Source organism: Hemitrygon akajei, unplaced genomic scaffold (genome assembly GCF_048418815.1).
Source record: "Hemitrygon akajei unplaced genomic scaffold, sHemAka1.3 Scf000092, whole genome shotgun sequence".
Classification (NCBI taxonomy): domain Eukaryota; kingdom Metazoa; phylum Chordata; class Chondrichthyes; order Myliobatiformes; family Dasyatidae; genus Hemitrygon; species Hemitrygon akajei.
This window is the reverse complement of record NW_027331978.1, coordinates 1,137,690-1,198,637: the sequence shown is the minus strand read 5'-3', so window position 1 is coordinate 1,198,637 and position 60,948 is coordinate 1,137,690. Positions and strand designations below refer to the sequence as shown.

Sequence of the window (60,948 nt, the reverse complement as noted above, 5' to 3'; positions counted from 1 at the left end):
AAGGAATGTGGGAAACGCGGCGTGTGAAGTGTGAGGAGCGGAGTCACCGGGTCAGGTGAGAGGCTCTCCACCCGTCACGTGACCCGTTTTGCCGCGGATCCGCACCATCTGCAAGTTTATTTCTGAGGCCCCGCCCACCGTCCTGATGACTCGCTGACGACATCGCGCATGCTCAGTCCTGCATGGGCAGTGTTTCTTCGTTCTTCGTTCAGGCATGTCGGCGGTGGGATGGGATCAGGAGGGGGTCCTTGCCCCCTGCGGTGGGGAGCCGGAGACGGATTATTCTGTGCGGGACAACACCAACATTCGGTGAGTATTGAAGCCGGTCCGGAGCGGAGAGGTCTGATGTTGGGCAGTGAGTCCCTTTACCTTTCCCGAACTCAAACAAGAGAAAATCTGCAGATGCTGGAAATGCGAGCAACGCACACAAAATGCTGGAGGAACTCAGCAGACCGGGCAGCATCTAGGGGAAGAATACAGTCGACATTAGCGGCCGAAACCCTTCGGCAGGACTGGAGAATAAAAGGTGGGGGTGGGGAGGGAGAGAGAAACACAAGGTGATCGGTGAAACCTGAAGGGGGAGGGGATGAAGTTTCCCGAACTGGCGGCCTCGCCTCGCTTCCTTCACAGAATCTGCCGGGGTCGGTCCGGGTTGTGAGACATTCACACAGAACCGTCTGAGATGAGCCGCCGCTCGGCCCCTGTTGTTCTGGTCCTATTAGCAGGGTGACGTAAAACATGTTTCTATTTTGTTACTGACAGAGAATGGCTGAAATGGTTGCCACAAGAGGACACGGGTTTAAGGTGCTGGGGAGTAAGTACAGAGGAGATGTTAGGGGTAAGTTTTTCACTCAGAGAGTGGTGAATGTGTGGAATGGGTTGCCGGCAACGGGGGTGGAGGCGGATACAATAGGGTCTTTTAAGCGACTTTTGGATAGGTACATGGAGCTTAGAAAAATAGAGGGCTGTAGGTAAGCCTAGTAATTTCTAAGGTAGGGACGTTTTCAGCACAATTTTGTGGGCCGAAGGGCCTGTATTGTGCTGTAGATTTTCTATGTTTCTATGTTAATGACATAAATATATTTCTATATTGTTAATCACACAGAATCGTAGAATTTCTGTTCCGTGTGATATCTGACTGTACTTGCCTGTGATGCTGCCACAAGTCAGTGTTTCTCTGTACCTGTACCTTCCCGTACTTGTACACTTGGCAATAAATTCAACAGGAACTGGGAAAACTCATCAAATTTGAGAGGTGATGATCGTATTGGCACCTATGCAGGTCAAATGTAAAGAGACCCTTAACAGTATGGATGAACAGAGGGATCTTGGAGTCCATCTTCATCACTCCCTGAAAGTGGCTTCACAGTTTGGTCAGATAGTCAAGAAGGCAAATAGCATGGTTGCCTTTAGTAGTCGAGGCATTGAGTTCAAAAAATCAGGAGCTTCATAAAACTGCATTTTGTCAACATCTGGAATATGTCATGCAGTTCTGGTTGCCTCATTCTGGAAAGGGTTCGATGGCTTTGCAGAGAGCACAGAAGAGGTTTACCAGGATACTGCCTGGATTAGAGGGCATGAGCTATAACGAGAGGCTGGACAAACTTGTGTTGTTTTCTCCAGAGCGGCGCAGGCTGGGGCAAGACTGGATGGATGCTTATAAGATTGCAAGAAGCATAGATAGAGTAGATAAACAATATTTTTCCCCAGAAGGTTGAAATATCTAACACCAGAGGCCTTGAGTTTAAAGTGAGAGGGGATAATTTTCATTGAGATGTGAGAAGCAAGGTCTTTTATGCAGAGTGTGTTAAGTTCCTGGAATGCGCTGCTTGCGGTAGTGGTAGCGGCAGATGCATTGGAGACTTTTAAGGGACTTTTAGATAGGCACATGTTTAGATAGGCACTTTATCCCTCTCCCCACAACTGTCCCTTAACTGCTCGGTAATTCCCATGCTTTTTAAAAAAATTACATTCACCCTGGAATGATTTTAGTCTCCTGGAAATTGACCTGTGCACGGGCGCTTGTTTCATGCTAGTTAGCAGAACAGTAAAGAAACCACAGTTTTTTTCCCCCCCACTAATTTATTCTGATACCAATTTGCCTCTTATTCCTGGGAATTTGTGCAGCATCGTGTTGCTAACAATGTTCACAAGGAGTTTGCAAGTGGAGTTCAGAATGCTGGTCGTATCTTAAACCCAACAAATGCTGATGAAAAACTTGGAGACAGTGGACATGGAGAGGATGTTTCCATTAGACGTAGAGTCTGGGGTCTGACAGTAGAGGCTCAGAATAAAGATGCTTCACTTTAAAACTGAGATGAGAAAAATATCTTAAGATAATAGACGGTTAATCTGTGGAATTCGTTGGCACAGATGGCGGTGGAGGCTGTCATTGAGTATATTTATGCAGAGATTAATTTCTTATTGCTAAGTACCATCAGTTACAGGACGAGGGCAGGGATATGGCATTGGGGGAAAAATCAGTCATGGTTGAATGGTGGAGCAAACTCGATAGACCAAAGCACATAATTCTGCTCCGATATCTTATATCTTACCATGACTGAACGATGATTCCTTCATATCCTATATGAAGTTTGGTGAAGTGCGAGGGACAATTACAGATTTATTCACAGAGATATTTGCCTTCAACATTGAAATTTCAGTGAGTTTAGTTTTTAGGGACATCGTGCAGAAATGTTCTGTTCTTCTTTGTATTTTTAACCTGCTTCATCAACTCTCTGGTTAATGTTAAACCTGCGGTGAGCTATTAATTGGAAGAAAAGCACATAACTAAAATAGAACCACAACTGAAGATGAGGGAACAGCAACAAGTGAACCGACCAGAGGACTGAGAGCATCAACTGTAGAGAACCCCTCTGACTCGGAGATTCCAGTGATTCAGTCAGGAGAAAGTTTGGTGAGTCTCATTTACTCAAACACTGGTCCTTTAGACAGCATATGTCTGTACAAGGGAAGGTACGAAATAGTTGGAGTGAGACTCAATGTGCCCAGAAGTACCAGTTATACCTCTGTCAGACCCAGTTGCAATCACCCCAGAACTGCTAATGTGCTGTCAGCAGCCCAGCTCTTAAAAGCCACTCCAACTCCTTCAGTGCTTGCTCATTTCAAGATCTTGCATCTTCTGAAGCAGCTTTTGGTCAGTTTTGATGTTTCTTTGCTTGGCTGTGTTATGTCACAATCATCTCAAAATGCATTGACAATTTGTTCCTTTATAAGATGCCTGAAATGCTTCGAGCTGTCCTGGTTTCAGAAATGTGGAATTACCATGAAGTACAGCAACATGCTATTGTTTCATCCGATTGTTGCAAGCTGCAATGATTTACTTACCTTCGCGTATATCATTCTGCAAGCCTCTGCTGAGAACCAACCATTTTCGGCAAAGTGTTGAACAGCGAACAGTTAGAAAATATAATTACTTTAAAATATTGAGCAGTTGGTGTTCTTTTCTTGAAGGGTCAGTTATAATGCCACCACAATCTCTACAGCTAACACTTGCAGAACCCTGAGATGTAGTACACCTGGCCCAGATGAGATACATAAATGCGAACCTTCTAAAGACAAGTACCTTCTCTTTAGAACCTCTTTACAGGGAAGAGATGGGAATTTGATTGGTAAAAGAGATACATGGCTGTGGAAGGTCAATGGGAAGAAATTGTTCGACTATTGAATAGTGGAATTGTGGCAAATTCACTCTTGAAGGGATTAACTATTTCCTTCAGATATCTGAAGCAACTTTCTGAGCAGTTCCATTGGGAACCCGGTACTATTGGCCACACCGCACTGTCTGTACAGTTCCGAATACAGTGCAAAGGAAGTGGAGGTGGATTCTATCCATATTGCTGATATAAGGAGTTGATGTGTTCATTTCATTGCCTGTTTCTCAGACCTGATGGGGGTCACCGCATGCCATGATGTTTTATTTCTTTTTTCAGAATGAATGCCGTAGTTCAAAGAAGAGTTAGTACATTGATAGCTGGTTTGTATGAATTCCTTTGTCAGGAAGTATCTCTGAGTTTTCGTTTGTTTTCGCTGAATTGGAAGAATTAGAGTTGACTCTAACTGATGTGTTATTAGTGGATGAATGGAGAAAATGCCTGTATTTGTGGTATTAGGTAAACATGGAGACTTGGCTGTATTTGATAATAATTGGATAAACGAGTTGAGCGCTTGCTTGGAACACAACATCAAGCGGGATCTTGACAGGAGTGTGGAGAATATGATTGCTACTGCAGGGGGAGATGAAACAGTTTTTTGCCAATGTGATTAATTCCGCTGAGCACAGATCCTTGACAGGAAATGTTCTTGCAGGCGGACGCAGAGTCTGGCAGCTCAGCTGACAGTTCAGCATATAGAATGATGGAACAGGATCGAGCGGCCGAATGTCCTGCTACTAATCCAATATTGCAGCATCAGGCTCAGACAAAAAGGAGACAAAGTGAATTTAAATTACAGCCATTTCCCATCACTGACTGATGAGAACCAGTTGAAGTATCTGTAAAATAAAGGCGATGTAAGGCAAATTCAAAGTAATTTCATGATTGCTGCTCTGCCATGGTAACCTGTTTCCAGTAATTGAGCAATAAACTGAAGGAGAAGGGCACATTTCTCCTGCTGTCGACTTTGACTGGTTGTTATCCCTGGGAGATGGTAATCTCAGCACAGCTGTTCCCCAACTGGCCCATTTCTCTTATGATCCAACGGCAGACGACTGTTGGAAATGACTTTCTAAAAAAGCTGAACTTGAGGTGACAGCATCTCCAGGCAGCTGCTGCACAGTTAAATCTGGAGAAAGGAAGTGTGCAGTGTTAAATGCAAAAGATTATCCCAAATATATAACTTTTCACCAGAGTTCACAGCGCCCTTCCTTCTACTATCTATGTGCCATAAACCCACAGCAACCTTTGCCCTTAGCTGGTGCTGCGGTTTATAGTCTGGCGATAAACTGATTCTAAGGTGAACAATGAATCAGACTGGACAGATAAACTGAACCTGGATGTGGGATATGATTCCACTCTGGAGCAGAACAAATTTTAGAGAGAAAGGTAACCATTGCAAAGGTGTACTGAAGTAGTAATTCTGGCCTGATCCACATGTTAGGAAGACATTTGAGCAAAATGAGTCTCTGTGTGGTTTAACACAAGCATTGTGAAACAAGGTGTGGCGTTACATGCAGAATAGACAAGTTCAGGATTATGAGCGTGTTATCAACTGAACATTGCTCAGGGTGTGTTCACTTACTGTTAGGGCCAATAAAATTCAGATGCTCGGATTCGCTGAGAACGGAGTCAGGAGCCCGGCACCAGGTGAGAACAGGGTTTGGTGTTTTAATAAGCCCACCTGTCACGGCAACCATAGCATTGCAACCATATCAATATTGACTTTAAAATCACGCGGCTTTAGGGTCTGTGTGCTTCATTATTCACTGCGCATTTTTTTAGCAAAGACAAGGTAGATCAGACAGTGATATTTATATTAAAAAATATTGTGGTTATTCTCACTGGTCGAAGACAAAAAAAAGCCAATTCTATACTCATTGGCCACATTAGTGTGTACCCCCTGTACCTAATAATGTGGCCACTGAGTGCATGTCCGGGGGCTTCTGCTGCTGTTCCCCATCCACTTCAATGCTGACCACTGACTACCGTCCGCTTCAATGCTGACCACTGACTACCGTCCGCTTCAATGCTGACCACTGTGTTACAGTCCGATTCAATGGTGATCACTGACTACTGGCCGCTTCAATTCTGACCACTGACCACCGTCCACTTCAATGCTGACCACTGGCTACCGTCCACTTCAATGCTGATTACTGACTACCGTCAGCTTCAATGCTGAGCACTACACTACCGTCTGCTTCAGTGCTGACCACTGCACTAACTCCAGCTTCAATGCTGACCACTGCGTTACCGTCCGGTTCACTGCTGATCGCTGCACTACCATCCACTTCAATGCTGATCAACGCGCTACCGTCCGCTTCAATACTGACCACCGCGCTACCATCCGCTTCCGTGCTGACCACTGCGCTACCGTCCGCTTCCGTGCCGACCACTGACTACCGTCCGCTTCAATGCTGACCACTGCACTACCGTCCGCTTCAGTGCTGACCACTGCGCTACCGTCCGCTTCAATGCTGACCACTGCGCTACCGTCCGGTTCAATGCTGACCGTTGCACTACCGTCCACTTCAGAGCTGACCACTGACTACCGTCCGCTTCAGTGCTGACCACTGACTACCGTCCGCTTCAGAGCTGACCACTGACTACCATCTGCTTCAATGCTGACCACTGCGCTACCGTCCGCTTCAATGCTGACCACTGAGCTACCGTCCGCTTCAATGCTGACCACTGACTACCGTCCGCTTCAATGCTGACCACTGTGCTACTGTCCGCTTCAATGCTGACCACTGCGCTACCGTCCGCTTCAATGCTGGCCACTACGATACCGCACCACCACATTTATCAACCTCAGCTTGTTTTCATTGACTTAGTAGAAATACAGGTAGAATGATTTTACCCTCGGGTACTGGATGGATGGGCGCATTTGACTGTATTCGCTGGTATTGAAAGGAGATTTACTAGAATGTTACCTGGGTTTCAGCACCTAAGTTACAGAGAAAGGTTGAACAAGTTAGGTCTTTATACTTTGGAGCGTAGAAGGTTGAGGGGGGGACGATAGAGGTATTTAAAATTATGAGGAGGATGGATAGAGTTGACGTGGATAGGCTTTTTCCATTGAGAGTAGGGGAAATTTAAACAAGAGGACATGAGTTGTGAGTTAAGGGGCAAAAGTTTAGGGGTAACATGAGAGGGAACTTCTTTACTCAGGGAGTGGTAGCTGTGTGGAACGAGCTTCCAGTAGAAGTGGTAGAGGCAGGTTCGGTATTGTCATTTAAAATAAAATTGGATAGGTATATGGACAGGAAAGGAATGGAGGGTTACGGGCTGTGTGCAGGTCAGTGGGACTAATTGAGAGTAAGCGTTCGGCACGGACTAGGAGGGCCGAGATGGCCTGTTTCTGTGCTGTAATTGTTATATGGTTATTAAAAAATCACGGGAGTTGAATGTAGTCACTATTATTTAGATGGAGAGGAGATTTTATAAATATATATATTATAAATGAATTGAGCCCTTGCTGGATACATTGAATAATAAGTGGAGTCCGGGCAGGAATGTGGAGAACAAGTTTGCTGCTGTAGGGATAGCTGAAACTGGCGAAGATACATGAGGTTATTGTTATGAGGTGGAAATTCCGTGCGTTTGGAATTCTCGTCCTCAAAGGGAAAGAGAAGGAGAGTTTTTTTTTCAATGTGTTTAATTCTGCAGACACAGATTCTCTACAGACAAGGGAGTGAAGTGTTGCAGCCGGTCGCAGGGATGTGCCACTGAGATCACGGTCCAGCTGTGATCATAGAGAATGGTGGATCAGGAATGTCCTGTTAATCATTCAACACTCTAACAAATAAGAGACCCAGTGAATTTAATGTCTGGTGTTTTTGCATCATTCTCTTGCGAGTGCACAACGCTTGGCCAGTAAGTTCGCGGATGACACAAAATTAGTAGACGGTGCTCACCGTGAAGATTATCGGAGCTTATAGGTGATCTAAGTGGGCAGGAGTGGTAAATAGATTGCAAAACCCACTACGGTTTCATGCAGAGGTTAGTGCCAGGGGAAGTATATGAGGCAGGCACAATTGTCTAATTACAGAAGTAGTTGGGATGTGTGGATGGAGTGAGGAAGCCAAGAGAAAAAATGGACCCATCATAGGAAACTGGGGCCATCTCGGTGGTCACTGTGGTCAGCATTGTCTCATTGGGCTGAAGGGTTTGTATCAGTGCTCTGTTGATCTGTGACTCTATCGATAGGAAGCGTCAGATATCACTGGAACGGGGAAGGGTTGGCCCCCTAAGCCAACTGCTGCTCTGATACAGGGGATAGACCTATTGCCATATTTTTAGTCATACTCTCTCTGACTCACCGTCTGCTTGTTGTGTAATTCACAGAATCACCAACAGGTGGAGCTTCCCTGCACTGGAAACAAAGTGTAAACAAGTCGATGACTATTAGCAATCTTCAGTCAGAATCAGAATGGCTACAGGTATGTTCACTCGGATCTTTATAATTAACCTTATGTCCTGTTAGTTAAGATGAAGAAACTTGCACAGTTGTTAACAGGGCACAGAAAAGTATCATCCTGCAGGGCCATTGATCCTACTGGTATTGCGGCCTTGAGTAATTGATCAACGTAACAGTTGCAGCTCAGGGACCTGTCACCGGTAATGGTGAAATCACTCCGCTCGCCATGCAAAGCTTCAGTTGTGTAAAAGGAGCAGGACGTCCTGAATTAGGTGGTGGTGAGTGAAACACAGTAATGCAACAGTAGGCTTTTAGGTTATATAAAAGTCAAGAGTCAGGGTCTGTTTTGCTTCCAGAGAGGTACTGATGTGTGAGACATCTCCAACTTTCATTAATAAAACTCAGTGCCAGCTGATAGGAACTTTTCCACAATTTCAGAAATTGCGTGATAACACAGCATTTCATGTTTTGGACAGGCAGCTATCATACCCCCCACCCCCGGTTTTCTTGGCTGCTGCGGAAAGGAGATGAGGGGAGTTTACGAAATGTATTTTTTGTAGCCGAGCCGAGAACATTGCCAGCGTTGGGAATGGCAAAGGATCAGGAGATGACTTACTGTAGATATGTAGATATACTTGTGGTTTGTTTCAGTGTTTTACTACCCCAATGAATGTCTGCGCTGTTGACAAATGGTGAATTTGGTTTCTCAAAAAAAAAGTTTTTACGACGTTGAATGCTGAAATGCCACAGGAAAAATAAAACAGCTGGAGACAAACATAGAATCAAATAAGGAATCGGGTCAATATAATGTTATCGGTGTGTAGGAATAAAATGAATCCCACTGCATTTCAAGATGGGATCTAGAGCGGGTAACACACACACACACACACACACACACACACACAATGATGGAAGAACTCAGCAGGTCAGGCAGCAACTATGGAGGGAAATGAATAATCTAAGTCTGAGCTGAGACTCTGAATCAGAAAATGTGCTCATCCAATCCAATCTCTTGTCATTGAAATGTTCAATTTGCAATCTCTCGGGTGCTAATACATCCTTCCTCAGGTATTATTACAAGATCCGCACACGCTATTCCAACTGATCCAACCAATAGTTTATAACCTTGTCACAAGATCTCCCTGCACCTATATTCTGCGCTGCAGCTAATAACAGCAAACATTCTGTCGACTCCACACATTGTATACCTGGAAACTTTGGGGTTCAAAGTTAATTGAATTTATTATCAATGTACATATAGACACCACAAAAAATACTGAGGTTATTTTCTTGCGGGCAAGCCAGCCACCTGGATACAAAACTGGCTAGGAGGAAGGAATACAAAGGTTAATAATTGGTGGGCTATTCAGTTTGGAGGCTTATGACCTGTAGTGTGGATGGGCACAAGGTCTATTGTTTGCTCCTTATTTTAAAGATCAGGTAGGTAAAGTTGTTAATATTGTTTGGAAGTTTGCAGGTGTCAGCAATATTGGTGGTAGAACGGACAGTGAAGGGGGTTATGTAAATTTACAAGGGGTCTGAGATGAACGTGAAAAGTGCACCAAAGAATAGGTTCATTTTGTAAAGTTAAAGAGAGCAGGAGATGCATAGCAAATAGTTGTTTTTCACCCAGTGGTGTGGACAGTTTGTTGCACAGTGAATGAAGTATGTGTGATCAAACGGATAGGACAGTCTGTAATCCAGTGGCTCATCTGTGTGTGACACAGGCGATTGGACAGCGTGTAACCCAGGGATTTTTCTGCTTGTGGAAAATACACTCAGTAATATTACCCGGTATCACCTGACACTGTTCCCTTTAGATTCCCTGGTCATCAGCACCAAGTTAGTGATCAGTATTACTGTGTCTATCCTGTTCTTTTTCTGGGAGTGCATGTGTCCTGTCACCGGCTTATCAGAATCAGTAACTAGTAGGACGTGCAGTTCATGTTCACCAGCTCGGTCCCAATCCAAATCTGGTCAGCCAGAGTTTTGGCTCAGTTGTACCCACCCATTGTGAATCCTTGTTCTGCTCAGCTCTAAATCACTCCAGTATAACCTGCAATTCATCATTTATTTCAGGTGGGAAATGGTTCTGGACAGCAGTCAAGAGATTCTTCCCAGGCAATGCATCGATGGAAGATAATCAGGACACGGGAAGCAAGGTACCAAAGCAGCGTCGGATTGAGAGCGGTGTCCCAGGCGGATGCAGTCCGGCCGCAGAGAAAGCCGAACAAAATCAGCCCAGACACAGAGGTATCAGGGACACTGATCCGTACTCTGGAACCAGCACAAGTGGGGTCACTGTCTGTGAGCTCGGAAGCTCATTAAAGACGGAATTGTCAAATCCCCAACAAGGAGCGGGTGAGTGAAATATGAGGGTGATGTGTTCGCAGAATGTGGCAGGGAGGAGAACATAAAAACATAAGAGCATAAGAAATAGGAGCGGGGTAAGGCCATCCAGCCCATCGAGCCTGCCCCGACATTCTATTAGATCATGGCTGATCTGTCTGTAAACTCAGCTCCATCAACCTGCGTTTTCCCCTGAACACTTAATTCCCTTACTATGTAAAAATCTATCTAACTCTATCTTAAATATATTTAGTGAGGAAGCCTCAACTGCTTCACTGGGCAGAGAATTCCACAGATTCACCACTCTTTGGGAAAAGCAGTTTCTCCTCATTTCTTTCCTAAATCTTCCCCCTGAATCTTAAGGCAATGTCCCCTAGTTCTAGTCTCACCGACAAATGGAAACAACTTTCCTACTTCTGTCTTATTTATCCCTTTCAAAATTTTGTATGTTCCGATAAGATCCCCTCTCATTCTTCTGAATTCCAGAATATAGTCCCAGGCAACTCAATCTCTCCTCATAGGTTAACCCCTTCATTTCTGGAATCAACCTGGAGAACCTCCTCTGCACTGCCTCCAAAGCCAGTATATCCTTCCTCAAGTATGGAGAGCAGAACTGCACGCAGTACTCCAGGTGCGGCCTCACCTGTACCCTGTATAGTTGTAGCATGAGTTCCCTGCTCTTGAATTCAATCCCTCCAGCAATGAAGAACAACATTCTGTTTGCTTTCTTAATAACCCGTTGTACCTGCAAGCCAACTTTTTGTGATTCATGAACAAGCACTCCCAAGTCCCTCTGCACAACAGCATGCTGTAATCTTTCACCATTTAAATAATATCTGCTCTTCTATTATTCCTTCCAAAGTGGATGATATTGCATTCAGCATTGTTATATTCCATCTGCCAGACATTGACCTACTCTCTTAACCTATCTATATCCCTCTGCAGACTCTCCACATCCTCTGTACAATTTGCTTTTCCACTCAGTTTAGTGTCATCAGCAAATTTTGCTACTCTACACTCAGTCCACTCTTTTAAAACATCAATGTGAATGGTAAACATCTGCGGGCCCAGTACCGACCCCTGCGGCACCCCACTCACCACAGACTGCCGACCGGAGAAACACCCATTTATACCAACTCTCTGCCTTCTATTCGTTAACCAATCCACTATCCATGCCAATACACTTCCTCCAACTCCATGCATCCATATTTTATTCTTAAGTCTCTTGTGCGGCAACTTATCGAACGCCTTCTGGAAATTCAAGTATACGACATCCACCTGTTCCCCGTCTTTTGCTACATCCTTTTTTCAAAAAGTGATGTGACATTTGCTGTCTTCCAATCGGGAGGGGAAATGTGAGGTCTTATTGGAGGGTAGGTCAGAGGGGAGGGGAAATGTGTGGGACTGGTACATGTGATGTAGTGGTGCACCTGTTACCCCACTACTGGAAATGTGTATTAGAAAATATGGAGCTGTACAAATGAAGAGTGCATTTCCGGTATGAGAATTAAGGGACACCTGGATGGATAGAGTATCTCTGGGAAGTGAATAGCATTGGCAGCCCCATCATTTATTGCCCATCCTAAATTGAACCGAATGAGGGGGTGGCGTGGGGAGGTTGATTTCTCGCAAATGTGGTCCTTCTGGTAAAGTAACTCCCAGAGCGTTGTTGGGTTGGCTTAAAGGTAGTGTTGGAGTTTGGGAGAAAATCTGTGTTTGTAGCTGAAGGCAGGAGTTTCGAGACATGATGTGAGTGCTGTAAAAGCGGTGGAGAAGAGGCATATTTGGGTTGGTGCCCACTTGCTCCTTTTTATATTCGCAGACCCAGAGTCTACAATCTCTGACCTCCTGGCACAGGGGGCTGAATATCGACTATACCAACTGACAAAATTCTACAGGGACAGACTGAAACAAGCGATAGAAGAAAGTGTTGAAAGACTCAGTTGGATGTTGAGACAGGAGGGGCATTTCACTGCACAGGAACATGGGGTGAGTCTATTTAATGTATCGTCACTGGTATCAGAGGGAAAAGTGATCAAAATTAATCTCCGACATGTTCTAACATTTCTACATGGCCAACGAGATCCCTGAATTGTCTGCAGAAGATCTGGCCTCAGCTGTAAAACCTGGTAAGTTGTGGAGCGTTGGGAACTACAGTTTCAGTGTCACATTTTCCTCTCGCACCGGTATTTATCAGTGGGGTTTAAGAACAGTGGCTGTATATCTGGACTGTTGGAAAGGCATTCAGACTACAATTCAATCCTCATCTCGTCAGGGCTGTCAGTCAAATTCAGTTGACCCACTGGCTTCACTGCAGTCAGTGAGGGAAGGAGGGAGGGAAAGCTGCCAATCACACCTGCTCTGCTGTCCATCTGAGTTCCCAAACAAATGGGTGGCTGACCATTCAAAGAGTCATAGAGAAGTACTGCACCAGCTATATCATGCCGAACCATTTAAACTGCCTACTCCCATCAACCTCCAAACAGACCACAGCCCTCCATACCACTACCATCCATATCCGTATCAAAACTTCCCTTAAACGTCGAAATCCACCTGGCTTGCTCCACTTTCATTGACCGCTTGTTCCACACTTTCACGACCATCTGAGTGAAAATGTACCTCCTCGTGTTCCCCTTGAACATTTTGTTTTAACCCATGACCTCTAGTCGTAGTCTAACCGAATGTTAGTGGTAAAAGCCTGCTCGCGTTTATCGTATCTGTAAACATCTATCAAATCTCCCCTCAGTCCTCTACACTCCAAAGTATTCTGAGCGAATTCATTTAGTATTTCCTTATAATTCATGCCCTCCAGTCCCAGTAATATCTTGGTCAACTTTCCCTATGCACCTTCAATCTTATTTGCATCTTTCCTGCAGATAGATGACCTAAACTGCATACAGTCCTCCAAATTAGGCCTCACCAGCATCTTATACAACTTCAATATAGCATCCCAACTCTGTAATCAATATTTTGATTTATGAAGGCCAGAGTTCCAAAAGATGATTTACGAACCTATCTACCTGTGCCGCCTGTTTCAATGATTTATGTCCCTCTATTTCCAGATCCCTTTCTTCTACCACGTTCTTCAGTGCCTGGCCATTCAGTGTGCAAGACTTACCCTGGCTGGTCCTCACAAAGTGCAACACCACAATTGACTGCATTAAATTCCGTCTGCCATTAATCAGCCCATATTTCTGGCTGGTCCAGATGCCACTGAAAGCTCTAGTGTTCCTCGGTGTCCACTGTAGTACCAGTCTTTGTGTCCTCCGCAAAATCTGCAGAACCAGTTAACTGCGTTATTACACAGATCATTGATATTGTCTGCAAACAATAACAGACCCAGTACCAATCACTGCGGCACTCCACTCGTCACAGGTCTCCGGTCAGAGAGGCAAATATCTGCTACCACTCTCTGGCTTCCCCCATGAAGCCAAAATCTTATCCATTTTATTAACACATCTTGAATGCTGAGTGACTGAACTTCCTTGACCGACCTCCTATGTGGGACCTTGTCATGTGCATTGCTAAAGTTCATGTAGACAACATCCATGTCTTGCATTCAGCAACTTTCCGGGTAACTTGCTTGAAAAAATCTATGTGTTTTTTTTTCTAAGAACCCTACACTTCGTGATATTTTATAAATGACCTGGAATAGGAAGTGGAGGGATGGGTTAGTAGGCTTGCTGATGACACAAAGGTTGGGAGTTTTGTGAATAGTGTGCAGGGCTGTCAGAGGTTACACAGGACATTGATAGGATGCAAAACTGGGCTGAAAAGTGGCAGATGGAGTTCAACCCAGATAAGTGTGAGCTGGTTCATTTTGGTAGGTCAATAATGATGGCAAAATATAGCTTTAAGGGTAAGACTCCTGGCAGTGTGACGGATCAGAGGGATCTTGGGGTCCGATCTGTGCCTCTGTGAAGGCATACAGTGCTTGACCTTCAAATTGATTTTAAGAGCCGAGAGTTAATGCTGCAGCTATATAGGACCCTGGTCAGACCCCACTTGGAGTACTGTGCTCAATTTTGTTCGCCTCACTATGCGAGGGACGTGGAATCCATAGAAAGGATGCAGAGAAGGTTTACAAGGACACTGCCTGGATTGGGGAGCATGTGTTAAGGAGATAGGTTGAGTGAACTCGGCCGTTTCTCTTGGAGTAATAGAGGATGAGAGGTGACCTGAAAGGGATGTACAAGATAATGAGAAGCTTTGATCGTGTGGGTAGTCAAAGGCTTTTCCCCAGGGCTGAAACGGCTAGCACAGAAGGGCATAGTTTTAAGGTGCTTGGAAGTAGGTACAGAGATGTCAGGGGTAAGTTTTTTTTTACACAGAGAGTGGTGAGTGTGTGGGATGGGCTGCCAGTGGCTTTGGGGGAGGCAGAAGCGATAGGGTCTCTTAAGAAACTCCTGGATGACTACATGGAGCTTAGAAAAATAGAGTGTTATAGGTAAAGCCTAGGTAGTTCTAAGGTAGGAACGTGTTCGGCACAGCTTTGTGGGCCGAAGGGCCTGTATTGTGCTGTATGTTTACTATGTTTCTATTCGTTAGACATGACCTGCCACACATGAAGCCATGCTGACTATTCCCAATCACTCCACGTCTATCTAAGTACCAATATATTCCATCCCTTGGAATACCTTCCAGTAAATTTCCCACGACTGGTGTCAGGCTCATCAACCTATAATTCCCTGGGTTATTTTTAGATCCTTTCTGAAACAGCAGAACAACTTTTTTAGGTTATGAGGACACTCAGTCCTCGTTTATTGTCATTTAGAAATGCATGCATATATTAAGAAATGATACAATGTTCCTCCAGAGTGATATCACAAAAGAAACAGACAAAACAAAGACTCACACTGACAAAACCACATAATTATAACATATAGCTACAGCAGTGCAAAGCAATACCATGATTTGATAAAAGCAGACCATGAGCACGGTTAAAAAAAAGTCTCAAGTCCCGATCGATTCCAATAGTCCCGATATCAGGCAGCAGAAAGGGAGAAACTCTCCCTGCCATAAACCTCCAGGCACCAACAACTGATGCACTGGAAGCACCTGACCACAGCAGACTCTGAGTCCGTCCGAAAACATCGAGCCTTCGACCAGCCCTTCCGATACAGCCTCCCAAGCGCCATCCTCTGCCGAGGGCCTTCGACCTCATCCCGGCCGCCGAAACAAGCAAAGCCGAGGTCTCGGAGGCCTTCTCCTCCGGAGATTCTGGACCGCACAGTAGCAGTGGCAGCGAAGCGGGCATTTCAGAAGTTTCTCCAGATGTTCCTCCGCGCTCTCACGTCTATCTCCATCAAATCAGAATTGTGCACGGTAACCTACTTAACAAATAACAGATATCGTTCACTGGAGAGACCACGCGCGCTGTGTCACGCCACCATTTTCTCCTCCCTCCAACTTTGATTATCCTCTAATCCTTTGCTTCTTCTGCTATCTCTAAGGATGATTTTATTATCTCTGCCCAGGCCGTGGCAATGTGTACACTTGCCTCCCACAAGCAACACCTAGTCAGGCCTTCAGGATTCACCTCAAAATAGCAGACACCTTATCTATAATGTGTATAGATCTTATGAAGTTGATGCAGTTTGGCCTCACTTCAAAATACTTTGTCCGTCTCCTGAGTATATATAAATGCAAAGAATGCATTTAAAATCTCCCCCATCTCCTTTGGTTCCATGCATGAATTACCATTCTGGTATTCCAAAGGACCAATTTTGACCCCTGCAATCCTTTTGCTCTTAACATGTATGAGGAATCCCTTGATATTTGGAATCACCTTGTCTGCTCAAGGAACCTAGTGCCTTATTTTGGCCCTCCTGATATCCTGATTAAGTGCAATCTTGTATTTTTTCATGCTGACACAACTGTATTTCTATGTTGTATTGACTGTTGTACATACTACTTATTATGACAACAAACACCAGAAAATCTGCAGATGCTGGAAATTCAAGCAACACACACAAAATGCTGGTGGAACGCAGCAGGCCAGGCAGCATCTACAGGGAGAAGTACAGTCAACGTTCGGGTCCAGACCCTTCGGCAGGACTAAGAGTCTCGACCCGAAACATCGACAGCGCTTCTCCCTATAGATGCTGCCTGTCCTGCTGCGTTCCACCAGCATTTGGTGTGTGTTGCTACTTATTATCAATTACTTCAAGCTACACATTGCACATTTAGATGGATACGTAACGCAAAGATTTTTACTCCTCTAGTATATTAAGAATGTAAGTAGTAAAGTCAATTCATTCGATTCATGTCATGGATGCCACACAAAACATGACTGTAAGGGCAGAACAGGGGCTGCATGTCTCTCGTTTAAGTGAATCCTTTCATTACTGTGAAGATGTGAGTTAGGAGTGCGATGGTGCCGCCGGCATTTGCCTCGGCATGTTACCTCGGCAACAACTGAAGCTGAACATCACGCGGGGTAGATGGTTCTGGCATCAAGTTAATGAATATTATGTATCCTTTTGCTCCGTCAGGAACTGCCTGCAGTTTGTGCAGAAGTTCAGCAGCACTGATTGCATCTCCCAAACCTGCAAATCCATCAAACCATAGCTAGGCAGTGGAAATGTTGCTCACTGCCACCTGGCGCATCCACTTCAAGTCTCAGCTCACCCTGACTTTGGGAAATCTCACCGTTCCTTCATCAGCACCGGGAATTCATCCTGGAGATCCCGGCTCATGGCTGCGTGATTTATCTTCATCAGCAGTTATAAACTGTTACTCCTCAATGGACAAATAGGGATGAAGAGTCAACAGTGGGTTTGTAATGGCAGTTATTTAACATGCATTTTCAGATATGATTCCCACCCTTATCTGTTCCAGGCCATGCTGAATGCCTGTTAATCTGAATGTGGCTGTTCTGATTACCTGCATTTCAGCTTCTGAGAATTCAATTTTCTCCCAATGTGTCTGAGATTCGGTCACAAAATCCATTTTTTTTGCCGCCTCAGTCCCCCCTCTCTTTTGCTTTTGTTGTTACATGCTGGTTTACTCTGCGTTGTTTCCGCATAATTGTGTTAATGCAGACCCTATCAGGAACGTCCCTGGAAATTTTTTCTTTGGATGAAAAATAACATTCATAGAAGTCTTTGCTGCACTAATCCTCAAACCTATGGCTAAATATGTGGTGTAGGTTTTATTTCAGCAGTTGTTGTGCCAGAAGAAACATCTAACATGTCAGACATAAATTCTTAAATTTATTCAATTCTTATTAAAGCAACAGGAGCTTACAGGATCATGTAAAAACTCTTTCTGACTTTCTATCTGCTCCACAATAAATTCATTGTTTTCCTTTTATAGAAAGTCACTGAGCTGACAGAGAAGGGAAACCGGGCAGAGAGTTCCAGACTCTTCCTCAGTTTGGTGATGGGCAAAGGCTCCCAGGCCCGGAGGGCGATGTGGGAATCCTTTGTGGCATGGAGGACTGAGTTACCGAAGTTGGACAGAATACTGAGGGAAATACAGGAACGAGGTATGTTAAAACCACGCACTGAACACAAAGGCACATTGAAATAAACAGTTTAAATTATTTTAGTTCTGTTTTCATGGACGTTTTTCTTTGAATTAAACAGACCCTGATCCAGAGGAATACATTAACATCGCCCGAGGGTCATCTGAATTACCCACTCAACTGATAGGTGAGTGATGACATTCCCAGTCATGGGTCACTTCTTTATACGTTATCTGTCTTTCTTAATCATTCAAAATAATGCAAGGGCAAGTGAAGCGATCATTCCTCAGGCCATCATTGCTGTGAGTGGGTCAGAGTGTGATGTAGTTTTGGCTCGTCAGGCTTGGGCTATGGGAAGTATCTGGTAAGATTCCATTTTTGTTCTTAATTCTTCATTCCTTATCTGATAGGGCATAGGAGTGGAGTGTGGAGTGAGAGTACCTCCAGGGGCAGTCTTTTGTACTCTGCTGAGATGTGCGAGTTCTTGGAGACCTCCAGTCTCCTGGACAACCACAACAGCAGCAGGTGCACCCAGCTACAGCACTGGAGTAGCAGCTCGAGGACCTTTTGCTCATACGGGAGAATGAGGAGGTGATAGATAGGAGCTGCAGGGAGGGGGCAAGAGACAGGGAGCTGGGTGACTGTCAGGAGAAGGAAAAGAAATGCACAACCAGTGCAGAGTATACTTGTGGCCGTTTCCCTCTATAATAAGTATACCACCTTAGATACTGTTGAAGAGAATGTCTAACCAGGGGAGAGCTGCAGTCACAGGGTTTCTGGGACTGAGTCTGGTGTTGTGGCTTAGAAGAGATAAGAGATGAATTGGACGTCAGTGGTGATAGGAAATTCCATAGTCGGAGGATAAGCGACGAGGTTCTGTGGGCACGATAGAGATACACAGATGGTATGTTGCTTCCCAGGTGTCAGTGTCATGGATGTCCCAGAATGGATCCATGGCATTCTAAAGCAGCCAGAGGTCTTGAAACAAATTGGCACAAATGACACAAGTAGGAAATGTGATTAGGTCCTGAAGAGAGATTTTATGGAGTTACGTAGAAAATTGAAAATCGGGACATCTAGGTTAGTTATCTCAGAGTAAGAGTACAATGAATTGAAAGGTAAATTTCAAAGGAACTCACGCAAGGGGCAGGGGATTGTCTTGCTGCTTGATCCTAATCCAACTCACATACTTCCACTTCTTCATTGGGCAGAAGATACATAAACCTGAAAGTATCAAGGACAACTTTAATTCTGCATTTCTAAGACTATTAAAAGGTCACATTCTATGTTAAGATGAGCTCTTATTTACAGCACATATAATAATATCAAAGTAAAAAGTAAGTTTATTATTACCACTTATATGTCACCATATGCGACCCAGAGATTCATTTTGTTCCTGGCCTACTCAATAAGTACAATAACCATAATAGGGCCAGTGAAGGACTGTATCGAACAGGTTGGACAACCAGTCTGCAAGATACAAAAGACTGCAAATACAGAAGAAATACATAATAATAAATATATAAGCGGATTCATAGGATGTGGGAACAAACCTATGGGGCAAGTTTAGTTTCCGCTCTGTTTGAAGAATTATTTGTTGAGGGATAATAACTGTTCCTGAACCTCTTGGCATGAGTCCTGAAGAGGTTCAGTGTTTTAAATGTAATGTAAAGCAAAGTCTCAGTTCTTTTCTCCATAAATGTGATATGATGCTTTGTTGAAGAAGAGCTGAGAGGTTCTTGCAACGTCAGCACCACTAATCCTTCAGCAGCACTTGTAAAAAAACTGACCATCTGATCAATTGATTCATGCATCTGTTATTTAAATTACACTTCTTGCAGAGTGTTGGATTCCATCGGATTGTATTGTCCGTGTTGTTGATGGGTTTTCTTTCCCTGATTTGCAATTGATGCAAATTGATTCAGGAGCAGCTTCTTCTTCTAAGTTAGCCTTCTGAGCAGTCCATGAACATGACCTTGCTAATCCTGCTTTGCGGTATATAGTTCTTTCATTTCTTATTGTCAATTATACTAGTTTTTATGTCCTGCGCTCTACTGTGCCAAAAAGCAACACATTTCATAACGTTTCTTAGATATAATAAGGCGTATTCTGCGAGTTGTAAGCCACTGACATAAAACAACAGAGCAAATGACCTATTCTGGAGTTTTATTCACATGATTTATGAAGGAAGACTGATTTTATACTTGTTGGAGTTTAGACATTTGAGATTAGATTTCAGTGAAACATAAGATCCTCAGACATTTTATTAGGGTGCATCTGAGGGGAGTGGGGAGGAGGTCCCCTCCTGTGGGGTTATCCAGAAGAAACATCTGCTCTTTAATATTAAAAAAGTCCATATTTGAAAGAGGTAAGATAATAATAATTACTTTTGAATAATAAGATAAAACGGATCTTTTGCCTAAAGGAGAAATCACAAATAACCCATCAAAATAGCCTCCTATTGTTTTACAAACTAAATATGAAATTGTAACATCATGCATCTCACTAATAATCACCGCTCATTTAGGTAACCACAGTATACTTGCGAAGAACAGAAAGTGTGCAGTAAGGGTATGAAAAGCTGTAAGGAACAACTGAGAATAGCCAATTCAAGCCAACAGGAAAAGCAAAAAGTCATTCACTTTGTTACATTGACTATCAAAAACATTCGATTCTGTCCCACACTCGTTGTTAATAGAAGTTCATAATGTACACAAATACACCCAACACTTGCGAAATTCGCACAATATATGATGAAGCATTGGCGTGCTCTAATCGCTCTGTCTATTCTCAATCAAAAAAGAACAACCACCAATAAATAAAAGGAGATATTTCTCAGTGCGACTCTTTAAATCCACGGTGGTTTTGCCTGGTTTTAAATTTTCTCACTAATTTACTGAATTGTATAAAGATAGGGTAACAATTTAGCAAAATGAAACATACAGACAAACAAATTATACCTTGGCATACCTTCTATACATGGATACATGGATGAATTAAAATTATACTCTCCATCCATAAAAGGTAAAACAATTAATTCAAATAGTAGAGCTATTTTGAAAAGATAGAAACATCACCTTTGGTCTTGATAAGTGCAGAACATACAACAGATTTTGTAGTACCATTAAGAAGGCCACTCATGCAAGCAGCCCTGATGGAAATAAATCAAATATTCTCATGTTAGATTTCCAGAGCTGGAATCCACAACTAAACACTTAAATAATGCAGCAAGCAACATCATGTTAAGGCAGTTAAAATCTCTATTGCTACACTATTGCTACTCAAAGCTGATAAATATCGGATGGTGGTCTCCAGACGCTAGAGCGTTTCCCCTTTACGGAAAGCAGAAAGCAGAAACTGGGCTGGATTCTTACTTGCATATGCTATTTTGCTGACAGATATACAGTTTCTGGAAAATATAATCGAAGTTTGCAAAGGATGATTGTTGTGTTCTTCTGCTTTCGGGAGACCTGGATATCCCCGTCACTCTAGATGCAGTTTTACAGATCGCTGACATCACATTTACTATCAAGATGGGACTGATGAATATTTCAAAGGCAGAGGAGTAGGAGCATGCTTCATTATCCACTGCTGGTGGTGTACAAACATGGCAGTTCTATTCCAGTCCTGCTCTCTGAACCTGGAAGATCTTGGGAACAACTATACTCCACTTTATCTCTCATGGGAGTTTTCAGCCATCATCTTGGTGGCGGGGTATAGCCCACCACAGGCCCGAGTCCAACAGTCTCTATTGAGCGGGGCGACAGGCATCAATAAACAGAACACCCTGATGTTTTCCCCGTCGTCTTGGGGAATTTTAACCGAGCTAGCGTGAAACAGTCTCTAAATAGTTATTAACAACATATCACTTGTGGAACCAGAGGAGTAACACATAGGACCACTGTGATGCAACAATCATCTCACTGTGCCATCCTACACCTGTAATTTGGAAAGTCTGATCTATGGATAGATATTGAAGACCACAGCAACAGTAGAGGGGACCAATAAGGTTTAGATACAGGAGACACAGGAGCACTTACAAAACAACTTTGAGTTCATAGACTGGACTGTTCAGCATTTTTATTCAAATCTGAATGAATACTCCCCAGTTATTACTGACTCTAAAAACCTGTGTGGATGTGTCTATGCCTACCAGAATATATTATACATAGCTGAATCAAAATCCGTACATGAACCAAGAGATTTGTAAATGTCTGGGGAAGGACAATATCGGTGCATTAAAGTCTGGTGATCCAGGACTGCGCAAGAAGGCCAGGTATGACATATGGAGGATTATCTCAAGAGCAAAATAACCATTCTGATTGAGGTTGGAGGCGTAATTGGATGCACGTCAACTCTGGCAGTGCTTGCAGGCCATTACTTCCAACAAAGCGCAAACACAATGAATTGCGGAGATGTTTCGCTCCCAGTGGGGATTAACAGCTTTTATGCATGCATTGAAAAGGAGAATACAACTACTGCAATGAGAGTCTCTGCAGCATCCACTGACCCTGGGATCTCTGACTCGGAAGCCGATTTCGGAAGGTCTTTCAATACGTTAAGTGCTTGCAAGGGAGCAGCCCCGATGCCGTACCTGGTAGGGCTCTGAAATTCTGTGTCAACTAACTGTCGCGTGTATTCAATGGTATTTTCAACTTCTCATTGCTCCGATTGTAAGTTCCCACCTGCTTTAATAGGGAGAAGTCATACCAATTCCCAAGAAGAACAGGGTGAGAAGCCTTAATGACTATTGTCCAGCAGCACTCAGTTCCACAATGAAGGACTTTGAGAGGTTGACTATGGCTTGAATCAACCCCTGCCTCAGCTAGGACATAGACCCAATGTAATTTGCATATCACCACTATTTGTCTACAGCGGATGCGATTTCATTGGCTCTTTCCGCGGCCATGGATCACCTGGAGGATAATAATACTTACGTCAGACTTAACACAATCGTTTGAACAGGTATGATCAAAAAGCTCCAGAACCTGGGCTGCCGAACCTATCACTGCAAATGAATCGTTAAGTTCCTCACCAGAAGACCACTGTCTGTGCGGAATGGAAATAATATCTCCACTTGGCTGATAATCAAGACTGGCGCAACTTAATGATGAGTGCTTATCCCACTGTTCTTTTCTCTCTGCATCCATAATTGTGTGGCTAGACACAGCTCTAGTGCTATCTCTAACGTTGCTGAAGACACAACTATTATTGTCAGAGTTTCAGATGGTGATGGAAGTGCGCAGAGGAGCGAAACATTTCAGCTTGTTGAGTGGTGTTGTAGCAAAAATCTTGAGCACAATGTCAGTAGGACAAGGGAATTGATATTGGACTTCACAAAGATTTAGATGAGGGGGCACACACCTGTCCTCAAAAAGGTGTCAAGATCTCTGAGCATCCTACCTGATCCCAACATTGTCTACCTTCAGATCGTTCATCTTCCAAAGAACCTTCTCTCTAGTAATGGTAACTTCAGACACTCATGACCCGTCAATACCTGGAACTTCCACCATACTGCTGATGTCTTCCACATGAAGATTGATGCAAAATACTTTTTCAGATCGTTCACCATTTGCTTGTCCCACATTAGTACATCTTCAGCCTCATTTTCCAGCGGTCCAATATCCATTCTTTCTTCTCTTTTATGCATCTGAAGAAACTTCTGGAATCGACTTTTTATATAATTGTCTAGGTTACTGTCATATTCCATCTTTAACTTCATGATTTTTAGTTGATATTTATTGATATTTAAAAGCTTCCTCTAATTTCCCACTGTTTTTTGTTCTGTTATGCTCACTCTCTTTGGGATTGACTTCCTTTGTTAGACACGGTTGTGTCTTCTTGTTTTTGGAACACTTCCTCCTCCTTTGGACGTATATATCATGTGCCTTCTGAATTGCTTACAGAAATTCCAGCCATTGCTGCTCTGCTGTAATTCTTGCCGGTGTTATTTTCCAATCAATTCTGCACACCTCCTATCTCATGCCTCTATAATTTCCTTTACTCCACTGTAATATTGATATATCTGACCTTAACTTCTCCTTCTCAAATTTCAGGGTGAAGGGCATCATATTATAGTCACTTACCCTGATAGGGTTTTTTACCTAATGCTCTCTAATCAATTCCAGTCTATTGCACAATATGCAATCCAAAATAGCTGATCCACTAGCGGTCTCAACCACTGGCATTCAAGAGATTCCCCCTCTTGGAATCCCACAACATCCTGACTACCAATTCTACCTGCAAATTGAAATCCCCCATGACAATTGTAACATTGTCCTTTTGGCATGCATTTTCTATCTCCCACTGTAACTTGTCGATCACATCCTTTTACTGTTTGGGGGGTCTGTATATAACTACCATCAGGGTCTTTTTACATCTTCAAAGCCCGATGCTCCAAAGAGGCACATCCATCAGTTAGGAACCGCATCACTCATGCCATGCCCAATTCTTATTGCTACAGTTGGGGAGGAGGTACTGGAGCTTGAGGACATTCACACAAGGAACCACTTTTTCCCCTGTGCCATCAGCAGAATACAATACAACCGATGGATGAATATGAAATATATAAGTATTGTCGATATCAACAAACAATGAAAATACCTCATTCTGCAATAAAGGGAAATGTTTAATTGGAATTTACTTCAATGCTTAAGAAATTCTGCGATGCAATCGTCAAAATGCAGCAAAGTGATAAACGCTTTCGGTATACCTATATTAATATTCTTTTGGCGCAATATGTTGGCCTGTTACTGATCTGGAAAACTTACAAAGAAAAAAAGAGGGACTGAATGAAAAGTTTTAGGAACACATTATGTGCACTCGAACGCACTGAGGTTAGGCAATAGCCTATAACTTTCCTTTGGACTTGGAGGCAATTTGATGCGGCAGGGCTGAGGCCGAGAGCCAGGAGAATCCCGAAGTCCGATTGACTTGTGCACCAGGCCGAGTAGGAAATGTTGGGTACAGTTCCCCGGAGTATTGAAGCGACAGAACCAGATGTTTGGAAGGCACTGGGTGCCGGGTTGAAATTGAAAAGTCGGGTACAGGATGATACCGGAGTCTACGCCCCCAGACCGTATCGAAGTGAGTGAAGTGGTGCTTGGATGATGATTTAAGCTCTTGGCCAGACTGATAAACGTTAGAGTATCAGGGTCTGAGGCGAAAGAGAGGGGCGGTTCAACACTGAGGAGTCCAGTAGAACAGAGGGATCTAGGAATACAGATGCAAAATTCCCTAAAAGTGGCGTCACATCTAGACAAGAGTAGTAAGGAGAGCTTTTGGTACATTGCCCTTTATAAATCAAAGTATTGAGTATAAGAGTTGGAATGTAATGGTGAGGTTGTATAAGACATTGGTGAGACCGAATTGGAGTATTGTGTGCAGTGTTGATCACCTAATTACAGGAAGGATATTAATAAGGTTGAAAAAGTGCAGAGAAGGTTTACCAGGATGTTGCCGGGACTTGAGAAACTGAGCTACAGAGAATAGTTGACTAGTTTAGGAATTTATTCCCTGGAGCGTAGGAGAATGAGGGGTGATTTGATAGAGATGTATAAAATTATGATGGGTATAGATGAGTGAATGCAAGCAGGCTTTTTCCACTGAGGCTAGGGGAGGAAAAATAAACAGAGGACATGGGTTAAGGGTGAAGGAGGAAAAGTTTAAAGGGAACATTGGAGAAGGTGCTACTTCTCGCAGAGAGTGGTGGGAGTGAGGAATGAGCTGGCAGATGAAGTGGTAAATGCGGGCTCACTTTTAACATTTAAGAAAAACTTGGACAGGTATATGGAGGAATATAGTTCAGGTTCAGGTCAGTGGGACTAGGCAGAAAAATGGTTTGGCACAGCCAAGAAAGGCCAAAGGCCTGTTTGGTGCTGGAATGTTCTATGGTTCTAAAAAGATAACGAATGGAAGAGCATGTCCTTCCATGGAAGATATCGCCACGATTTGAGCAGACTAGATTTTGACAAGAACGGCTGGCTCTTAATTGAAGGTTTCATCCCAGAAACAGAAGGATTTCTTATGGCAACATGGGAACAGTTGGTTAGCACGAAAATATCTAAAATACAAAAACAAAAGACCAACAAATTGAAGATGATAAATTCAGACAAAGACAAGAGATACAATCCAACACATTACAAGATCCTGCAGCATTGATTAATTACAGTGGAAAGCATCATTCATCAAAATATTGCTTCACAGTGCACATTCTTAAAAGACACAGTACCTTACTGTAAATACAAACCTGATTCAGTTTTAGAATCAAAGTCCTGCAAATTACACTATGGCTGATCCATCATTACAGAGAGGACAATGTATCCAGGATAAAAAGGCAAGAAGAACTTACTTACTGAATAGACATAACCATTCCAAACACACGTGACATACAGAAATCAATTGCTGAAAAACACCAGAAATCTGCTGAATTAGCAAAATAAACTAAAAGACTGTGCAGCACGCTGTCCCAATAGTAATATCTGCAACTGGTATCATCCCAAAGTCACTACATAATAACATTAAACAATTAGTTCTACAAAGAAATATTTATGTAAATCCACAGAAAGCAACAATGTTAAACACCACTAGAGTAGTCCGGAATTTCCTATCAATTGAGAGATGAGTGTGTTTGGCTTGCCTGCGTCTCAGGAAAAACCAGTTTGAGCTTAGAAAAAATAAATCATAACCTATTAATAAAGCAATTCTTACCCTGACGATGTAGTTCATAGTGCATTACAATGGGATAAAGTGCAAACTAGGAAATAAAAGACAAAATGAAGGTTCAATATAAAGGCTTTGCATTGGTGTTTAAAAGTGACAGCTTCAGTCTGCATCCTTTACACATTAGTAGCAAATATCCGAGTCTATGCGGTTTATATATATATATATATATATATATATGTATGTGTGTTTGTCTGTACCTCAGACATTTGCACAGTACAGTAGTTTTAGGTGAGGATCTCTGCAGTTTAGGAGCGTAGTTCAATTAAAATCTGACCTGCCAATGACCCTTTGGCCTTGTACCTTATTGTCTGCCTGCTCTGCATTTTCTCAGCAACTGAAACATTGTTTCCCTGAGCTATTCTGTTCTCTTTTTCCTTGTACGGCCTCATTGCACCGATATGATGAAATGATGTATTTGCATCTCATGCAGAAAGGTTGTCTATTGTTCCTCGGTGCATGTGCCAATAATATGGCAATTTACCGATTTATTGTTGTCAACAATACAGCGCCTCACAGAGTGATCGTCACCAGTTGCCAACACTTCACTAAGCTCTCTGACAAATACGACGTCCATCACTGAGACGCTTCTGGTCTCTCCCATTTATGGAGATTCATCTCCACTTTTCCACCCCTCCTTCATCACTGAAATTGAAAACTATCAGCTTTCTTTCTTCTCATTCCATTGGGTTATCATTACAAAACATCACTGTGACTCTCTCCACAGAGGCTGCCCGACCGGAGTATTTCCCACATATTCTGCTCCTGTTTTGATGCAAGAGTAGTGGACACTTACCAAAATGCACAGTGTCCTGCTCTCCATATTTCCACAGCAGATGAACATTAACATCGTCTGATAATGATGCAAACAATGCGTTAAATAGTGTGAAATGTTGTTGTGTTGGATGTGCAGTCAGGATTGCAATAGGATATCAGGGGAATGTTCGCCTTCACATGTAACTAGTATCACAATATCAGTATTGTATCTTTTCTAAGACATACATCGCTGTTAGTTCCGATGTCTGTGAACAGCATTTTACTTTATGTCCTAATATCCATGGATGCAATGAATTAATTCATGTAATCTCAAACACTGAATCTTGAAATGCAGTTATAATGTTCTTTGCCAGTTGAGCTACTGAACTTTTTGACTATGTTCTCTGTTCCCATGAAAGACGTTCAACAGGTACACAAGGAGACTCTGCGGGCACAGACTGAAACACTGAGAGTGAACACGATCCTGATGAGGGAGAAGGTGAAGGTTTTCCAGCTGGTTGATCGATACGCTGAGCTCACGGTCATTTCTACTGTTCAACATCGGAGTCTGGTGGAACATGAGCTACTGGCAAGAGGCAGAGTCCACGAGGAGTGGAGACAGAAGCATCTCAGTGGAGAGCTGGAAAAAATCGGGATAGATCACTTGTTCCAGAGCACCTTTTCCCAGACTAAATCCAAATCTGGGAGTTCTGCAGCATTGGTCGGAATCCCTGGGATTGGGAAAACAACAATGGTGCAAAAGATTGTTTATGACTGGGCCGCAGGGAAAATATATCAGCAATTCCAGTTTGTCTTCAGTTTCAGATTCCGGGATTTAAACACCATTAATTGTCGAATAAACTTGAGGGAACTAATTCTGGATCAGTATCCTTACTTTGGGAACATCCTGAGAGAGGTCTGGAAGAACCCAGAGGGATTGCTGTTTATATTCGATGGTTTGGATGAATTTAAGCACACAATTCATTTTGCTGACAATCGAAGAGACACAGAATGCCACCACCAGTGCTCAGATCCCGAGTGGTGGTGTGAAGTGTCTGACATTGTATACAGTTTAATCCAGGGTAAGCTGCTCCCAGGGTGTTCAGTGCTGGTGACCAGCCGAACCACTGCATTACCCTTACTGGAAAAGGCAGAGATTAGTGTCTGGGCTGAAATCCTGGGATTGGTTGATGAAAAACGGAAGGAATATTTCATCAGACATTTTGAAGATCAGACTGTGGCAGCAGCTGTTTTCAAATATGTGAAGGAGAACGAGATCCTGTACACCATGAGCTACAACCCCTCCTACTGCTGGATCCTCGCTCTGGCACTGGGTCCCTTCTTCACACAAAGAGTCAGGGACCCGCAGCGATTTCCCAAGACCATCACCCAACTGTACTCCTATTATATTTACAACATCCTGAAAAACCACACCCGTGAGATTGAGAACCCCTGTGATGTGTTACTCAGGGTTGGTCAGATGGCCTTCAGAGGAGTGTATGATAGGACGATTGTGTTTACAGATGGAGATTTGATCAAGAACAATCTTCAGCCTTCCCAGTTCATGTCCGGGTACTTGATGGAGCTATTGGAAGGTGGGGATGCTCCCCCGTTTGTGGTGTACACATTCCCACACCTCACTATCCAAGAGTTTGTAGCTGCAGTCGCACAATTCCTGAATCCACATCCCGGGGATATCCTGAAATTCCTCACTGAAGCCCAGAACACGACAGATAGGCGATTTGAGGTATTTCTCCGTTTTGTTGCTGGTCTCTCCTCCCCAATGACAGCTCGGGGCCTGGAGGAGTTTCTGGGTCCATTTCCTCATGAAACAACCTGCCAGGTGATTGACTGGGTGAAGGAGGAGGTTAAACGCCAGAGTGGAAACACGAGGAGTGAAGCTGGTAAAAAGAGCCTCCTGAACACATTGCACTACCTGTTTGAGTCTCAGAATTGCTGGCTGGCTCAGGCCGCACTGGGATCTGTGAAAACACTTTCATTCAGTGAAATGACACTGACTCCGATTGACTGCGCAGTCCTGTCTCATGTCATCGGAATCTGTGATACAATAAAACACCTTGACGTGGAGAACTGTCACATTCAGTGTGAAGGAATCCAGCGGCTGGGACCCGGGCTGCACAAGTGCCAGGAGTTGAGGTAACTTGATTTGTATCTCTGAACTATGAAACTGTTCCATTGTGCTGTTTCAATGTAAAACGATTTGGGTAAAACTGTAGGATATCAGGTAATAAAAGACTGTGTTAAATGATCAGGGTATAGGTCAGTAATTCCCAAGGACCGGAGCATTCTGTGGTTCCTTGTGAAGGGATGTTGGAGACTTCATCAGATCAGTGGACAGTGGCCATTGGTTTAATGGTAGTAAATCACAGGAATAGCCGTGTTTCTCACTGCCTGTGACACGTCCATTAACAATATTCCTTCTCACTGTTACTGACACCCAGACCGACACTGACTGCAGCAGTGGTCTCAGATTCACTCCCCCTTCCCGGTGAGGGCCAAGAGACCGTCAGCAGACTGTCCCAGTGAGAAGGAAAGAAATATCATTGTGAGATTGTCCTCCCCTGCCCTTCCCCATGTGTGACTATCACCATCACTCACTACTAGATACTCAGACTCCATGGGCTGTTCTCCCCTTCCAAATTTGGGTCTCAGTTCAGACACACCCCTCCCGTGCAATAGTTTACTGGATCAACCTATCATGTTGGACTCTTCCCCATTCTCCTTCCTCCTGTTGGATCTCTCTTCCCCATCCCCTTCCACCTGCATGTTCTGTCTTCCTATCCCTTTTCCTCAGGTGTGCCTCTTCCACATCTCCTATCGGAATTATAATTTGTGAATTTATAATTCACAAATCCTCCTCACTGTGGGTATATCTCCCACATTTCTGCCCTGACCCTAACAATGCTCTCAAGTCAGTAACACTTCTTTTCACCGTCTGGGAGTGAGACAGAATGTGTGGAGTTTACAGGGTCACACCGACAGACTAAATTACTGACATTCGGTGAATACCCTTGAGCTGGTCAGTGAGGGACATTGACAGTGATGGGAACTCCAATCAGTGATTTACTGAAGATTTTAATGTTTCCTGAAAAATCCGAGTGAGAGAGGTTTTCTCAGACTCACGGTTCTTGAATCACTTTTTTCATCAATTTGTCTGTTTGGCTTTAGACTTGGGGCAAATAAACTGGGAGATTCTGGAGTGAAACTGGTGTCTGCAGCTCTGAGGAACCCAGAGTGTAAAATACAGCAACTGTGGTAAGTACCAGGCTGTCGGAGATTGTGTTTACTGTCACTGGGTGACTGACACTGAACATTAATGTGATCAGTAATTGTGTTACTGAAAAACACTGGGGATTTGTACTGTCTCCGGTCTCTCTGTGTCCTTCATCCTCACTCTCTCTCATCTCCAGGCTGAACCATGTTGGTCTCACAGATTCTGGTGCCGTGGATCTCGTCTCGACTCTCAGAACAAACCGATTACTGACGGAGCTGAACCTCAGTGAAAATGAACTGCGTGATTCAGGAGTGAAACTGGTGTCTGCGGCTCTGAGGAACCTGGAGTGTAAAATACAGACACTGGAGTAAGTACCAGATTGTTGGAGATTTTATTTACAGTCACTGGGTGTCTGACACTGAACATTAATGTGATCAATAATTGTGTTACTGATAAGCACTAGGGGTTTGTACCGTCTCCTGTGTCTCTGTGTTATTCACTGTTTGCCTCTCTCATCTCCAGGTTGAGGGATGTCGGTCTCACAGATTCTGGTGCTGAGGATCTCGCCTCCGCTCTCAGTACAAACCCATCACTGACGGAGCTGGACCTGAGTGATAATAAACTGGGAGATTCAGGAGTGAAACTGGTGTCTGCGGCTCTGGGGAACCCGGAGTGTAAAATACAGAAACTGGAGTAAGTACCAGACTGTGGGAGATTGTGTTTACAGTCACTGGGTGTCTGACCCTGAACATTAATGGGATCAGTAATTGTGTTACTGATAAACACTGGGGATTTGTATCGACCCTGTCTCTCTGTCTTTCAATCCCACTCTCTCTCGTTATCTGCAGGCTGAGGAAGGTTGGCCTCACAGATTCTGGTGCCGAGCATCTTGTCTCCGCACTCAGTACAAACCCATCACTGACGGAGCTGAACCTGGGAATTAACTCCCTCACAGACCGATCTGCACCCGCTCTCTGTCGCCTCATATTGACCCTCCCAAATCTGGAGTGGATCCGGTGAGTGTTTGTGTTAACGTTCAATGTGATAAAATATCAGGGGTATTGGTCTGTGAGCATGTTGAAACATTATCCCCGTCCCCTGTTACTGACACTGATGTGTAAACTGTTTATTTCATCTCTGTTCTTCAATGTGTTTCAGACTGGTGGGGAATCGGTTCAGTGAGACCGGGGAGAAGGAACTAAGATCGGTGCAGGATCACAGACCTGGACTGATAGTGATCCTTTGAACATCTGAATGCGTGAACATCCCCACACTTATGGTGACATTTTCACCGATTCCCCAAGCTCCTCTTTAATGCCCGCACTCCAGGTTTGATTCCTAATGATTCTAACCGAACGGGCTCTAGTCTCGCGCTTTGTGCCTTTTGAAGCTGTCCTGCAGTGACGTATTTCCTCCTCTTGTCCAATGCCGCTGATTCTGACGCATGACCAAGTTCGAGATCTCACACAAGTTAGGCTCTGCGGAATTGCACAGTCAGGAAGAGCCCAGTGGCCGGGTTCATTCTAGGACACGAGTATCCCAAAGTGGGATTATCCGGGGAGAGAATCCTTTTGTTTACTTTGCTGAGGACAGTACTTTCGGCTGTCTGGCCGATACAATGATGTTAAATTGACAAATACTTCGGCAGTGACCCTGGATCTACAGGGATCTCTGAATTGTGATTTTATAATCATCGGTTCCCCGATGCAGAGTGACGGTGAGAAACGGGACTGATGATTCAACCTGTCATTCGGTGTCGCCGGTCAGTTAATTTTGTGTGACTGTGATTGAGTCGGGAGCAGCTTATTTATTCCCGCACGTCAGCAGCTCACACATTGTACATTTGTCATGATGAAATCAATAAACAGCTGTAACTTCCTGTCTTGTCGGACTTTAGTCTCATTAGAGGAGAAACAGTGACCTGTTGTTACTGCTGCCCCCCAGCACCCGGTGAACTGAAATAATGGGTCTGAGCTCCTCACACTGGTACAGCAGCGTCTCAGCTGAGGGATGTCAGTCTGGTGGCGTCTGGTCTTCACTCCTCATCCCCCAGTCAGTCTGACACACCACTTCCTCATACCCCAGAATCACGCACTCCCCTGACCCCCGCCTTCCTGCGTGCTCTCCTTGCCCCCGCAGACAAATACGACAAAAGATATTGGAAGCTCATACACTGTATGATATCTGACCTGCATCGACAAAGGTTGCGAACAAGACAGGGATGGGGAATCGAACAGAAGCAATCAACACGGAGTGAAGCTCCCTCTACACTGCCCATCTCATACTCCCGGTGTCTGACACTGACTTAAGCTCCCCACGAAGGATCCCATTACACATCCCATCCCAGGTCACACACATAGTGAAGCTCCCTCCACGTCGTCCCAATACACACTCTCCGTGTCAGGCTCAGAGTGAAGTTCCCTCTGCATCTCCCCATCACGCACTCCCATTGTCAGACACTGACTGAAGCTTCTCCTGCATATTCCCATGACACACTCTGAGGATCAGTCACAGTTTTAATCTTCATCCTCCCCATCTATTCACACAGTCCCAGTGTCAGAAATAGAGTGTACCTCTGTCCACATCATCCCATCATACATTTCCGGGTCAGACGCAGAGTGGTTCATAAAACACAGTCCAATCACACATTCCCAGGGTCAAACACAGAGTGGACCTCTCACAACGGCATACCATCACACACTTCCGGGGTTAGGCAAAGGATTAAGCTACCCCCAACCTTTCAGAACGCACACTCCCAGTGTCAGACATATTGTTAAGCTCCCAAAACACTGTCCCAACAAATAGTCCTGGAGTCAAGCACTGAGTGAAGATCCCTCCGCATCGTCCCATCATACACTCTGGGGCTCAGATACAGAGAGAATTCCCTCTACCCTGTCCCATCGCACACTCCCAGAGTCGGACTTTGAGAAAATCTCCCTCCAGACAGACCCATCATAAAATTCCTGTGTCAGACACAGAGAGTGGCAGCCTCCATGACATAGGAAGGGAAAACAAAGAGGTCCTGAAAAGAAAATTTTTAAATCCAAGTCGAAAGCTGAGAAGCAGGACCTCCCAGTTGGTAATTTCTGGATTGGTGTCTATGCCACGGACTTGTGCAGAACTCTGTGAATGTTAATTTGCATGTGGAGTCAGTGGCGAGGAAGGTTCTAGAATGCAAGAGCAGGGATGCAATGTTGAGGCTTCACAAGGCACCTGAGAGGTCTCACCTTGAGGATTGTGTACAGTTTTCGGCTCCTCATCTTAGTAGAGATAAGCTTGTGTTGGAGAAGTTCAAGAGGAGGTTCATTAGGATAATTCCAGGAATGAAAGGTTTATCATACCAGGAACTTTTGATTGCTCTGGGTCTGCACTCGCTGGAATTTAGAACGAAGAGGAGGATCTCGTTGAAACCATTCGAATGGTGAAAGGCCGAGACAGAGTAGATGTGGAAAGGATGTTCTCCATGTTGGAAGAGTCAAGGACAAGACGACACACCCTCAGGTTAGAGAGGCGTCCCTTCAAAACAGAGATGCGAAACCAAAGGGCGGTGAATTTGTGGAATTGCATATGTAACCCCCTGGGTCGCCTCAGGCTCGCTCAGCTCGTTCTCGTCTAGGGGGAGCAGCCTTCGGCTCCGCCAAACTGGGTAATCAGCTGGTGTGGATGCTGTGTGATGTCCCCGCCTCGCCATAAACAGACAGTACACCATATGCGATTAAATGAGTACAATTTATAAAGGTTACTATAACTAAGTGATTAATAACGATACAGTATATATGAAGGAAAAACAATAAAGAAAAGGCGCCAAACTTATCAAAGTCCAAACCACTTCGTGCACAACCGTTGGAGCTCAATTACTGAAGTCTTCCGGCCACCATTCGATCCCCTCCGAACTCCTCGACTCGCAGCTCAGGACCACCCGAAGTGGTCAACCAAACACATCTATCGTCGTCTCCTCTCCTCAGGGTACCTCCTGACCTCGGACGCACCCCCCCCCCCCCGGGGTCCGTTCCTCGCCCAGTTTACAGCATCGCGTCCTCTCTCTCTCACCCCCTCGCGCCGATCTGCCCAAAAGCCTGCCAACAATAGCTTACAGACTCAGAAGAAAAAACAACATTAATCCCAATTGGTTTACAAAGGAATACTATTCTCGTTATCAGTAAATTTTAACCCAAACAAGCTTCTAGCACTCTCTCGCAACAAAGAAGTATTCCTACTTTTAACAAAACAAAGAAGCCATTTTGATTACATACACAGTAACAAAGAAAAAGAAGAAATCCCCTTTACACTTATACTGCTGTGGAGGCCAGATCGTTGGGTGTTTTTAAGGCAAGGATTTATTGAATCTTAATTGGAGATGGCATCAAAGGTTACAGGGAGAAGGCCGCGCAATGGGGTTGAGGAGGAGGAAAAAATGATGTGCGACGATTGCAAGGCTGATCCTTCTCGATGGGCAAAATGGCCTAATTCTGCTACTATGTCTGAAGTTCTTATGGTCCGTGGAAACGGAGAGAAGGTTAGACTGATCCATGGAGCAATCGCTGGTGGTGGGGTGGGGGGGGGATCCCCGACACTGCTGGGGTTGGCTGTACTGTTGAGCTCGAGGATTATCTGATCCTGATGTCAAACAGGTGAAAGCGCGGTAATGCGACGTTGAGCTGTGAGGGGGAGCTCCTCGGTGGAGAGTGGGGAGTCGTTGTATGGTCTCAATTTCCCTCGGTAGATTTCTTTAACGATTTATGGAATAACCCAAACCACATGCAAAATATAATACAACTTATATTTTACTGTGATTCACTCTGTTCCAGCAGCCTCTCTTCACAAACGGAGAGCATATTCTGATTGCACAGCCCCCTGTTAGTACCCGAAGTAATTCCTCTGTCCCGTCATATCTTCACAGACCGTCGGTCCCCAAATTAATTCTATTGCCTCGTGTTCTCCCTACAGCCCCATATCAGTTCCCAAACTAATCCCACTACCCTGCTCATTTCCCCTGTCCGTGTCAGACCTTAAACTAATCACACTGTCGCAGTCTCTCGCAACAGCCAGGGTCGGTGCCCGAGCTAATCACACTGTCTCACTCTCTCCCCACAGCCCGTGTCAGTCCCCGAACTAATCACACTGTCCCACTCTCTCCCCACAGTCCTGTGTCAGTCAGAAATAGAAATATAGTCAGCAGTAACTCTCTGAATGCGCCATTCTAAAGATGCTGTGCAGGATATGGTTCAGCTGCAACAGATCAGATGCCCCCGAGCCCACATCCCATTCTTCCGATGCTATGTGGGATACGGTCTGTTTGGAAGTGGAAAGCAGGAATTCACAGTGTTGCGGGCTCAGTCTCTACACTCCGGCTGGAGGACAATTACGAAATGGAATGGCGGTGGATTGGTGATCTTCGACAAATTAGAGCGATGCGCGGTGAGCAGTCGATCGCTCCTGTAAACAACACCATTTCCATTATTAGAGGTGAAATAGCTGAAGGGATTGTTTGTAGCCGTGACAAAGTGGAGTCAATTGATACAAAACACAATTTATCATTTACTGACTTATGTTAAAACAGACCTACGTGTCGAAAATAGACTGGACCGTCATTTAAATAAGCTGCCACGTTGTTATAAGGTCGAAGTGTCTGCACTGATAGAGACTCGGACCTGGAAAAGCAGAGACCAGCATCACTTCAGAAAGCCTAGCGAGGTGAAATTATGAAACAGTGACGATATCGGCACCAACTTAATTCACAACAGAAGAAGAAAACATTGCGATCGAAGTATGGAAAATGTAAAACCATTTGATGCCTGAAACCTCCATTCCGGAAACACGTTTCAGCCGACGGTAACATCTGTGCTCAGTAACAGTGCGGATACCGCAGCAGAGTAACGACGGCACCATACATAAAGTGAGCAGCTCCGGCATCTTACCGGGGACACCAACCGCTACAAGTGTGGGATAGAAAATGGCCGCGATGTAGTAAATCGTCGAATATCCCATATTCCGTCAAAAGCGGCGTTCAGTTGTACGGAACGTTTCAGCTGCTCAGATGGGCTGGTGATCGGTTTAGCAGACTTTTATTGAGGTGAGAGCAATTCCGCTGGGGCAATTAGCGTGGGATTCACGTCAGGGCCATTAGTGACAACCAACTGCAGAAACACTTACGTTAATCTATTTTTACTCGCTGTTCCCGTGTAATGAATTTCTCTCCTCAAGGGATATTGCAATCTATTTACTGTAAAACAAAATGTGATGTGAATTTTCCATGAAACCTGAATTCAGCTATTTAAATAGAATATTTTTATATCATTGTTGCTTTAAAACAGACATTCATCTTGGAATCGATTTATTTTTTAACGTTTGTCGGAGCACATTCGCTTCTGAAATTGAGGGAAGGAGATCGTTCTGGCGGGTGAAATGGAGAACACTTCTTTATTAAAGGGAAACATTCGTTCATTCTTTTCTTTTGTTTGTTCCAGTCATTCCGGGCGGTGCGAGTGATGGAATAAACAATGACAGCTGGCATGTATTAGAATAACTCTGCACTTATATTCCTCCACAAACAATTTAAAAGATCCATAGCGATAGTCCAGAGACCTGTGATCAAAAAGGGAGCGTGTCTTCGGGAAATCAGCGAGGGCTGTGGATAGTCTGAAGAACAATGTTTTCCAGCGCACACATGGGCCGCTTGGCAGGAACCTGACCTCTGTCAGTGAATGACCTGCAACCCCACACCCGTGACGTGAGATGCAGTCTATTTAACTTTAAAGTTACTCTCAAATCTGACACAATTCTACCACCATTTCTCCATCCATTCTCAGTTTGAACAAATATAGTAAGCAAAATCTATGCACAATCCGCAGGTTCTCAGTCTGTTGCATTATTTGCCACGAAGTTGGGTTATTTTTCTCCTGATTTACTTTCAGATATATTGCCTTTCGAGCGTCACTATAGGTCTGTGTAGAACACCGGAAGTGTTCAAGCTCACCTGTCAATCACACTTCCTTCTGCTCCTGCAGTGCACCGCTCCGTGCCGATTGTGGTTCTCGTACCGATGAGCGGACCTCGGCTTATTGGAGAAAGTCTCATCACTCTTGTTTCCATTGTGGAACTCGTACTAATGTGCGACCCTCTGTTGACTCGAGAAAGGATCACCTCTGCCTTCAAATCCATCCTTCCAAAGTGAATCACTTCGTACCTTTCCGGTTTGAACTCCGTCTGTAACTGCTCAACACTGCTCTGCGTCCTGTCACTGTCCTGTTGGTAATCTGTGACACACTTCTATACTCTCCGTAACTGCACCAACCTTCAAATCTCTGAAAATACAATAAACCACCCTTCCCCCTCCTCATACAAATCATTCAAAAAAGCACAACAATCCGGAGGTTTCAGAACAGATCTCTGCAGCACTCCACCGTTCATGGACATCCGGGGAGAATTTTTTCCATCCACAACTATCCTTTGCTTTCTGCAAGTTAACACACGGTCCTTCGACGGAGCATATCCTGAAACTGCTTTTCCTGCCGATTTTTCTGGGTTCTCACTGGGCACAAATCAAACAATTCTTGTAATAATGTACATCTCCGCTCAGATTTGGACATCAACACAGATTCTTCAACTGTTCCAGAGATCTATCTGATCCTTGATGCCCACAAATGTCACGGTGTCATGCATCATCTGGTTTCTTTCACAATTCCGCTCCTCAAATTTACCACTCTCAAGTGTAATCCAAATCCATGCCTGTATCCATCGATATTTCCCATAAATATCAGAATCCTCTCCTGTTTGTACCTTTTCTAACTCCTGATCCTGTTGCTGTGTCATGACTAAGTCTATGGGTGTACAGTTTGCTGTTTTTTCTGTCATTCCTACCTCTATATCTGGATTCCATTTCACCACCCAACTTGATTCTAGTTTGGCTAACTCACCAGCACTCCTGCTCCCTTCCACGGATGGCTTTAAGTGATCCTCCATCTTTTTAATCCACCAGTGGTTTCTCTTGCCTTCTCAAATATTTACTTCAACAAGGGAGCCGATGACAAAGGTTTGCCTTCTATTGGGATACAACGTCTAGATTCCCATAACGGTAAATATTCAGTCAAAGCAGATGAGCATCTAGTGAATGAAGGGAGACGGGTCATGTACAGTCATCAGAGTTTAGTCTCATTCGGTATCGTGTTCAGTGCAGAAGTAGTGAGTCACAGGGCTTCTTCCTTTACTCTACTGTTCCATGAACTCAGCATGCCCAGGTGATGTGTTCACATTATAATGTCAATCCATTCACCATCTGCTGTCCATTCACCCCCATTCAACTTGGTCTTCTGCACTGACGGGTGTAATATAGGACACGATGTCTTGCAACACCGGAACAAGCTCGCCCGCCAGCCATGTCCCTGACGAGCGGGACGTTCCTGGCTGTGCAGTGACGTAGCACTGACAGCAATTTCTCAGAGTTCATCAGTCAACCGCCTGCTGCAATGTGGAACTTTAGATGATTCCAAATGTCAAACCTGAGCTTCCCCCGCAATCCGACTCACAAACTCTCTCAGTGCTGTACAGAATAACGTAGTTACAATTTTCTCAATCAAAAATTCATGGCATATTGCTGACGAGTCCGAAACTGTCATAAGAAAATCGAAATGATTCTTATATTATTTATGAGTGGGAATCAGCAAACGTAAGAGTGCAGAGATACACGGTGAAGGAGCAATTTAGAATTGCTGAGGGGAATGTATTCATATAAATGATGTTGCTACATGAAACAGGCTGTCTTGGTGTGGTTTATTTCGATCGATTTATGAAATTAATTACTCACTTATTTATTTAAATTAATTAATATATTTATTTTGTTTATTTTCATTCAACCTTTCAGAAGTTGTGTTGCCAAAACATAAGAGGTTTACGGATCAGATGCTGCTCAGTTGGCGCTGTGCGGTTTAGCAACGTATAGCATGCAGAATGGTCTGTTTGTCATATGGCCCTATGGCGCTGACTGTGTTGCCCAGTACAACCGTCATTATTCATCAGTGCACTGTCTCTCTCACAATTTTAACATCATCCAATTGTAGAAGGCTCTTGTTCTAAGAATAGCTCAGTGAATACAGATTCTATTTTAAGAGGATTCACTGGATTGGTGGAACAGCGGGAAAGGAGGAGAAAAAAAACCCAGCGGCTCACACTGAGTCAGATATTCACAGGTACGGGACTGAGACAACAGCAGTAACGCTGGAGCAGACAGATACAGAACGAACCCCACACTTACACGATAGTAGAGAGTGTCAGATACAGAATGAAATCCACACTCACACACTGTAGCAGAGACTGACAGATACAGAACGAAGTGCTTACGAAATGTTCAGAAAAACAGGAAATGATAATGAACAAGAAGATTTTAATGCTCCCAGGATGGAGATTAGGATCGAATTCACGAGAGCCTGAGGTGCGATGACAAGGCCTTTCCGAGCAGTATGAGTGAAAACCTCAAGGCTGTCTAAAAGTATGTGAAGAACAAGATGATAAGACGGGAGAGAATAGTACCAATCAATGGTGAGCGTGGAGAAGTGTGCACGGAGCCGGAGGAGATGGTAATACTTAATGAATACTTTGCTTCAGTATTCACTACGGAAAAAAAGGATCTTGGCGATTGTAGATATGACCTTCAGTGGACTGGAAAGATTAAGTGTGCAGATGTTAAGGAAAAGGACGTGCTTGTTACAACGAATGAGGCGAACCCAAGTGCAGAACACAGGCACGGAGAATTGGTTCGGATGCAGACGTGAACGGAAAACAGGAGGGAGAGCAGGTAGGCAGGAGACGTCGGACAGACTTTATCAAGAGTCGGAGCGTCGAAAAAGAAAGGGCAGATAAAACTCTTCTTAGTACGGAGAGGCAGAGTTCCACTGAAGTAAAACATTAGAAGAGTTATTTTGGTGCGAACAGGCTGTGTTTCACGGGTAAACCTCTGAAATGGAATTCAATTTAGAAAACTGAACTTGACAACAAGAAATGGAGTTTCACAGGTAATTCTCGATACTGGAGAAAAAACTTAGAAGATACGGTCCTAAGTGGTCGGGAAACGTTATTTACCACACAGGCAAAACCAACGATCAGGCAACTAGTGGGTGCAAATCCGCGGTTCTTATGCTGCAGGTCCTGATGAAAAATAGGTATTCCGTTATCAAAGGGATTTAGCAGCAAATGGGAAATTAGCAGTCGGAATCGTGGCGCAATCAAAGGAAAATAAAAGAAAATACGGAATTGACGATCAGGACCATGATAGTAACCCCCCCCCCCCAACGGGAGCTTCCAGGCGAACCATCAGGCTTGTCCGGATTGTCTCGATGGAATCACGGATGAGGGAAGGATCCAGGATGAAGGAACGGGGAATCCAGGAGCGTTCCACCGGGCCGTTTCCCTCACAATCGACCAGGTACTGCCTCGGCGGCGCACATCCAGTATTCACAAGACGGTGTACGCTGGGTGGTCGTCAATGATACGGGCGGGTGGAAGGGGTTTGGCAGAAGGGCACAATTAACTAAGAGATAGCGGTTTCAATTGGGAGACGTGGAACGTGGGATGAATGTGCATGGATCTGGGCAGTTTGATTCTGACTGCCGAGGGGTTGATTATACTCTCAATTTCGAATGGTCCCATGTAGCGAGGGGCGAGTTTCTTGGGTTCGTTCTTAAGGGGAATGCCTTTCGACGAGAGCCAAACCTTCTGCCCAGGCCGCTAATTAGGTGTAGGAATTTGATGGCGATCGGCAATCCTCTGGGTTGCAGTCGGCTGAGTGGAGCAGGGCCATGCGTACATCCCTCCAGACCATGCCGCACTGGCGGAGATGGGCCTGAACTGAAGGCGCATCGATGTCGTCTTCATGTGCAGGAAACAGAGGGGGTTGATAACCAACGGAGAATTCGAAGGGGGACATGCCGGTGGTGGTGCTGACCAGGGAGTTGTGGGCGTACTTTACCCAAGATAGATGAGTGCTCTGGGATGACGGGTTGCTGGCGGTTATGCAGCCCAGAGCTGCTTACAAATCCTGGTTTGCTCGTTCCGTTTCACCTTTAGCCTGTGGGTGGAAGCTAGAAGACAGAGTTACTGAGCCTCCAGGGGCTTGAGAAAGGGATATCCAGACTTGAGAGATGAAATGCGGACCCCGCTCAGATATAATGTCCGAGGGAATTCCATGATAACGGAAGATGTGATGAAGAAGAAGGTCGGGTGTTTCACGGGCTGTAGGGAGTTTGGGAAGGGCTAGGAAGTGCACAGCTTTTGAGAAGCGGTCCATCACGGTGAGTGCGGCAGTGATCCCATGTGAAGGGGGTAGTCCCGTAATGACATTCAGCGCAATGTGAGACCAAGAGCGGCTCGGGGAAGGTAGGGGACGAAGCAATCCAGCAGGTGGTCGGTGTGAGGCTTTTACACGGGCACACACAGAACAGGCAGAGACGAAGGAACGAGGGTCAGCATCCATGAAGGGCCACCAGAAATGTCTCTTCAGAACGGAAAGAGTCCGATCGATCCCGGGATGGCAGGCGAAACGAGAAGTGTGCCCCCACTGGAGAACCTGAGACCGAACAGCGTCGGGCAGGAAGAGACGACCGGCGGGTCCATTCCCTGGGTCAGGTTGAGTCCGCTGGGCCTCGCTGACTATGGATTCCATCTCCCAGGTGAGGGCAGCCACCACACCGGATGGTGGAAGGATGGTCTCGGGGTTCGGAAGGCCCTACTCGGAGAAGATTGACGAGAGAGAGCTTCGGGCTTCCCGTTCTTGGACCAGGACGATAGGCGACAGTGAATCTGAAACGGCCAAAAAATAATGCCCGATGTGCTTGGCGGGAGGTCGGGCGTTTAGCGCTTTGGATGTATGCGAGGTTCCGGTGTTCCGTCCAGACGATGAATGGATGTTCAGTGTCTCCACTCCGCCAAAGCGAGTTTGACGGCCAGTGTCTCCCGGTTCCCTACGTTGTAGTTCCGTTCGGCGGGGTTTAGGCGGCGAGAGAAGGAGGCGCAGGGATGGAGCTCTTGGTCAGGGCTGGAGTGTTGAAAGAGGACCGCTCCCACCCTAGAGTTGGAGGCGTCAACTTCCACAATGAATTGACCAGAAGGTTCAGGTTGGGCCAGGATGGGAACGGAAGTGAAACGCATCTTTAGCTCCGAGAAGGCCGAGTCCGCTTCGGGGGGCCAGATTAAAGGGTTCGCAGGAGAGGTGAATCGAGTAAGGGGCGCTGCCACCCGGTTGTAATCCCTGATGAAGCGACGGTAGAAGTTTGCGAACCCCAGAAATCGCTGGAGTTGCTTAAGCGTCGTGGGGTTTGGCCACTCCGCCACCGCCCGGGACTTTTCGGAATCCGCCCTCAATTGGCCGCTCTCAATGATGTACTCCAGCAAACTGACGGAACTTGCACTTCTCTGCCTTAACGAATAGCTTGTTCTCCAAAAGCCTCTGAAGAACCTGACGGACATGGTGGGTGTGTTCCTGAAGACTGCGGGAGAAGATAGATAGATAGATAGATAGATAGATAGATAGATAGATAGATAGATAGATAGATAGATAGATTGATAGATAGATAGATAGATAGATAGATAGATAGATAGATAGATAGATAGATAGATAGATAGATAGATAGATAGATAGATACTTTATTCATCCCCATGGGGAAATTCAACCTTTTTTCCAATGTCCCATACACTTGTTGTAGCAAAAACTAATTACATACAATACTTAACTCAGTAAGAATATGATATGCATCTAAATCACTAACTCAAAAAGCATTAATAATAGCTTAAAAAAAGTTCTTAAGTCCTGGCAGTTGAATTGTAAAGCCTAATGGCATTGGGGAGTATTGACCTCTTCATCCTGTCTGAGGAGCATTGCATCGATAGTAACCTGTCGCTGAAACTGCTTCTCTGTCTCTGGATGGTGCTATGTAGAGGATGTTCAGGGTTTTCCATAATTGACCGTAGCCTACTCAGCGCCCTTCGCTCAGCCACCGATGTTAAACTCTCCAGTACTTTGCCCACGACAGAGCCCGCCTTCCTTACCAGCTTATTAAGACGTGAGGCGTCCCTCTTCTTAATGAGATGTCGTCCAAATAAAAGAAAACGAAACGGCTAATAAATTTTGTATGGACATAGTTTATCAGGGCTTGGAAGACAGCGGGAGCATTGATGAGGCCGAATAGCATGACCAGATATTCGAAATGACCAAGAGGGGTGTTACAAGCTGTTTTCCCACTCATCTCCCTCCCTTATCCTGACCAGGTGATACGTACTCTGCAGATCCAACTTAGTGAAAATTGGGGCTCGAAGGCAGAGTTGATAAGGGGCAGTGGACACGTATTCTTTATGGTAATGCTACTCAGTCCACGGTAACAATGCAGGGGCTCAGTGAGCCGTGTTTCTTCCCACAAAGAAGAATCCTGCGCCTACAGGGGAAGATGAGGGTCGGATAATGCCCGCCGCGAGAAAGTCATTTTGGTAAGCCTCCATTGCTTCCCTTTCTGGTCGGGCAGGTTATACAGCCGACAGGTGGGTAGAGGGACCCGGGGAGAAGGTCCCACGCTGTAAATTATCCAGAATGTCCCATTACTACCATGACTCAGTATGTTTCATCATACTACTTTGTGGTGTTCGTAACAGGAGCCAACGGATGTGATCACAGAAACGGAGAGAGGGTGAAGACCGCGAAGACCCGTTTAGGAAAGCGAGATCGAGGATACAGTGTGGGAAGGAGAGTGGTTAAGCAGGCGGGGTGAGAGAAGTCAGCGAGATAACACGGTTTGCTTGTTTCTGAAGGACTTTAGAATGGAAACGCTGTAATCCCAGAATTCCCTGCAGGAAGGAAAGTCCTCTAATCGCTCAGTGCATTTATGGACAGTATTCTCTGACTCACACTTTCCGACCTCATCCCAGTCTCTCTCTGAACCCGTAGTGTCTATTTCCCTCTCAAGTATTTTAATTTCGCGCCTCTCTGTATCCACCAGTCTCCCCAACCCTCCTCCCCCCGGCCAATTTCTATCCCTACCCGCTTTCACTCATATCTTACGCCCCCCACCGCTGTCTTGGGCTCTCCCCTTCCGAGTTCTCTTCCAATCTTCCTCCTCACACTGATCTTTCCACATCACAAATATCTGTTCTCACTCCAGATCTCTCGACTTCCCCGGTCTCCCTCCCCCTGGTCTTTCTCTAAGCCCTCGGTCTCTCCCTCTACCCCGCCCCACCCGGTCTCGCTCAGTTTCTCTCGTCCTCTGCCGTTTCTCCTCTCCTAAAATCTCGGTTGCATCTCTCTCCCTCCCGTCCTTCTCAGATTCTCGCCACCGTCTCTTTACATTCCCCAGTCTCTTTCTCCTCAGTGAGGAAGACTAACGGAGCATTAAGCGGGATCTGGACCCACTTGAACAACGGGCTGAAAAACGGCGGGTCGCATGTAACACATACACAAGTGTTAGATGTTGCACTTTGGGAGGACCAGCCAGGGTTGATCTGACACAATGAGAAATAGGGCACTGAGGAGTACGATAGAACAAATGTATCTGGGAATGCATGTCCATATTCAATGGAAGTTGTTGCGCAGTTAGAAAGCTTCCTCTGGCTGTCTCGCTGGATATCTGGGTTAGAGTTTTAATTTCTCACAGCACCGACCAATCTAGAAAGTCGTTGATACCGTTTTATCCCTCTGTCTTTGCACACACTGAAGCATGGAGACTGAGTTAATGGATGGTTACAGCATGAGAAGATGGAAGCTTTGGAAGTTGTTTATTTTGTATTCTTAAAATTGCCTGCGATGGTTTGAAGCAAGGTAGACAAATGTCAGCCCGGATATTTGCCTTGCCTTCGCTGCGTTTTTAGTTTGTGTAGTTTTGTATGTTTCATTTATTATTAATTTCAGAGGGAGACACGGATTCCACATCGGCCATATGGATTCAGGGTTAAATAGATCGAAATATGAGCGTATCTACACAGGATACGATAAAACCACTATTCCGAGGTAAATTGGCATTAGGATAATTTGGTGCGTACTTGAACTGGGAATTTGGAATTGGCATTTTGGAAGGCTAGTTATTTTAATAAGCAGAAAAACCTGCTGCTGAACACTTTGAAATGCTGTTTTTAAGTTGTAGGGCTCCACTGGAAATGATTGCTTTGAAGTCATTGTAGCATCTGCCCTGTAATATGTAAATGACAGGTCAGTTTAGATAACGTGGCGGTTCAGTCAATAGCTGAGCGAACTGCTTACGTCTTCAGCCCTATTTCCATAAATTAGCATCGTTAGTGTAATATGTAAATGACGGGATAGTTAAGATAACGTGCCGGTGCAGTCAATCGTTCAGCGATTTGCTTACATCGTCACCCCTAATTTCATTATCTTTCCAGCTGTTGCTGGATGGTCAAGTTAAATCGGTTATTTCACTCAGCCCTGTTTCTCGGAACACTGTAACTGCAGAACCCAAAATAGAGTTGTAACTTGTACCACAATTTCAAACCCTCCGTGCGGAACTCGGTTGTTCGCTGTCTTCCAGCAGGAACTCACCCTATCTACTACATGATCTACCTTCTGTTAGGAAGCCAAATCTGAATCAACGCAACCAGGTTTCCCTCGATCCCAGGCCTCTGACTTTCTGAATGAGTCTACTATGGGGAGCTGAACAAACATCTGACCAGAATTAATGCACCCACATCGACTGTCCTGCGTCATCTGTTGGTATTATTTTCTTTTTTTTTCAAATAATTCAATCTGGCTCATAAAGGACAACATGCCATGTTGTCTCTCCGTAGCCAGACAACATTTCTCTAAATATTCATAATTTCCTTCTTCAACAATCCTCTCCAGTAGTTTACCCACTACTGATGTAAGGCTCCCTGGTCTGTAATTCCAAGAAGTATCCCTATTATCTTTCCTCAACAAATGAATAATATTTTCTAACCCCCCCCCCCCCCACCAAGTCATCCAGTTCTACTTCCGTGGCTATCAAAGACACAAAGATCCTGTCCAAAAGCTCACTAATATCTTCTCTCGCTTTCCCAAATTACCTGGACTATATCCCTTCTGGCACTGGGGAATCGTCCATCATAATGTTTTCGAAGTTTCCCCCGAATCCTCTTTCTGAGCGTCTGCCGTTTTACGCTGTGTTCACATTTATCAATGTATTCAGTGAGGAGCTTCAGTGCCTTTTTGGACTCCAGACACAAGTTTTCCTCTGAGCTGCCCAGACTCTCTCCAGTCTCCGCCTGTTCTTCACAGTGCAATTCGCAAATAACTTCTCAAGTCCCCTTCGACCTCATCTAATTCCATTGTTAAATTATTTTCTTTCTACATTCTGACCCGCTATAGCCTTACCTGATTCTTTCTTCCTAATTATTAAGTATCGTTCTTTCTTCCTCTTGAGGAGTTGTTCCAACTTTCTTGTCAACCAGAGTTACTTTACGCTGTCATCCTTTCCCTGCTTCACGGAGACAAGCCTATACTGAAACCTATGTCAGTGCTTCCTATACAATCCCCTCATATTTGTTGCGCATTTCCCTGAGTACATTATATCCCAATTTACCTTCCCAAGTTGCTGCCAGGTCGCACCATAATTCGCTGATCCCCAATTAAATAGATCCCATGCTCCCTGGTCAAGGTCAATGGAGGGGAGTTGTGCCCTATTGTTCTGTAATGCTGAGCCGCGGAAAGATCTGTCACCTGATCCGTTTCCTTTTCTAATATTAGATCCTGTACGGACTGTTCACTAGTCCACCTGTCTTCTTATAGTGACATTAATCCTTCCTGGCCAAAACTGAGAAATTATGCTAAACCGGAACTTTTTACCTTGGGGAGTTGCCAAAGAATATTATGGACGTTTCAGTTACCCATGCCATTAACATGGCAAATGTCCATGTCCCGCTTCCCGATCGGTTCCTCACTGTTCACGTTGCAGGTTTTCTTTCTTTTGATAGAGGGGCGGCTGTATAGAATAATCCAAATGAGGTAATCACATACCTCTGTTTGTCGCACTGTTGCCCTCCGTATCTGCAGCTGCGATACTATCCCTTGTTTCCCAACGCACTCACTTTCCACTTTGTTACCCGAATCTGCCCATTTTGAAACATCTAAACCCCGGAAATTCCTGGAGCCATCTCTGCCCTTGTGACAGTCGAGTGTCTGTGATAGTTTGGAACATACTTCAACCAAAGTGACAATCACGCCAGCAGCATTGAGCGTTTGTATTGCTACCTACCTGAACTGTATGAAGTCAGCAATACTCCGCCATTTCTGCAATTTCTGGATGACCAGGCATATGATTGTTTGAATTATTGACACATTTGACAAACCGGTTCATTGTAAAACAGCTTTATTTGAAAACTCCGCTGAATTGTCATTAGACACGGGCGTTACCGACACAGATGACCATTTAATGTGAACACATACTTCATTCCATTCCTTAGCTCTTCTCTGAATTTCCTCTGTGTCAGTGTATAGATACAAGTATTGGTGCACATGCTGAGCATTTGCAACATGGACCCAAATTGCTGTAGGATGTATACCGGGGAGCTCAAATATCTGTCCTGGTAATAATAGTTTTGCGCTTGCCATTTCAGAGAATAGGCTACAGAGGGCATCCAAAGTAAAATGAAATTAGCTGATATAGAAAACAGCAAAATCATCGATTTTCTGCGTTTTTCCACCTCGGCATCTTTCTGATTGTCGTTGCTGTGCCGAAGCTTTCTGCGGACTCTATTTGCCACAACGATGTGTCTTACGGTTAACCCGTTAAACACCAGGATTAAGCCGATTGGTATCAATGGTGTTAAAATACGGTCCAGTAATGCGTATCCTCTCCACACGGGTGAATTAGCGTATTCATATGTGAGGGTACAACGCCAGGGCATGTTGTCAATGATGACGTAAGGTTCAACGGCAAAGTAAACCGGGGCACATTTCCCGCAGCTCACTATAACCACGGTCACGATAACCACCGCTGCTGTTCTCTCGGTGCAGTATCGCTCCCGCAGTTTTCGGCAACATATTGCGATGAAGCGATCGAACGTAAAACTGACCGTCAACCAAACAGAACAGTCCCTCGTTACAAGCCGAAATACAAGTGTCAGAGCGCATACAGGAGTGATGAGCAGGGATCTGGAATAAATGTAGATATTGTTGGTCTGTTCCACTAAAGCGACAACGATAACCACCATCAGATCCGCTGTTGCCATTCCAACCAGGTAACGGGTGATGCATTTGGAGAGTCCGCATTTTCCCCGAGATAGGATCACAATCGCCGTTAAATTAACTGCAAGAAATTTGGAAATACAATAGAAATATGGTCAGTTCCCTGAATGCCCCCATTCTACCGATGCTATGGTGGGTATGGTCTGTTTGGAAGTGGAAAGAGGGAATCCAGTGTGTGCGGTCTCCGTCGCTGCACTCCGGCTGGAGGACAATGACGGATGTGAGTGTCAGTGGATTGGCGACCTTCCCACAGTTTAGAGCGAGGCATCCGAGTTCCACGACTCACGTACCTGTGAGCAGTCGATCGCTCCTGTAAACAACACCATTTCCATTATCAGAGGTGAAAGAGCTGAAGGGATTGTTTGTAGCGGTGACAAAGTGGCAACAAGGAGATATAAAGCACGAGTTCTCATTTACTGACTCACGGAAGAACAGTCTTACATGTTGGAAATATACTGGACCTTCATTTAAATAAACTGCCACGTTGTTATATGGTCGAAGAGCCTGCACTGATAGAGATACGGACCTAGAAAAGCAGAGACCAGCATCACTTCAGAAATCCTAGCGAGGTTAAATTATGAAACTGTGGTAATGTCGGGACCAACTTAATTGACAAAGGAAGAAAACACTGCTATCGCAATATGGAAAATGGAAATAAAACCGTCAGGTGTCTGAATCCTCAATTCCGGAAACACGTTTCAGCCGACGGTAGCATCTGTGCTCAGTAACAGTGCGGACACCGCAGCAGAGTAACGACGGCACCATACATAAAGTAACCAGCTCCGGCATCTTACCGGGGACACCGACCGCTACAAGTGTGGGATAGAAAATGGCCGCGATGTAGTAAATCGCCGCATAGCCCATATTCCGTCAGAAGCAGCGTTCAGTTGTACGGAGAGTTTCAGCTGCTCAGATGGACTGGTGATCGGTTCAGCAGACTTTTATTGAGGTGAGAACAATTCCACTGAGGCAATTAGCGTGGCTGTCACTTCAGGGACATTAGTGACAACCAACTGCACAAACACTTACGTTAAACTATTTTTACTCATTGTTCCCGTGTCATGAATTTGACTCCTCAAGGGATATTGCAATCTATGTGAATTTTCCATGTTATTTTCCATGATACCTGGCTTGAGCTATTAAAATAGGATATGTGTCTATTCTATCGTTTGTATCTGTATTGCTTTTCAAGTAGGCATTCATCTTGAAGTCGATTTATTTGGTAACATTTGACGGAACACATTGGTTTCTGAAATTGAGGGAAGGTGTTTGTTCTGGCAGGTGAAATGGAGAACACTTGTTTATTAAAGGCGAACGTTCATCCTCTTTTCTTTCGTTCGCTCCAGCCGTTCAGGGCGGACTGAGTGATGGAAATCACAGTAACATCTGACACGTGTTACAATAAAATGCACTGCACATATTCCTCCAAACAGTTTAAAAGATCCACAGCTATATTCCAGAGACCTGTGATCAAAAACGGAATGTGTCTCCTGGAAATTAGCGAGGGCTGTGGACAGTTTGAAGAACAATGTTTTCCAGCGCACACATGGGCCGTTTGGCAGGAACCTGACCTCTGCCAGTGAATGACTTGACCACCACATACCCGTGACGTGCGATGCAGTCTATTTAACTTCAATGATATTCTCAAACCTGCGACAATTCTACCACTGTTTCTTTATCCATTCTCTCTTTGAACAAAAGAAACAAGTAAAATGTGTGAGCTATCTGCAGGTTCACAGGTTGTTCTATTATTTGCCACGAAGTTGTATTTATTTCTCCTGATTTACTGTCAGGTATATTGCCTTTCGAGCGTCACTATGAGTGTGTGCAGAACAGCGGAAGTGTTCAAGCTCACTTTTTAATCACACTTCCTTCTGAACCTGCAGTGCACAGCTCGGAGCGATGAGCGGCCCTCTCTTTATTGGAGACAGTCTCACCACTCTGTTTCAATTGCGGAACTCGTATTAATGTGTGGCCCTCGGCTTATTGGAGAACGTCTCATTACTCTGTTTCCTTTGAGGAATTTTTACTAACATGCGGCCCTCGGTTGACTTGAGAAAGTATCTGTCAGGAGAGGACATGAAATGGACCCAAATGCAGGACGCAGGCACTGAAGTGCTAGGGGTAGGACAGGATGGGGATGCCATGGCATGCAAAGGGTAATGCAGGCGGGGCTGGATCCCGGAGGTCAGGCGAGACGGGAGGATCCCAGATTTCAGGCGGGGTGAGAGGATCCCAGATTTCAGGCGGGGTGAGAGGATCCCAGATTTCAGGCGGGGTGAGAGGATCCCAGATTTCAGGCGAGACGGGAGGATCCCAGATTTCAGTCAGGGCAGGATGAGTCCTCAAGGCGGGCCGCGTATGGATCACGGGCAGGGCCGCCTCCCAGGCGGAAACACGTAGGCCTGTGCAAAGCGCGGACACCTGGGCAGGTGCGGGGCACAACTCATCAGAGCTGAGGGGTAGGAAGGGACAGAACCACCCGTAGGGCAACGGCAACGGCCTGGCTTACTCGACAGGATCAAAGGACAGGAAGGGAGAGAACCACGCGAGGGGTAACGGCGACGGACTGGCTTACCCGATGGAGGCGAGGGAACAGAAGAAAGCTGGGTCCAGGTTGAGCAGCAGGACTACCGTGATACACCGGGTACATTGGGAAAGACAACCGACAGCGTGACAACGCGGGCAAGGCGAATAAGGCGTAACAGCGGGACCAGCGTACGAGAGAAGCAGGGGAACACGACCAGCAGGACAGAACAGATAATGAACAGGCCGGCAACCAGCGCAGAACAGGATTCCGATCAGGCCGGCAACCAGAGCTGAGCAGGATACGGAGCAAGGCGGCAACCAGGGCAGAACCGGATCCGGAGCTGGCGAAACAGGTCCAGAGCAGGATTCAAATCCGCCGGACCAGGGACAGAGCAGGATTCAGAGCCGGCGGACCAGGGAACGAGTAGGGTTCAGAGCAGGCGGACCAGGGACAGAGCAGGTGCGACAACATACCGAGATTAGGAGGGAGGATGTACTGGAACTTCTGAAAAAAAAATACATTAGGATAGATAAGTCCTCTTGTGTGGTCTGGAGAACCCCTGGGTGACTCTGGGAAGCGGAAAGCCCTACTCTAGTGATGGGCAAATTACTGGAGAACATTCTTAGAAACAGAATTTAGCAGAATTTGGAGAAGTATTACCTGATTTGGAAGAATCAGTATGGCTTTGTGAGGGGAAGATCATGTTTCTCGAGCCTGCTTCAATTCTGTGAGGATGTGTTCGTCATCCTTCAGCTAATCAGGTAAGTCATTTCAGAACGTTAGAAGACTTGGTGTCCTGGGAAAGTTGGCTGGTGGATTCAGGACTGACACCCCAGAAGGCAGAGGATAGTTGTGAATTGAACGTTTTCTCCCTGGATGCCGGTGCCTGTGGTGTCCTGCAGAAATTTGTTCCGAGAGCACCGAATTTTAGTGCTTTAAAAATTATGTAAGTAAGGAAGTGGAATGGTGGTTTATTATACTTGCAATGATGTGCAAGTTGGTGGAATTCTGGATAGTATAGAAGGTTGTCACAGATTACAACAGGACAGTGACAGGACGCAGAGCAGCGCTGAGAAGTTACAGATGAAGTTCAACCCGGAAAGGTACGGAATGATTCACTTTGGAAGGATGAATTTGAAGGCAGAGGAGATACTGTTAGGGTCCGGTCCGGTTCCTTCAGCCTACCGTCCTTTCCCTGCCTGCACGGGGAAAACCTGTCCAGAACCCCAGCCTAAAATACCTTCACATTTCCGTTGTGCATTTCCCAGGACATATCCGTTCCTGATTGACACGAGGTTGTGGGGACACAGCGGGGCATTGAGATTACTTGGTGACTGACGCGGGCCTGTGTGATTATTGTATGTAACCCTTTTATGAAAGGAGGCCGCTGGACCCCTTTAAAGTTGCCAACCGACGCAACCGATCGGCAGACGGCGCAATAGCCACTGATCTACACATCGTCCTTACCCATCTGGAGAAGAGGTTATGTGAGATTGTTATTCTTGGACGACAGTTCAGTATTCAACACCATAATTTCCCGCAGGCTTGACAGGAAGCTCAGAGATCTCGTCCTTGACCCTGCCTCTCAGATCGCCAGCAGGTTGTAAGAGTGGGCTCCCTCACCTCCACGCCTCTGACTTTCAACACAGGAGCCACTCAGGGCCATGTACTGAGTCCCCTCCCTTACTCCCTGTATACCCATGACTGTATCACCACCCACAGCTCCAATCTGTTAATTACATTTGCCGACGATAGTATATTGATTGGACTAATCTCAAAAAATAACGAAGTGGCCTACAGGGAAGAAGTTATCTCTCCAACACAGTGGTGTCAACAAAACAACCCCTCCCTCAATGTCGCAAAAACAAAAGCGCTGGATGTGGATTACAGGAGGAATAAAGACGGGGTAACCCCTATTGACATCAATGGATCTGTAGTTGAGAGGGTAAACAGCTTTAAGATCCTTAGCATCCACATCACCGAGGAACTCACGTGGTCTGTACACACCAGCTGTGAACTGAAAAAGGCACAACAGGTCACTTAGAGATTGTAAGCTGTTTTGGGCCCCTGGCCTTAGAAAGGATGGGTTAACACTTGAACGAGTTTAGCAGAGGTTTATGAAAATGATTCCAGGATTAAATATTTTGTCATATGAAAAGAATTTGACTGGTGATACAATTTGAATATATCGAATGTCCCCGATGGGCTGGATGATGTCCGAATGTGTCCTGTGGTGGGAGATTCTAGGACCAGAGGAAGCAGTTTCTGAATAGCGGGGCCTCCATATCCAACGATGATGAGATTAGCCAGAGTGTGGTGAATCTGTGGAATTCGTGGCCACAGGCAGCTGTAGAGGCCAAGACTTTGTGCTTATTTAGGACAGAGATTGATAGATTCCTGACTTCTCAGGACATGAAGGGATACAGGGTGAAATCCAGCGATTGGGTCTGAGAGGAAAATTGAATCAGCCATGATGAAATGGCGGAGCAAACTCGATAACCTAACTCTGCTCCCATGTCTTTTAATCTTAAGTTTAATATTCATTTCTCAGTTGTATTGTATCGGGCTGATCTGGTTCATACACTACCAGCTCTATTGCAACTTTCAAAATTTTGCTCTGCACTTATCCTGTCTAAAGTTCATGTTTATATCTTTAGAATATAGTTCGACTATTTAATTAATTCTTCTACCTTTAATGATGAAGGAGCGATGGAGTCTATGCAAGGTTTGTCAAACTATATTATTATTATTATTATTATTATTATTATTAATATTATTATTATATTTTACTTGTTTCTTACATCAAGCTGGTATAACTTGAGGTACAGCCATCGCGAAGCACACTCATTTCTCAGTTTGCCAGGAAGTTGTGCGCTCAGATCGCTGGGATGTCTTCTATGGACGGACATGAGTGGTTCACTTGATCTTCCATAGTGACCATTTCTTCATGTTTCTGGATGGTGCTCTCATTTGAGTTTAGTGGTGTGTATTTTGTATTAGTTTTACACATGCCGGCATGCAGTGCTTATTTCTGGTTTCGTTAAGAAAATCATATCCTGAGGAGATTTTTTTAAATTAACACCCCTCCCCATCTCCCAGTTTCACCGATGGAGTACCACTTTGTTATTATTCCGCCCCTGCCCACTACACCTCTTACCTTGACTTATCATCTTTTTCAAAAAAAGACAATAATTCAAGAGTATCGTGGACAGAAGTGAGTATAGATGCCATTACTAATAAGAAAAAGTGCTTTGGAAGCTGGAACGCCTGGAGGTAGATAAGACTCCTGGACCAGATGATGTACACCTCAGAGTTCAGAAAGAGGTAGCTGATGAGTTTGTGAAGGTATTAGATTCATGAAACATTACAACACAGGTAAATGCCATTCGGCCAGTTCTAGACTGTGCCAAACCCTTAATCTGCCTAGTTCCAGCAACCTCTAACGGGACCACAGTCATCCATTCCCTGTCATCCATATACCCATCCAAACATCTCTGAAATGTTGAGAATCGACCCTGCCACTTGCTCTGGCAGCACATTCCACATTCCCACCGCCTCTGAGAGAAGAAATTCCCCCTCATTTTTCTCTTAAAGAATGAGTGATTATCTTTCAAGAGTGTCTCGATTTTGGAATGTTTCTGGCAAACTAGGAAGTTGCAAATGTCACCCCACACTTTAAGAAGGAAGGGAGGCAGAAGAAAGGAAATTATAGAACAGTTAGTCAGTGGTTGGATTCCATTAAGGATGATTTTTCGGGGTATTTAGCGCAAGCTAAAGTGTGCCAAATTTAGCATGGTTTTCTTCAGGGTGTATATTGCCTGACAAATCTCTTGGAATTATTTGACAAAATAACAAGCAGAATAGACAAAGGAGAGGCAGCGGATGTTTTTCTCTTGGATTCTCAGATGGTGTTTAACGATTTTCTGCACATGAGGCTGCCAAACATGATCACAACTCATGGTATTACTGGAAAGATACTGGCACGCATCGAAGATTGGTTTACAAAGAGTTAGAACAATGCGAGCCTATTCTGTTTGCTACCGGTAACCAATGGCGTTCCTCTGGAGTCGGTAATGGGATTTCTTCTGTTCATGTTACAATCAACGATTTGGATGACAGAATTGGTGGTTTGGTGACCGACTTTTCAGTCGCTACGAAGGTAGGTGCCGGATAGGCAGCTTAGAACAAAGTGGGTGTCTGCAGAAGGACTCAGACCGGTTTGAAGAACAGACAATGAAGTGGCAGATGAAATACAGTGTAGGGACTGCAGTCTGCAGCCAGGTACTCAGGTTCACTCAGCATAATGGTGCACGATCATTATTAGCAAAACACTCTGACACGATACGGGTTTTATTTTGTTACAGACAAAAATGCCAGTTTGGTACTACAATTAAACTGCATTTCCACATTAGTGGATAAGTGTGCTGACACCCCTCGCTATCTGAAAAATCTGTGACGAGATGCTAAGGTGTATTCAATATGGACTGTGCCTTTAAAAAGAGAGAGTGGTTGTACACCGATTCAGAGAGATCGAGAGAGAGAGCACTGAACAGCTCGTGAGTCTCCATGGTTACGGAAGGGCGTAGCTATATAATGGACAGCTGGTGTTCAGCATATTTGGGATGTATACAAGGTCAGCTGGCTTTTCAGACCGATACACAGACACACGGAAGACACGGACAGAAATACAAACGAAATTGGCACTGGATGACCTTTCAGTTCCCACGGAAGGGTTTTACTCGCAGTGTGGAAAAGGGGGGACCGGTGGAAGGCTATCGGTGTGTTTAACCCTTGCCTGGGTTGATAGCTTCACCGCGTGAAGACGGTAACCTTTTGTGTGGTTACAGCTGGTAAAATTAACAGGACTTCGGAGGACAACGGAAAGATCGACGGCATCGGCTTACTTGGAAAACAAATCACCTCTCGCTCTCTCTCTCTCCTCAATTCTACTCAACTTAATATCACGAACTGAACTGACGTCATTCCTATACCATCGTAAGACTCTATCATTTACCAACTAAGCTTGAAGAAGTTTGGTGTTTTATATTTACACATTTAAATATGCATAATCAAGTAAAGTAAAGTCAAGTCACTTTTATTGTCATTTTGTGCATAACTGCTGGTACGGTACATAGTAAAAATGAGACAATGTTTTTCAGGACCATGGTGTTACATGACACAGCCCAAAAAGTAGACTGAACTACCTAAAAAAAACAGTAACAACAACACAGAGAAACTACACTAGATTACAGACCTACACAGGACTGCATAAAGTGCACAAAACAGTGCATACATTACAATAAATAATAAACAGGACAATAGGGCAAGGCGTCAGTCCAGGCTTCGGGTATTGAGGAGCCTGATAGCTTGGGGGAAGAAACTGTTACATAGTCTGGTCGTGAGAGCCCGAATGCTTCGGTGCCTTTTCCCAGACGGCAGGAGGGTGAAGAGATTGTATGAGGGGTGCATGAGGCCCTTCATAATGCTGTTTCCTTTGCGGATGCAGCGTGTGGTGTACGTGTCCGTGATGGCGGGAAGAGAGACCCCGATGATCTTCTCAGATGACCTCAATATCCGCTGCAGGGTCTTGCCATCCGAAATGATGCAATTTCCGAACCAGGCAGTGATGCAGCTGCTCAGGATGCTCTCAATACTACCCCTGTCGAACGTAATGAGGATGGAGGGGGGAGAGTGGGAGATAGTCTTCCCTCAGCCTTCGCAGAAAGTAGAGACGCTGCTGGGCTTTCTTTGCTTGGAGTTGTTGTTGAGGGACCAGGTGAAATTTCCGTCAGGTGAACACCAAGAAATTTCGTGCTTTTTACGATCTCTACAGAGGAACCTTCGATGAAGAGTTTGTGAAGTCATTAGAGTCATGGAACATGACAACACAGGAAAATGCCATTGGGCCATTCTAGTCTGTTTCAAGCCATTGATCTGCCTAGTTCCAGCAACCTCTAACGGGACAATAGTCATCCATTCCCTCCCATCCATATACCAATCCAAACCTCTCTGAAATGTTGAAAATCGACCCTGCCACTTGCTCTGGCGGCACATTCTACATTGTCACCGCCTCCGAGTGAAGACGTCCACCCTCATGTTTCTCTTAAAGAATGAGTAATCATCTTTCAAGAGTGTCTCGATTTTGGAATGTTTCTGGTGAACTAGGAAGTTGCAAATGTCACCCCACACTTTAAGAAGGAAGGGAGGCAGAAGAAAGGAAATTATAGAACAGTTAGTCTGACCTCAGTGGTTGGAATCCATTAAGGATGATTTTTCGGGGTACTTGGCGCACCCTAAATTAGGCCAAATTCAGCATGGTTTTCTTCAGGGTATATATTGCCTGACAAATCTCTTGGAATTATTTGACAAAATAACAAGCAGAATAGACAAAGGAGAGAAAGTGGATGTTTTTCTCCTGGATTTTCAGATGGTTTTTAACGACTTGCTGCACATGAGGCTGCCAAACAAGAACACAACTCATGGTATTACAGGAAAGATACTGGCACGGATCGAAGATTGGTTTACCGGCATGAGACAAAGAGCTAGAACAATGCGAGCCTATTCTGTTTGCTACCTGTAACCAATGGCGTTCCTCTGGAGTCGGTAATGAGATTGCGTCTGTTCATGCTAAAATCAACAATGTGGATGACAGAGTTGGTGGCTTGGTGACCGACTTTGCAGTCGCTACGAAGGTAGGTACCGGATAGGCAGCTTAGAGCAAAGTGGGTGTCTGCAGAATGGCTCAGACCGGTTTGAAGAACAGACAATGAAGTGGCAGATGAAATACAGTGTAGGGACTGCAGTCTGCAGCCAGGTACTCAGGTTCACTCAGCATAATGTTGCACGATCATTATTAGCAAAACACTCTGACACGATACGGGTTTTATTTTGTTACAGACAAAAATGCCAGTTTGGTACTACAAGTAAACTGCATTTCCACATTAGTGGATGTGTGCTGACCCCCCTCGCTATTTGTAAAAACTGTGACGAGATGCTAAGGTGTATTCAATATGGACTGTGCCTTTAAAAAGAGGGAGTGGTTGTACACCGATTCAGAGAGATCAAGAGAGAGAGCACCGAACAGCTCGTGAGTCGCCATGGTTACGGAAGGGCGTAGCTATGTAATGGACAGCTGGTGTTCAGCATATTTGGGATGTATGCAAGGTCAGCTGGCTTTTCAGACCGATACACAGACACACGGAAGACACGGACAGAAATACAAACGAAATAGGCACTGGATGACCTTTCAGTTCCCACGGAAGGGTTTTACTCGCAGTGTGGAAAAGGGGGGACCGGTGGAAGGCTATCGATGTGTTTAACCCTTGCCTGGGTTGATAGCTTCACCGCGTGAAGACGGTAACCTTTTGTGTGGTTACAGCTGGTAAAATTAACAGGACTTCGGAGGACAACGTAAAGATCGACGGCATCGGCTTACTTGGAAAACAAATCACCTCTCGCTCTCTCTCTCTCCTCAATTCTACTCAACTTAATATCACGAACTGAACTGACGTCATTCCTATACCATCGTAAGACTCTATCATTTACCAACTAAGCTTGAAGAAGTTTGGTGTTTTATATTTACACATTTAAATATGCATAATCAAGTAAAGTAAAGTCAAATCACTTTTATTGTCATTTTGTGCATAACTGCTGGTACGGTACATAGTAAAAATGGGACAATGTTTTTCAGGACCATGGTTTTACATGACACAGCCCAAAAAGTAGACTGAACTACCTAAAAAAAAACAGTAACAACAACACAGAGAAACTACACTAGATTACAGACCTACACAGGACTGCATAAAGTGCACAAAACAGTGCATACATTACAATAAATAATAAACAGGACAATAGGGCAAGGCGTCAGTCCAGGCTTCGGGTATTGAGGAGCCTGATAGCTTGGGGGAAGAAACTGTTACATAGTCTGGTCGTGAGAGCCCGAATGCTTCGGTGCCTTTTCCCAGACGGCAGGAGGGTGAAGAGATTGTATGAGGGGTGAATGAGGTCCTTCATAATGCGGTTTCCTTTGCGGATGTAGCGTGTGGTGTACGTGTCCGTGATGGCGGGAAGAGAGACCCCCATGATCTTCTCAGATGACCTCATTATCCGCTGCAGGGTCTTGCCATCCGAAATGATGCAATTTCCGAACCAAGCTGTGATGCAGCTGCTCAGGATGCTCTCAATACCCCTGTCGAACGTGATGAGGATGGAGGGGGGAGAGTAGGAGATAGTCTTCCCTCAGCCTTCGCAGAAAGTAGAGACACAGCTGGGCTTTCTTTGCTTGGAGTTGGGGTTGAGGTACCAGGTGAAATTTCCGTCAGGTGAACACCAAGAAATTTCGTGCTTTTTACGATCTCTACAGAGGAACCTTCGATGTTCAGCGGGGAGTGGTCGCTCGGTGCCCTCCTGAAGTCAACAACCATCTCTTTAGTTTGTTCACATTAAGAGACAGGTTACTGGTCTCTGCACCAGTCCGTCAGTCGCTCTGCTAACATGTTTGATTTGTTCTGGTTTTATATTGCTATATCACGTAGATACTAATAAATAGTGTTTTGTTTGTAGCAGATTTCAGAGAGACATTAATCGGATGCAGAAGTGGGCTGAGAAGTGGCAGATGGAGTTCAACACAGAGAAGTGTGTGGTGGTACACTTTGGAAGGACAATCTACAAGGCAGCGTACAAAGTAAATGTCAGGAAACTTGGTATTGTTGGAGACCAGCGGGATCTGGGGTTACAATTTATGGTGGGAGGCCGGGTTTAAGGGTCGGCGCAACATTGTGGGCCAGAAATCCTAAACTGCGATGTACTATTCTGTGTTCTATCTTCTAAAACCAGACTCCAGTGTGTTCCATTTCTGATGGTTCTTTGAACTCGTTACGGGTATGTTACAAATTGGGGGCTCGTCCGAGAATTAAAAAAACTTGTTTGGAGCCATTCTAAATTTGTAGGAGGCTTAATTGAGTGATTAGTGGTTTATCTTGAAGGGCAATATCCCTTTATCTCTTTATATTTCCTTGCGTGGAAAATCAGCAGCAATGGAGATTGAGGTTGGCAGGTTTCGTTGGAACCATCCCCTGAAGTATGAGATGATGCTAAGATGTGCAGTTGTGAATTACGCATCAGCTAAAACTTAAGGTGAGCACTAGAATGACGATATACATAATACAAGCGTTAATAGCAAAGCATTATATATCCAAGGGAACGTTTGAAGAGGATATGTGGGAAATGTTGTTTACAGTAAACCTACTAAGGCTGAGGTTCGGCTTCGGTTAGAAAAATTAAAGGGGTAGGATGAGAAAGTGGCTGAGGGTCTGCTAAGCCAGCAGACAAGTTTTCTTTAACCCATGAGGTTAAGTTTTTCCTGAATGAGAGCCTCAAAGAGAGTAGCTGGTGTAATCAGGGTGAACTGGAATTTGAAATTGAAGCTAGTAATGAAAACGTAGAAGAGGCAGCTTGCCCGATTGCCTGTGTTCAGGTTCTTGAAGCACTTGTGAATTTACAGGTTATTGTGCCTTGTGTTGGAACTCAGTTAAGGTCTGAGGTGTCTGAGTCGATTGAAAAGGAATACAGTCCTTTTGTGTCAGCTGGATTTG

General features: G+C 44.8%; 2 protein-coding genes across 2 annotated transcripts; both read left to right on the top strand.

Moving 5' to 3' along the window:
- The first annotated feature begins 211 nt into the window (after positions 1–211).
- Positions 212–28,891, top strand: LOC140722878 (uncharacterized). Its single transcript, XM_073037512.1, has 8 exons — positions 212–309; positions 8,022–8,116; positions 10,174–10,455; positions 12,266–12,432; positions 17,761–17,932; positions 18,033–18,098; positions 27,808–28,470; positions 28,869–28,891. Exons 2-8 carry the CDS (start codon positions 8,107–8,109, stop codon positions 28,889–28,891), a joined length of 1,383 nt encoding a protein of 460 aa, XP_072893613.1. The 5' UTR covers positions 212–309; positions 8,022–8,106.
- Positions 28,892–29,032: 141 nt separating this feature from the next.
- On the top strand, positions 29,033–32,502 carry LOC140722911 (ribonuclease inhibitor-like). Its single transcript, XM_073037548.1, has 6 exons — positions 29,033–29,545; positions 30,578–30,664; positions 30,820–30,990; positions 31,146–31,316; positions 31,472–31,639; positions 31,782–32,502. Exons 1-6 carry the CDS (start codon positions 29,172–29,174, stop codon positions 31,867–31,869), a joined length of 1,059 nt encoding a protein of 352 aa, XP_072893649.1. The 5' UTR covers positions 29,033–29,171; the 3' UTR covers positions 31,870–32,502.
- Positions 32,503–60,948: the final 28,446 nt, after the last annotated feature.

Coding starts and splice junctions, on each gene's coding strand:
- LOC140722911 (XM_073037548.1), top strand. CDS start 29,172: ATGACAGCTCGGGGCCTGGAGGAGTTTCTGGGTCCATTTCCTCATGAA. Junction 30,991..31,145: donor TGTAAAATACAGACACTGGA/GTAAGTACCAGA, acceptor TCTCATCTCCAG/GTTGAGGGATGTCGGTCTCA. Junction 31,317..31,471: donor TGTAAAATACAGAAACTGGA/GTAAGTACCAGA, acceptor CGTTATCTGCAG/GCTGAGGAAGGTTGGCCTCA.
- LOC140722878 (XM_073037512.1), top strand. Junction 10,456..12,265: donor AAATCCCCAACAAGGAGCGG/GTGAGTGAAATA, acceptor TTATATTCGCAG/ACCCAGAGTCTACAATCTCT. Junction 17,933..18,032: donor GAGGGAAATACAGGAACGAG/GTATGTTAAAAC, acceptor TGAATTAAACAG/ACCCTGATCCAGAGGAATAC.